Raw genomic sequence first — 72,089 nt, 5'->3', positions numbered from 1 at the left:
CTAGACCGTCTTTTATTGTTGCGAAAGTCTATCCCTTAATTATTCCTTCTTCACTCTCCTTTGTAATATTTTCCTTCCTACTTCAATTTTTCTCTCTGAATTTAAACATTCTATCTAAGTAATTTCTGTCCACTCTCGCTTTTTCCTTTTCTTTTGGTAGGATGAGCTATATTTGTTTCAACAGACGCTGAGCAGAACACAGGCGCGACCCTCCTAAGTATGTCTCAGGTCTTCTGTATCTGAATCAAAGGTGCTGTGTTCGCGCCGTTCTAAACCACAACTATGCTCACATTTCAAGGGTCCTCGACATTGCACACGTGCTGGGTATTCTTCATTGAAGGTGCAGCCACAATTTTATTTATATTTTACCATAACATATGCTTTACAAAGTCCCTCTTTTAGGGGTGGGCTCCCCCTTGTAACTATCTTCGGACCATAGGATGGCATTAGCATGATCTATCTACTTATGCAGCTATGATGATCTTGGTTTACAGGTTATTGGTTGCCACCCAGTACCTTGAATGCGTTATTCTGTACATCTTCATCATTGCAGTGCCAAAATCTGAATACATGTGTTAGGAAAGATTTTCTTTTTGCTGCTTTCCTCCCATAGACTTCTATGGAACACCTTTCTTTTTTCTTTGTTTCTGACCTTTGGTGGTAGGCCAATCCGTCTACTTTACCTCCCTTGACGTTTTGCTCATTCATATGGGAAAACTGATCAGTCCATAAGATTATCAGAAATTAGAGACTATGTCCTTCAGTATAAGTTTTGTGGGGTGCATTTAAAGGCCCCAAACAGAAGTCACGTTCACATGAATAGCAAGATGTTAAACACTGAAACAAGAACGCCCTGCCTTTTGTTTTTGTTTTTCAAGAAAAGTTAAAGAGCCATGTCGAAAAGGGGCCTACCTGTCATTATCAATGGACACACAGCATTTTAATTTACAAAAAAAGGAGGCATAAAAGTTCCCTGTCACATGAAAAACAGGATTTTTAAACATTGAAAACAAAAATGGCCTGCGCATGTGTGTGCAAATAAAAACTGCTTTTAAAAAGCAAAAGTCAAAAAAATATCACTGCCTACAGAAAATGTCAGGAAAACAAAACATGATGTGTAGGTTGACAAAAGCAATGTATATTATTTTTAACCTACAAAACTCCAGTAACATTTGAAGAACCACTTTGTCTTCATGGAAAATGTTAGCCCAAGGCAGACTGTGGTCAAAACTTCACAAAGGAAATCTCGCATTCCAGCCTGGATGTCACATCTCCCATTTAATGACCCCCGCAGTAAAAATGTGCTGCTAAAAGTGTCAAAATTCAGTGTTCCCCAGACCTGCCGGCTCTGAAAGCAGGGACTTCAAGGAAAGTCATTCTTGGGTGCATCATGACTAAAAGGTGTGAAAACTAGGGGCTGCAACTTCAAAGAGCAAGCTTCCAGCACAAAGGAGACTGATAAAAAAAACTCAGAGCACAGGCTGACCCAGTGAAAACAAATGACCTGAAAGCAGAAACTGCCATTTGTCCCACATAAACATTCACAATTAATTTAAAAGGACAATTATCATTTAGGCCTTTTTCTCAGCAAACCTAATGTGGATTGAATTCATTTTTATTCCATCATTTCCAGGCAATTTTGGGGATATAAAATGCAGCTAGCTGTGACTCTGGGAACTGTAATGGCCATTTAGACTAGGTTGCTGGCTGATCTGAACATGTTCCAAATGTGAGAGTTTGAGAGCGGGTGGAATATTAAAGGAAAATGAAATTAGGGATATGTTTAATAACTTACATATTCATAATTGTTGTACTTTTTATGTAAATGGCAGAAATCGGCCACATGGCCATGAAACATCGTATGGATTTGGTGGTCAGCTTATATAAGTCTCCATGATCAGCTAAAACAGATTGTGATACATAACTAGTTTTTGCCAAAAAGTTGAAAGGAGAAAGGAGAACAAAGGGGCGATAACAAATGGGAACAGACATATGTTGCTCCAAACCCCTAAACCAATCCTGACTTGGAGGCTGGGTACGGGCGGAGAGAGTAGGTAACTGTCCAATCCTAGTGGCAGGGATTATTGCAGGGTACTTCCCCAAGATTGTGAAAGTGATGATGTCATTTCTGCTATATAAGGGGGACTTTAGTAGGACAGAAGACACCCAAAAAGAAACGGGGAGACAGAAAAAGGGGAAAGACAGGAGGACAGAGAGAATAGACAGACCACCAGGAAGGCTGCTGAAACCTACCATCTGACAGCTGTAAGGAGACAACAGAGGAGATTGCTGGGAGTGCCTCTGGGTGGAGCTGTCTATTTCTAGGAAGGCCTCAAAGCTGACTGGGTCCTGTGGTGGAGAGCGGGAGGCCATCTTTGAGAGTGGAGTGACCAGACCCCTGACCTATATTTCCAGAGTGTCCTGAGATGCAGCAGGCTTTCCTGAACCTCAAACACAGGCTTGCTATGTAAGAAGACCTAAGCTCTGAAAAAACCAAAAGGTGGGGAAGTCTACTTACCTGGGATCCTTTCCCTTTATAGTGGGTGGGGAGGCAAAACTGTGTAGATCCTTACCCTATGTAACCAAACATATTAATTTAATGAATTCCCCATTTGGCAGAACACTATGGGGTGAATTTTGTTAAAATTCGAAATTAACAAAGCTCACTTCCCAGTGTGCGCTGAAAACTATAGCCTATAATTTAATTGGGTAATCCTTGTTGTGTAGCTGACCCCGACTTCTTAAGGAAGAGGCATTTCTTTGTTCTTAAATTAGTCCAACCTTTTTATAACAGCTTCCCCAACCCAGGCCTTTTAGTAAGGGGGTGTCTGAAATCTAAAATTCCCCAAAGCGTTCCAATTTTTCTGTCTGACTTCCCAACATAGACCGAAGCACGGGGGTGAACGGGGTCTGAAAAACAAAGCGATAAATCACCCTGTGTTTTTTTTTAAACCAAACGTTTGGACGGAATTATATTATTGATCAGTGTAATTATTTCGTGAAGTGAAATTTGTACAAAGTAAGAATTGTGTGTGTTCTGTTTAGCGCACGTTTGTGATTTATTTATGTTGAGAGAAGTTGATTGTGTTTCGCCACGGATAAAGTGGTGTTTAACATTTTTGTGCTCATTTTTGTTACTGTTAATTTAAATAAATACCAATATATTTCCCGTACACTGGCCTGGATCTTGGCTCATTGTTAGCTCAGGGGAGAGGGATCCAAGGGGCATGATATGTTTCCGAGATAGGGCTAAAAAGAAATTCTGTTAAACAGTTTGTTGAATAACCACTTGAGTGGGGAGGGAAGGACCTCCCCGAATTGAGGGTGGCTGTCACGGAGTTCCCCCCTTCTCACCTGAGACCAATCCTTGCTGGACTCCGTGGGCAGTGTCTTCTTGTGGACAGACCTGGACTTGAAATGGGCTGAGTGAGTCTCTTCCGACTCCAGCGTGCGTTCAAGATTCCGGGATGCAGCAATCCGGGGATCCGGGAAACGAAGAAGATGTGCTAATGGCGCAAAAGTCCAGGAAGCAAGAGGAAAAGGGAAAGAGGCAAGGAATGGAAGTAGAAAAGCTAGGAACCAGGAAAGCAATACTGTGAACTACGAAGCACACGTCTGATCGCTACTTGGCAATAGCATTGAGACGCGCAGAGCCTCAGGGGTGCGGTCTATTAGTAGAATATGTTACGTCCAACGTATAGACCGCGAAGGCGTGTCACGCTGGACGGTCATGTTGGGAGTGTCAGGGAATGCAAGGCCCGTTGCGATAAGGACCAGGAAGACCAAAAGGGGTGCGTCCTGTGGGTCATGACAGCATGCCTCCTCCGAAAACCTGTTCCTCCAGGTTTGCCTGGGTGTATGAGGTGGTATCTTCTGAGCAGTCGAGGGGTATTCAGATTAGAAAGTGGTTCCCAAGTTCTTTCACTGGGGGATATCCTTTCCATTCTACCAGATATTGAAGCTGACCCCATTTATACCTGGAGTCGCATATCCGGGACACTTCATATTCCAGTTGATTGTCCACCACCACAGGAGTGGGTCTGCAGTATTTCCGGGAGGATTGAATGTAAGGTTTTAATAAGGAGGTGTGAAAAACTGGGTGAATCTTTTTCCAGGATTCTGGTAACTTGAGCCGGTATGAGACTGGGTTTATAATTTCCTTGATGGAAAACAGACCATAATACCGGGGGCCCAATTTGTTTGGCCGTAGATGTTGGGGTAGTAATTTCGAGGACAACCAGACTTGATCTCCAACTGAATAAGAAGGCCAGGGTCTTCTTTTGGAATCCGCAAATCTCTTGGTCTGTGTTATGGCCTTCTCTAAGTGCTCTTTGGTCTCCTTATGTATGTTGATGAGTGTTTCAATCCAGGAGTCGACAGTAGGTACCGGTGTGGGTTGTGGAAGAACAGAGGGCAGAACTGATGGATGGAATCCTTGGCTGCAATAAAAGGGATTGGTCTTAACTGCTGAATGATCGGAATTGTTATAGGCGAATTCAGCCACGGGTATCAGGAGCGACCAGTCATCCTGAACCTTAGTAGCAAAACATCGAAGATATTGTTCCAGAGTCTGATTAGCACGTTCTGTGGTCCCGTTGGTTTGAGGGTGATAACCTGATGAAAGAGCGCGTTGGATTCCTAATATTTGACAGAGGTGTTTCCAGAATTGTGAGACGTATTGAGGTCCTCGATCGGAAATTATCTTGGAAGGAAGTCCATGAAGGCGGAATATGTGCTCCAGCAATATTCCAGCCAGTTCAGATGAGGATGGTAGCTTATTGAGGGGTGTGAAATGAGCCATATGAATGAACAAGTCAATGGTGACCATGATGGTGGTATACCCTCTGGAAGGCAGTAATTCCACAATGAAGTCTGTAGTGATAAATTCCCATGGCCTTGTTGGCAGTGCGGGTTGTAGCAGAAGACCCGCCAGCCTCTTGTTGTCATGTTTATTCTGACTGCAGATTGCACAGGCTCGGACGTATAGTTGTACGTCATTCTTCATTTTAGGCCACCAAAATTGTCTTTGTATGAGGTGGAGGGTGTTGGTGATGCCACGATGTCCGGAGTGAAGGGTATCATGACAGAGGTTTATTATTCTTTGTTGTAATTTTTGTGTAGCAATGAGCAGAGCGTTGTCCTTGAACAAATATCCTTCCTTGACTCTCAGGTTCCATTGATTCTTTCTTGAAATATTCTTCCAGAGTTCAGAGGATTGGGTTTGTACTCGGATTTCTTCCAGGAGGTTGACTGCTTGGGCTACAAAAATCATGTGGGGAAACATCTTAGGATAGGCCTTCTCTTCGGTAGTTTGGTAGTCAGGCTATAAGGCGTATAAGGAGATAAGGCGTCAGCAATCAAGTTTTGTGATCCAGGAACATGAGTGATGTGGAACTGGTACTGGGCAAAGAAGAAGGCCCAACGAGCCATCACGACTGTTCCGACACTCTAATGACTGTAGAATTTGAAGAATTTGAAGATTTCGGTGGTCCGTGCGGACCTGGACTGGATATCTTGCTCCCAGGAGTAGATGTTGCCACTCAGTGAAGGCTTGGCAGATGGCTAAAAGTTCTTTTTCCAGGACGGAGTAGTGTGTCTCACTGGGAGTCAGGGTTCGTAAAAGGTAAGCAATGGGGTGTTCTAGTTTATCCTCAAATTCTTGCTTCAACACCGCTCCAATGGCGTAGTTAGAGGCATCCGTTTCCACAAGGAATGGTCGATCAATGTCGGGATGGGCCAGAATGGGAGCTTGAGTAAATCTTGTCTTCAAGAGTTGGAATGCCTTATCTTGCGGAATAGACCAGACAAAGGGGGTGTCTTTCTTCAGGAGAGCAACAATCGGTTGAACAATCTCAGAGAAGGTGGGTATAAACTTCCGGTAGAAATTGGCAAGCCCCAGGAAGGATTCAACTTATTTCACGGACGTGGGAGCAGGCCAGGATTATATAGCCTTTACCTTTGAAGGGTCCATGCCAATTCCCTCTGGAGTAAGGATAAATCCTAGGTAATGAACAGAAGCAACGTGAAACAGACATTTCTCGGGTTTGGCCACGAGTTTATGTTCACGGAGTCGTCGTAGTACTGCCTTTACATGCTTTAGAAGGTCCTTGGAGTAGATCAAAATGTCGTCCAGGTAGACGATGACGAAGAGGAATAGCAATAGCATGTCTGAGAACACCCTGTCCATAAAGCGTTGAAAGACTGCTGGGGCATTAGCTAATCCAAAGGGCATGACCAGATATTCGAAGTGACCAAAGGGTGTTCTGAATGTTGTTTTCCATTCGTCTCCTTCCCGGAAACGAATCAAATGATAGGCACCCCGGAGGTCCAGTTTCATGAAAATCACAGCGCCTCTGACCGCTTCCAGGATATCCGAGATTAAAGGTAAAGGGTACCAGTCCTTGAGGGTGCATTGATTTAATCCACGATAATAGAGGCCGGGTCTGAGTTCCTTAGTGTCCTTCTTAGGAACAAAGAACAATGAAGCTCCGGCTGGAGATTTTGAAGGTCTTATGGTGCCATTCTCAAGGTTGGTATCCAAGTATTCTCGGAGGGCCTTTTTCTCAGGTTCGGAAAGGATGAACATCCTGCCAAAAGGAATCACTGCTGAGGGGTCCGTGTCTATGGTGCAGTCTTCAGGCCTATGAGGGGGTAAGGCCTGGACTATGGCAGTTGAGAACACATCAACAAATCCCTGATAGGCCTTAGGAACCTGCACGATATTGGAAACCATGAGAGGTGCTTGATGGTCTATTGGTGGTTCTTTGGAGGGGGTCAAGGAGGGATCCAGGATTAGACAGTGAGACATACAAAACTCTGAGCCAAGGAATAGTGATCCTGCTGTCCAATTGATATACGGATTGTGTTTCTGTAACCAGGGCATGCCCAGTACCATGGGGTAATGAGCTGACTTAATAATGTTGAATCGAATCCGCTCTTGGTGGTGGTTAATTGAAAGCTGGATCTCTTTGGTCTGCAGGCTTATGGGCCCCGAAGTAAGGGGTCTTCCATCGATCGCTTCCACCGGCTGCATGATGCTTTGTGTTTCGTATGGGATGTGGTAACGAAAAACCCAATCTTGATTAATGAATATTCCCATACCCCGCAGTCCACCAAGGCCAAAACAGGATAGGTCTTATTCCCGGAGGTTGATAGGAAGGCCTGTAGTATCACTAGATTGTTTTGTCCAGGAGAGTTCAAGGATGGAATTGATGTGGAGCAAACATCTCTCTCCCGAAGCCCTGCTCCATCTAGGATCGGGAGTTGGTGTTTCCCGAATGCCGAGGAGGGGCCAGAGGGCATTCTCTAACCAAGTGTTTGTCTGAGGCACAATACATGCACAACCCCGTATTAATCCTTCCCATCCTTTCTTGCGGGGATATGGGTCCACGGAAGGCTCCTATCTGCATGGGTTCCGGTTCGGTGACTGATCCAGGGTTTGTGTCAGATTTGGAGGTACTCTCAAAGGACACCTTCGGAGGGTTTCCCCTAGATTTTTTCTTCTCTGCCTTCCTTTCCTGGATGCGAAAGTCTATTTGCACGGCAAGGTCCATAAGAGCCTGGAATGAGTTCGGTCGGGCCACTCTGGCTAACTCATCTTTAATCTCCTCATTTATTCCTCTCCTGAAAAGGGTAAAACGTGCCTCCGGAGACCAATCAGCTTCCTTGACCAATTGCTTGAAGCGGTTACATACGTGAGCACATCCTGGGATCCCTGCTGAAAGTCTAAGAGGCGTTCCTGGGCACTAAAGACCTGCTTAGGGTGATCAAACATGGTCTTTAGGGCCCGTATGAAACCATCGTAGTCATCTAGGAGAGCGTCGCCGGAGTTAACTAGGGGTGTAGCCCAGGTTAAAGCATTTCCGGACAGGTGAGAGATTATGAACCCCACCTTAGCCCTGGAGTGGAAAAGTAATAGGGCTTAAATGTAAAGTCAACCAAACATGAATCCAGGAATTCACAAAGGGTTTTTGCCGACCCATCGTATTTGTCAACAATGCCGCCCACATTACGACCCTGGCGGAAAGCGACTGACCGGAGCGCCACAGCGTAAATAGCGTTTCCGCCATTGCACGAAGGAGCAAAGTGCGGCCCATTCCGACCCATCGGGCACGAGCACCACGCCACGGCGGAAGTGCAAAGTCCGCGATGGCGGAAATGACCCCAAAACGGCCCACACCGCCGCCGTACGGCGCCCTAGGTGCAATACCGCCACCCCTCTTAGCGGTCACCGCAGTGTGCGCCTACCGGAAAGTACGGTGACCGGAAATATACGGAAACGGAAGTTAAAACATGGGCCCGGAACGGGAAACATCCCGGCGTACACCTATAAAAACACTAAAACCACACAACCACTAAAATCACTACCCTGAAACACACCCCAACCCGTCAACCACCCTAGCGAAACCAAGAAAAATGGGAAAAGTAGCGAAGAAAGCGTGCGACCGCAAGCGGCAGGTCCACTTCTCCCGTGAGGAACTCACCGTGCTAACAGAGACCCTCCAGGAGAATGCTGCCGTCGTCTTCTGCACGCAAATGACCAGGACGGCACTTGCAAACAAGAAGGCCATATGGGCTCTGGTGGCACAGCGGGTAAGTGCGGTGGGGACCGCACCCCGCACCCCACAGCAATGCCGCAAGCGATGGGACGACCTGCGGATACGCGTCCGCAGCATACTCTCTGCCAACCGCAACATTGCCACAGCCACCGGGGGAGGTCCTGAATCACCCATCAAGTTGACCCCCTGGGAAGAAATCTGTGCCTCCACCATCGGAATGGAGAGCATAGAGGGAGTCGGAGGGATGGAGAAAGGAGTGCAGACATCCGAAGATTCAGGTAGGTGGGCCAGATAAAACAATGCCAAATCCACACAGTCCATCCATGTGAAGTACCATGCGTCCACATAGTGCAACAGAAACACATGTCCAGGAGAACGTCCACACACATCGGCCTGATAGCGCACGTTAAAACCCACAATAAATACATAAATAATTAAAAACCCCTAATACACGCACTACACGTGCAGCAGGCACACCCTAACTGCAGGCTGCCAAACAACTGCACCCTCACTCCACACACAAATCAAAGCACCTCCAAGGCCCCAACCCAAATCACCCTCAGGTACCACCCCAAAGCATGTGATACAATGCCATTCCAATTCCCACAGACCCATCAATAACCCTCGCCCTCCTTTACTCCACCACAGGGTCCGATCCAAACGACGATCTACAGGACACCCCTACCAGCACACCTGCAAAGAGGGCCAAGACCAACGGCCAGAGACCCTCCACCTCAGCTGCACGCATCAAGACACGGCAGCAGCACAAATCAGGTGGCAGCACAGAGGAGGGAACATCAACAGGCACCCCAGCAGCCAGCATGCCCACAACACCACCACCACAGGTCCCCCCAATGGATGCCACAGAAGGCACTGCCTCTGGTGGCAGCAGCACCATAGGTGACACCCCATTGATGGCAGCATGCTCCGACACAGAAAACGGGGATGCCGAAGTCAGATCCATCCATGACCTGTCCCAATCCCCCTGTCTGTCCCATCCCGTACAACATGAGGATACCACGCAGGGGCACCCACAAGACGACGACTGGCCATCCCCCACAAGCCCTGTGGCAAGGCAACATGAGGACAACAGCCCCTCTGTGACACCCCCGCAAATGACCATGGCCCAGCAGAGGCAACAGTCCCTCGACCAGTTGATCGAACAACAGCAGCAACTGGCCACACTCCTCAAGGACCATGCCGATGAATGTGGGGGCACTAAGGCAGACATAGAAACATCAACTGAGACACTTAGGGCAGAAATGGAGAGAGGTACAGAGACGCTAAGGGCACAAATTGAGAGAAGCACCGAGAGCCTGAGGGGGGAACTGCATGCGACGTCCAAAGACGTATGTGCCGAACTTGCCGCAGTGCGCCGTGTGCTCACTGAGCTCTCGCAAACCCTTAGGGACATGCATGGACGTGAGCAGGCAGACACATCATCCGTTGCAAGTTCCGTCCAGGGCAGCCCCCAACGTAGATCTGGAAGGAACCTGCGCTCCACAGGCAGGGGTGCCCCTGATACCCGCAGAGGGGGCTTGCAATAGCAACAGCCCACTGACAATGAGCATCTTTGGACACTGGTGTTCGGGGGGGAGGTAGGAGGGTGGAGGGGGTGTGTTGGGCTCACTTGGGTGGCGGGTCGATAGGGTGTTCAACATGACATCACATATGCCATAAAAAGTGCACGATAAACCAATGAGATGTGTGGACATTGATCTTTGTGTACTAGGCCATCATAGGCGTAGAGTCCATATTGTGCATGTCCCAGACACACGCAGTGCCACGAGTCCCGTGTCCATGTATCAGCCACCAGGCGTGAGTGCTAGAAGCATACATCAATGAGATGCTGACGAATGTCACGGGCCTCCGGTGCCTCGCAGACTCCATGAGGTGCTGCCACATCCCCACCCTCATCATGACCATCATCAGGTGCTTGCAGTTCTGCGTCAGGGGGCATGGGCACATTTCTACGTACGCACATGTTGTGGAGCATGACACATGCCATGACCATCTTTGCAACCTTCTCATGGCGGTACAGGAGTGCCCCGCCAGACCTGCTGAGGCAGCGGAAACGGCCCTTCAGTAGGCCGAATGCCTGTTCTATGACTACACGGGTACGTGAGTGGGCATGGTTGTAGTCCTCCTCATGCTGGTCCCGTGGGTTCCGGACTGGTGTGAGGAGCCATCTCTTCAGTGGATATCCAGCATCACCTGTATGTGGACGAGAAACGTATGATGTGGAATGCCATTGATACGTACGCACACCCCCCCCCCCTTCCTGCCAGGTCATTGCCAATTCACATACCCCACATCATCATGCATGTAATGAGACTCACCGAGTAGCCAGAATCTGTTCCCTGCGTGTCGCTCCATGTAGCGTGGTATTGTAGAGTTCCTCAAGACCATAGAATCATGGGTTGATCCAGGGAATCGGGCACAACAATGTGTAATGATCCTGTTGGAGTCACACACCATTTGTACATTCAGGGAATGAAATTGTTTTCGGTTGCGGTACTGGGCCTCCATGGCATGTGGGACGACCAATTCAACATGGGTGCAGTCGATGGCACCAATGCAACCCGGTATGCCGGCAAGTGCATGGAATCCCACTTTTGTGTTGGTAATTTCCTGCTCCGAGCGTGGTAGAGAGATGTAGTCGTCTGCGTGCTGCAGGAGGGCATCGAGCACTTGCAATAGTGTCCGTGAGAACAGTGGCTGAGAAATGCCATGCAACTGTCCGACTGTGTGCTGGTAGGTGCCTGTGGCCAGGAAGTGTAGTACAGACACCACCTTCAGTAGGGGTGGGATGGCGGTTGGGCTATCTATCATGCTGACAAGGTCAGCCTGTGTCATGTCCACAATGGCGGCTATGGTGTCCCGGTCCAGACGGTAGAGGGTGTGGATCTGCTCATCAGTGAGGTTGAACGGATGTGCTCGGAGGCGTGGTATTGCGGGCTGCCTGCGTGGTGGTAGTGGCTGTGCTGGTGGGCCTTGCTGGCCCTGCCTTGGCCTCCTCCTCCTCCTGCGTCTCCTCCGTGCGGCTGGTTGTAGTTGGTGTTCGTCTTCTTCTTGGAGTCGGAGCACTTGCAGTGCTATCAGGTCCCCCAGGGCCAACATCGCGAGTCCTGCCGGTAGCATTTCGGTGTGGTTGTGGGAGGAGACTGGCTGTGCAATTTATGTGTTTCCAGGCTGTATGGCCTCCACCTGTGGTGATTAATTCCACCTGTGCAAACTGCTCTCCCCTTTGGCCGAGCACGTCCCGCGCACAACGCTGCAATTCGGGGAATGGTATCTTGCTATTGCAATCATGTATTTGTACCCGATGGCCGTGTAAGATTGGTTGATATGTTCATTCTGCTGTGGTCCCATTGTTTCCCATACTATCTGTGCAGTCGCGAACAGACTTGTGAAGGGTCAGTGGAACGTAGTACTCGAGTAACGGTGGGCCCTCATGCATCACTGTACCGAGTTGCAACGACGGGCGGGGCGTCCCATTTGTGGGTGAAGGCAGTTGCCATTTTCACACACAGCCGCACTCGATGGAATAATTAGTGATTTCAAACGGCCACAGATGCCTTTTCGACGTGATGTTGCAAATGAGGAATTCGAAGGGCGGCGCTTTCGGTTTCCAGCTAGCGGCGAGGAGATGCCCACAGGTCTGACTGCAAATGTAACGTTCTATTGTTCAATGTCCTTGAGACAGGGCCCATGGCGAGGGAGCAATGATTGATATGAATAGTTTGGGATGCGCAATAGCTACGTGGGCGATGAGGCCGGCCGTTCCCAAATACATGTTACTTCACAACACTGGAATTACGGGCTGGGGCACTGTGGATTTAGCAGGCTGCATAACGCACAGACTCAATGGATGTTTCTAATGTTATGTGAGTAATTATTCAGGCGTTTTGATCCCGGGATGAGGGAATGATGAATGGATGCATGGGCAGGTGATTTGATACAGAGTTTGCCATGTACAGGGCTTCTTGGGATCTATCCGCCTCCCCTATGCTATGTGATGCAGGGCTGCCATAGTGGGACCATCGTCTATCTGGCCTTGTTGAGCCCTCCCTGTCTCGAGGCGCCCTCAGACACTTGTGTCCATGCACGTTAACATTCCCATCTGATGGATTCTGTTTTGACAGACGCATGCACAGGTACACTCGTTTGTGATGGTGTTTGCACCTCGATATAGATGGTTATGAGTCGCAAGTGGTTTTGGGGTGGTGATGATCCTTTTGAGTGGGCTAGCATGCATATGGCTGTGGATTTCGTGTGATCATTGAAGTGAGTTGTTCGAATGTAGTTCTGATGGCCATTCTGTTCTTGTTCTTTTCTTTTGGTTGACAGGTATCTCCTCCCCTTTTGCCACTGCCATCTGTATGCCACTCCTGCAGATGGATTTTACTCCCGACACCTGCTGCTTCATGTTAATCAGTGGAGCAGCATTACGATCTTATGGGACGATCGCCAATGGCCCACATGCCCTTACGCAGTACTGGTGGCTCGGAGCAACATTTCGGCCTTTCAGCTGGACTAGTGCCTCCCCATTGGGTCGGCCCTGCGGTTCTGTGCGCTTCCATGTTGCCTTTTCGTACGTGAATGTGGCTCTGTGTACCATGGGGGAACAGGGCGACACACAGGTAGTGGCTGGTCATTTCTTGCGGATGCAGCCCACAATGGTGATTAGTGTTTTGGAGTTCATGGCCTGATGGCTGTATGGGCTTGGTGACTTTGATGTGCATAAAATTTCTATTCTGATTTGGCCCGTGTAGCGTTTTTCTTTGCAAGTGATGTGGCATATGCCTATTTGGGGGGCGATGTATTGTGAGGAGATCTGCATTGGGTTCCAGCTTCGGGGTTTAGTTGCGTGGTACTGTGCTGGGCGCGTTTGCCTACGAAGCCCAGTGAGGTCAGGGATGGGGGCTGCCAATATGACTGTTTGAATGTTGTCATGCTCAGGGGCGGGGGATTGGGTTTTGTGTAACAGATGCCGGTCAGCCAGGTGGACTGGTGGAATGATGTGATTTTCGGAATATTGCTGGTCACAGGTGCCTGTGTTTGCGTGCGTTTCTTGGTGGGGGACTGTGGTCATGTCCATTGGGATGGCTTCTGTATTCGTGCCATCTGTGCCCTGCAGCTCCCATTGGCCCCTCTTGTGTTTCTTTTGTTCGTTGCCATGCATGGGTGACTTGTACATTTCAATGGTTGCATTGTGACTTCATTGCACCTACGGGGAGTTGTACTTTGTGGGCAGGGAGCGGTGAGGGCCGTTTACGGTTGATTCGCGATGCCGTACTTCTCGCCATGGCGGAATGGTACATTACGCCATGCCTGATGGCGTTAGGTACATGTCCGCTAGGGTCGGAATTGACGTACCCTTGCGCCATGGTGGTGTTTGCGGTTTGGCATGGCGCGCGCGCGCGTGCTTGGTGCAGTTAGCGTTGGCGTTCACTACGGTGTCGCTAATGGCTTCGTACTTTGCGGTGACGGGTCATAGTCGCACCGAGCGCTATTCGATGGCGGTATTGCATTTCCGCCATCGTTTTCCCCTTTCCGCCAGGGTCGTAATGAGGGCCAGTTTCTTTTGCGGCTGATTCACGGGATAGAACTAATTGCTTGAGAGCAGCGTTTTCCGCCTTTAAATTCTGCACCTCAGTGGTTAATTCTTGCATACCTCGCATCAGGTCCTGGACGGCTGCTTCCATGTCGACTTCGAGTGCGGTCGGTAGGCGTCTTAAACTGTCACGGAGTTCCCCCCTTCTCACCTGAGACCAATCCTTGCTGGACTCCGTGGGCGGTGTCTTCTTGCGGACAGACCTGGACTTGAAATGGGCTGAGTGAGTCTCTTCCGACTCCAGCGTGCGTTCAAGATTCCGGGATGCAGCAATCCGGGGATCCGGGAAACAAAGAAGATGTGCTAATGGCGCACGAGTCCAGGAAGCAAGAGGAAAAGGGAAAGGGGCAAGGAATGGAAGTAGAAAAGCTAGGAACCAGGAAAGCATTACTGCGAACTATGGAGCACACGTCTGATCGCTACTTGGCAATAGCATTGAGACGCGCTGAGCCGCGGGGGTGCGGTCTATTAGTAGAATACGTTACGTCCAACGTATAGACCGCGGAAGGCGTGTCACGCTGGACAGCCATGTTGGGAGTGTCAGGGAATGCAAGGCCTATTGCGATAAGGACCAGGAAGACCAAAAGGGGTGCGTCCTGTGGGTCATGACAGTGGCTTCTCAATAACCAGTCCCTGTCTGATATTGATGAGTATTCATCTCTACCACACAGAAGGGGAAGTGGCCGGGCGAGTGTGTCCTGGGAAGGAAGGAATAATACGATAAGTACTTCAGACCATGAAAACTCTTATGAGGAGAAAGTCAGTGAGTTAGATTGGCTGAAGATGCAACTACAAAGAGACCACCTTGCCAGCTTCGCAGAAGGAGAAAAGCGGAACCCTCAGCCTAGGAAGGGCATTCTAAAAACCTCTGTATATTCAGGGGAAGGGGGGAATTCCCTAGACTCCCAGGTAGTAGGGAGGAGGAAACTGGGTTCTATCCTGGGCCGGAAAGCAAATCCAGGCGAGATGAGTGCAGACCCTGTAGTTCCGGGAGATATTCCCAGTCTCATAGAGACAAGGAGCGCCTAGAAGACATGGAAGGGAGTACCACTAGCAGATCTGAGTCAGAATGTGAATGGACTCAGGTGCAGAGGAAGAAAAAGACAGCAAAGCAGAGCAAGGGTTTTGTGAAAGACCCAATAAGACAAATGAATGCCATAAAGAGCTTCCCGGCCCCATACCACAAGAATGGCAAGTACTCGTTATTTGGGAGCACCTGGAACTTTATGAGCAGGTTATGGCATCATTCCAGATCAGGAATGATGTGAATTGTATAGCATTTGCTAAATGTACGCACTCACCTGAGTACTCCAGTTTCTTTGCAGGACTGGAGGACCAGGATCATTATAAATGGTCCACTTATAAGGCAGCCATATTGAAAAAAAAAATTCCACCCATAGGAACCCACAAGAGGCCCGTAAGGCTGCATATAACTTGCAGTGTGGGGAAGATCAGGCGCCGAGGGAGTTTGTGCAGGAGCTAAAGCACGTATTTGCTCAGACTTCCCAGTGGGTGAACACCCACAGTAGGGAGTTCATAACTACATATTTCCATGCTCTACCCAAATACATAGTGACTCAGGTGGTGCGTGACTTTCACGAGCATTGGAGCCTGGATTGGGTGATTGAACAGGCCACCAGGATTTATGAGGTCCAAAAGCCTGCTGAGAGTAACAATACCACCAAAACCCCCAAACCATCTAACACCCCTGTGCTGCAAAACTGGCAGAGGTAAAAACTACCCCTCCATTGGATCTGGAGATGGGTGGGCCTAAAAGTAACCCTCCTGCCAAGAAGCAAAATGGAAAGCAGAAGGGACCCCCCAACCCGGCCCAATCGAATGGTAGTCAGGTGGGAGTCTAGAACAATGATCCCTCTGACTCTGCCACCTATATAAGTCCTAGCTACAAGGGTACTAAACCAATCCTGGGGTATGCATACACGCCCCCGGCCCAAGGCAGGGGGGGGTAACTAATCAGGTAAGTACTGCCCCAGGAAATGTCCCTCCAAACGTCCCTTAGGAGATAAGTATCACTCCACCTCCCAATCTGAACTTTTTTCCCAGATATATCCCAAATCAGAACTTCCAAAACAATCCTCCTCTCTCTCCCCGGTTCCAGGACAATAGATATCTGGACCCGGGAGAAGGGAGATTGGGGATGGAAAATTATGGGGGGAACTTTCAGTAAGCTACTGCAGGAGAAGGGACAGTTAACCCTTTGAGGAGCAGCAGAGGTATGACTTGAGACCTCCCTACCACCCAGACAAGGTCTCGCAACTGGAGCGACAGTTCCAGCCATTGACCAATGATCTGGGGCGCATGCTGAGGGCTCAGTCCAACTCTCAGCCTAACCCTGCTTCCCAGAATTCTGCAACACCCAGGTCTGATGCCCCAGGGGGGAAATGGTGGGAGCAAACCTACAACAAGCCACAGGTCCTGGAGGAGGTGGCCCGGGTGGAGGGGAGATGCCAAGCCCTTGATGAAGCTTCCTTTCTCACTCAAACAAAACCCCTAAAAACCTCAAAGCCTGAAAGAGTCTCTTCTACCCCCAAAATGTTAGAACCCAAAGAGCAACGGGTAAGTAGGAGAGGCCAAAGAAGAACCCACTTTGTGGAGGAACTCTGGATTATCCCCTTTGAAAGAGAAGAATCCCTGGAGGATTCAGGTAAGCAGACCTTCTCTTCCAAAAACGAGGGGATTGCTCCCAAAGAAAAATGGGTCCCAAAAGACCCTACGTGGAACAGGGTAAGTGTGGCGATCAACCCAGAACCAGAAACTATTCAACCCAAAAAATGTGAGCCAAACAGAAGTGAAATGGAGAGGCTGTCCTTTCTCCAAACAGGTCTGATAACTGTTGCCAGGTAACGGGGGACAGCCATGGAGCCATGGAAAAGGAGGATTCCACAACAACACCCATTGTGAGTTGCAAAGTGTTTTTTTTTTTTTACAGATTCCCGAACTCTGACACCGCAAACTGCCAGAGATCACACTGTGTCAGAGTTCAATATTAAGAAAATGACCACCGGGCTGCCAAATAACTCACACTTTCTTTGCACCATGGAGAAGAAAGAAGGCCGATTTTATGCACCGGTTAAGATGCAAGGGCAGTGTGAATTACCAGCTCTGGTGGATACTGGATCCCAAGCCACCTTCCTGTCAAAAAGGGCCTTTGAGCAACTAAACTCAGGACGGGGGAGGGCCACCAATTTCCACTTACACCACTTTCCAGACAACTCCAAAATTTAAACGGGAATGATATTTCCGTCGAATGGACTACAGATCTGGACATAAAAATTGGACGTCACCGGCTGAAACATCCGGTGGTCGTTGTGACTCCAAAGGGTACACCTTGTTTACTGGGGAACAATCTCCTGAGAAGGTTGTCACCTCTGATCGACTGTGTAAGCAAGGTCTTCTGCACTCAGACTAACCGCCCCATCAAATAAAAAATGAGTACCAATTATTTAAGCCTGAATGGTACCTGTCACGTAATTGATCAGTGCTCTGAGAATGTAGAGTTCCATTTTAAAAATAACCAAGTCCCAGAAATCACTGTCATCTCTGCAGGAAAACCAACTGGTGATGGGAACCCTTCTCCATTCTTGAAAATCAACCTTCCTCCCAGTTTTAAGTGTTAATCCACACTGGAAGGGAACACCATAACATTTTACACCAGTCCAAGATCAGAAGAAACCTTGAGTCCTGTGAAACCAGACAAGGAAGAACCCGCTCAAAGTCTGACAGACGTTCTGAAAAACTATTATCATTTAGGCCTTTTTTTCCCCAGCAACCCTTATGTGGATTGAATTCATTTTTGTACCATGTTTTATGTAATTTCCAGGTGATTTTGGGAATATAAAATACATAATTTAAGGCCTTGCAGGGTGAGAAAGGAAGGCCCTATGGGGGTCTTGTGACTACAATTAAACGGTCCCACAGTGTGTCCATCCATAGAATTGAACTGGATAGGAGCAATATGTTGGTGTCTATGATGGTATGGCAGCAGGTGGGGGGGTGCATAATACAATAAATACATTCCTTGGTGAATTACCCTAGGAAGGTGCTGCAGTGATTGTCGTAGGTAATTTCAAAGCGGAAAGCCTGGACGATCCCTGGTATTTGGTACCTAATAGAAGGGGTACCGCCAAGGAATCACAGACCAGGGGTAATAGAATCCGCCAAGAATGGAAGCATGGGGTCTCTCAAGTGTCCAGGGTGATATCCCTCCTAATTTCACATGTCAGAAGGTGCCATGGAAAACAACATTAGATTATGTTTTTGTCTCCTCAGATTTGTCACTGAAGGGGGGAAGACTGGCAGTTAAGACCCTGGACTTAAGTGATCATTCCTTAATGGTGTACAAAATGATGCTCTTGCTCTTGCAAAAGAAGCAGGAGAACAATAAGCACTTGGCACTATAAATAAATCCAAGAAATTGTGAGGTTAGATAGTCCCCAAAATTGGCAGGTGTTTTTGACGAGGAGATTGCCGGCTTGTGTGTGGAGAGGTTGGCTTTCTTATGTTCCCCTGAAGGATTCTCCTCTACCAAAGTGGATGTTTTTGGAAGTCTCACCACGGATAAAAAGTTGAAGACAGGGGCGCTTAAAGTGGGTGGCATTCATGGTTTTGATCTAGGGATCCAGGTTTGCAAAAAACAAATGTGTAGGGAGGTAAGGAGGTTAAAGAAGGAAGTCCCAATATGTTGTGAAAAAGAGACCTGGAGGGTAAACAGGAGTACAGAAATTGGATTAAGGCTAGGCAATTTGTGTTGTTGTACATCAATGATGCCAAATAAATGTTGGCTTGTATGACAGGGAATAACTCAGGCAGATTTTGGCAATGAATTAAGCCCGAAGGCAGATACCGATTTTTGCAAACCCAATCAATATTGGAGGAAGTATGGGTGGATCATTTTACTGACCTTTACATGAAATTGGGGTTTATGGGCCTCTACAGTAGTCACAGACCAATGCGGAAGGGGGCTATTTAGTGGGATTTGGAGGATATTGCTTTATTGATAAAAAAGGGGCAAGAAATCTAATTCTCTGGGCCCTGACGGCCTATCAAATTTGACATTCAAAGCAAATCCTCCTGTTTGGTCTATAATACTGTTTGATCTATTTGCAAGTATTCTAACCAATAAAGCGTTCCCCAAAACCGGACCTGCCACCACTATAATCGTTATTTTTAAGGTAGGTGATAGGACTTCCCCCCTGTTTTACAGACCTATATCATTGTTGGACGCCTCATATAAAATTTTCGTGAAAATGTTGCTGAAGGAACTTCAGAACTGGGCACGTGAGTCTAACTGCCTGGACCCCTTTCAGATCGGGTTCTGTAGAGAAGGAGCCAAGTACCCCCACTCAAACACTTCGCCCATATTTCTGGGGACCAGAGTGTGAGACATGTGCGGTACCAGTGAAAATACTGATACCAAGGAGAATCTTGGAAGCAAATTCTCATTGAGAAAACCATATCTGCATACGAGACAGTACGATCGCCATTTGAATGAAATCCCGGAAGAAAAAGGACAAATGAATGACGAAGAAGAATGGTGATGTCACACAGAGTCGAGCTAACGCACATAGAAGAGATGCAGAGACTAGAGAATGCAGATATTCTATAAGGCATCAAGAAAGTATCGAAGATAAGAAGCATCTTGGGATCAAGATGAAGGAACTTATGCTACAGAAAAGATGAAGATATCAAGCCATTTTACACATGTAAATATGCAAAGAAATGCAAGCATATGAAGTATTCTTGAATCTAGCTTTATAGTGAATAGATTGCGGAATGCGCCAACATGAACATATATATTGGAGTCAGTAAAGAAGGGAGGTTTCCACTACGAACTATAGCAGAGCTGGGTGTCAAGAATCACACAAGAGGGATAAGGGTACGACACCCTCCCCCGAACCACAGAAGCCAAATAGATCGACCCCTTCAACCGTGGTTGGCACGGGCTCCTGATACTAGAATCACAGGGTACCACGTGGCAGCCAATGTGGGAAGGAGGGATTAGGGAGAGGTTGTGGATAGGGAAGGGAAATTAGGGAAACCGGGACACGGGTAGGGGGATTGAAAGGGAAAAGTCAAAACACATAGATCTGCACTCTAACACTAGTCTGCGGCAACACTGTAACACCTAGGACTGGAGTAGGTTCCTGCATGCACCCTTCTTAATTCCTACGACCAGTTCCTGCCCTGTACCTCCTTACACAACCTGATGCTTTAGACAACTTAGACACATGAAGCATGTGTATATAACATGAAGTGTGTCAGTAGATTCACATAATAACACACAACATATTGCCACAGTGAAATAGTACAAATGACATGTAGCATATTAGGACATTGCCACACTTAGCCACTAAGCAAGCAGTAATGAAACATACACGGGAATGACTCCCTTCATGAATGAGACAAACACATGGCCTGGTGGGCGAGCATAAGCAAACATAAATCACAAATATGAAATAGAGCGTAATAATGCTGCCGGGTTTGACAGCATTTTTGTTTTTCGGGTCTTTCACCCAGGGTATCACCTCTAGGCATCTCTGAGGGGGTCAAGGCTGTGTTCGCAAAGACCCTAAGCATCTTTTTACGAAATTCGTCCCACTTAGCTGGAGACCTGTGTTTAGTGCGGCAGGTGACCCTTTCCAGGGAATTTGAGGAAGAGGAAGAAGGAGATCTATGATGCCTATTCTCAGAGTGTCTCGATCTCAAAGAGTGTTGGGAACCACTTCGAGATCTCGATCGGGAATGTTTCTTATGGTGGTGAGGAGACAAATGTCTTGACTCAGTCAAGGACAATTTTGAAGGGGTAGAAGATTTAACAGCCTTACCCCTTTCTAACTTCCCCTTACGCTCCTTCAAATCTTTCACCTTCATAGACATGCAGTCCTCACATTCCGAACACTGGTGCTCTGATCCCAGGCACCACAAACAGATCCTGTGAGGATCCGTTAGTGACATCTTCTTACAACAATCTCAAAATGTTTTGAAGCCGGACCGTGGCGTTGAAGCTTCGGACGAAGATGCCATCATAGTAAATTTAGATTTTCGAAGATTTCTAAGATTTTCGACGAGTAGAAGACCCGATCGTTGCATCTCCGAGGCTTACGAAGCGCGGAAAAACAGAGCTGAGCAACGGATGCTGCGCAAGAATATTTATACCTATGGTGACGGCAGCGCCGATACGGAGGCCTTCAAGGGACACCGATTCGAGGGACGTCGACGTTCAGCGCCCTGTACTGGAATTTATTTTCCGAGGCCAGCAAGCTGGAAGTGGATAAAATCAAAGATAAGGAATACGTGGGAGGACACAATCCATTCGAATATTGCTCTTACGCAATTCTTTCTCTGTAGCCGATAGTGGCCCTCTCTCAATCCCGATTTGCATAGACTCACCTTCCCCCATCCTACTCCCTGTACCCCTGTCCAACCTCACAAACGGGGCACTTTCTGGTCTTTTCTTGTCTCCTTTCCTTTCATTCATGTGATTGTCTAATCTTAAAGCCAAATCGATCAAACCATTCGGCCGAGGCTCCTCCTGAGCAATAGCATCTTTCAACTCTTCACTTAAGCCCTGATAGAACAACACAGTCCGTTTATTCTCTGGCCAATCTGTCTCAATCACTAACCTATTGAACTGCGTCACGTATGACACCAAGTCCTGTGCCCCTTGTCGTAAAAGCTAGTTATTCTTTATCCTGGGCCAAGGATACCTCTGTTTGATCAAATAACCTCCCAAATTCCCCCAAAAACCCATCCGAGTTGTACAATAGAGGGTCATCCTTTCGAACCAATGGCATTGCCCAAGCTACCGCATCTCCTGTTAGATAAGAAATCACAAACACTGTCCTGGCCTGTATAGTCTCAAGAGCAGCGGGTTTACATAAGAAATGTAATCTACATTGTGTCAGAAACATTATACATTTTCGTGGATCTCCTGAAAACCTCTCAGGTGCTGCCAGAGGCACACTACTAGGGGGTTGTACAATAACAGTGGAAGTCCTACCGTGTGTGGCCGTGCCAGAAGAACTGGCTGAAGCAGCCTCCAATGCTGTTCCTTGTGCCACCAACCCCTGCACATAAGCCTTAAAAGTACTAGCTTCCTGCCGTGCAAGCGCTAACTCCACCTGTAGGTCCTGCAAGGCCTATAGCACTTCCGCTGAAGGGGAGGACTCGACTCCATTCGGCCTGGGTGGTTCAATTACCCCGAAATCGGGGGTGGTTTATTTTGTAAAGAATCACACAAGAGGGATAAGGGTATGACACCCTCCCCTGAACCACTGAAGCCGAATAGATCGACCCCTCCACCTGTGGTTGGCACGGGCTCCTGATACTAGAATCACAGGGTACCACGTGGCAGCCAACGGGGGAAGGAGGGATTAGGGAGAGGTTGTGGATAGGGAAGGGAAATTAGGGAGACCGGGAAACAGGGTAAGGGGATTGAAAGGGAAAAGTCAAAACACATAGATCTGCACTCTAACACCAGTCTGTGGCAACACCTATACACTGTAATACCTACGACTGGAGTAGGTTCCTGCATGCACCCTTCTTAATTCCTATGGCCAATTCCTGCCCTGTACCACCTTACACAACCTGATGCTTTAGCCAATTTAGACACATGTAGCATATGCATATAACATGAAGTGTGTCAGTAGATTCACATAATAACACACAACATATTGCCACAATGAAATAGTACAAATGACATGTAGCATATTGGGACGTTGCCACACTTAGCCACTAAGCAATTGTTGAATCCTCTGGAGAACGATCACCGCTGCCGCCCGGAATGAATGTAGTGAAGCATCCTTCGGCGTGCCTCAGAACTTTAAAAGTCCTCTTACACGCTGCCGCGACCGCCCGTGCTGCATACTCTCAATAAGCCACACCTGCTCAGGGCGGCCGACGGTTGCAATAGGAACTGCAATCAGCCTTCGGCTGTTAATCCGCGCGAAGCATGGATGACTACAGTTTTTCCTCAAGCATGCTGGGAACTAAAATCTCTAGTGCCCCATATGCTTCCTGGCTGCTCTCAACCCCCAATTCCTGACACTTGGCTAAAGAAGGAAGACCTCTTTTCCAGTGTGTAGCAGTTAGAAAACAAGTGAATTACAGACCAATCTCAGAAAGGCGAGGCTGCATGAGCCAATAAATCAAGGCCATATCAGGCTGGGGTGAGCAGACATTGGATACCAATTGTTTGAAAGAACGAAGCTCCTGTTCACCAGGCATGGACAAAAAGAAGAAGACGTCAGAGGGCTATTAGAAAAATAGTACTTTAATGCACTAGAAACTCGATTTTGTGGTCTTCAGTCACGTGGTGGGATGACCCTGGACGTGCATGGTGGTCACACCTATGCATGAGGGCAGAGTGTGCCTTCACTCCCCTGAATTCCCCAGCACAAAAGAACACTCCCAAGGACAGGTTCAAAGCCCTAATTGACAGCAGACCACTGAGGTGATGATAGATGATTATGCTAATTGGTGGGAAGATATGGTTAAGACTAGCTCACCAGCACCTGGAAGTTCAGCCTGCATGCTGCTGGCGTAGGTGGAAAAGTACTGACGGAGGTTAGAAACCAACCAATGGTAGGGGACCGCCTGATTAATGGTCCTATAGTTTGCGTAGTCAATGGGACATCGTGTATTTAGTGACGTTCATTGTGACCTGTTTAAGGGGAGGGCTTAGTTGCCCCACCTGATGTTAAGAAACAAATCACTTTCTTTCACCCACTTAGACAAGTATGGATCATATACTTAGATGATCCTTTAGACTCTATCACTCTCTTCAATATGTTTTTGTAGTTTGCCACGTAGGATGACGTTAGTAATACATAGGTTGACGTCACTTATGACGATTTATTGCTATACAAGTACGCTTTCTTTTTAAATGCATGGAGAGAGAATTTAGGCTGAGACGTCTGTTGTACTCCCTGTTTTAGATAATTGATATTAAAACAGTTATCCTTTTGCCAACTACCTGAGTCATTTTGATTATTGGTGTTTGAAGAATTTCTGCATCCCATCCATCTCAAGGGTATTGCTACCTCATTTTAAAGGGCTGGAAGCTACAGTTCACGTGGTAGCTGAGAGGATGGTTCAAAATCCATCGAGATAAGTAAGCTTTGGGGTCCCGGAAATATCGCACAACCTCTGCCATTTGGCTGAAAGGACGTGAAACTCCCTGTAGATAGTGGATTAGAGTAAAGCAAGTCTTGTACAAGCCAAGTTAGACGGGACACTTGTTTTCAGGCAGAAACCCCTCTCGGCATCTGTAGGAAGCTGAACAAACAGAAAGTTGAAGAGGGTACTGAGGAGGCGTATGATCCCGAGAGTCGGAAGTCGAAATTACAAATGGTGAGTAAAAAGTGAGTGAGGTGGCAAAAGTGTGAATGGGCAGTGGGTGAAGAGAGTGACAAAGGTAAACTAAGTAACAGAGGGAGGTTGGGATAAATTGCGAAACAATGAGCGTTGAATATTGAGTAAATTGACTTGAGGAGAGGCCAAGCAATTAAGAGGTGTTATGAGGAGAGACCATGATAAAGAGTATGCCCTAGTTAACAGAACAGAAGGAATCGCAACTAGACACCTAGTTACGGGTGACATTAGGCCTCATTACGACCCAGGCAGAGGACCATGGTGCTAATAGCACCATGGTCCATGCCGGTGTCCGCCATGGCGGAATGGGGAATTACCACCCCATTCCGAGGTTGGCGGGGCGGTAATTCCCCATGCCGCCATGGCCCTTCCCCATTCCCATTTTTGCCCCATAGGGCTTAATGGGAATGGGGAAGGCGCTAAGCATGGTGCTGCAATTTGCGGCACCGTACTTAGCACCAAGGTCCCTTTGCGGGTCCCTACTTTAACGGCTGGTAAAACCTGCCGTTAAGGTCGGGTCCCGCAAAGGGACCTCGTAATTAGCCACTAATAGGTTAACGTCGCCGCAGCCTTTTACGGCGCCGTTAACCCATTAGCGTCTGGGTCGTAATGAGGCCCATAGACTACAAACTTGTTTAAAGACAGTTTAAGGAGGTCGATTCACATCCCAGATCGGGGTATTTTTAGAGGGTAGGACTGTCTTAAAGAGTAGACTGAGAGATATATATGGCTGGTCGAGTATGTCTGTTTGTTTTATGTGATTGTATTTGGTGAGAAAACAATAGAGGAATTGATAGATGTGAAAAATAGAACAGAAGAATTGTGAATTAATTATTGAATTGATAGTGTTTTAGTGAAAACATAAATTAAAGTTTGGAGACTGCAACAATTGATGCACGCTCATATTGTTTTGATTTTCTGACACGTACTTTTAAATTTGCAAAGTGTAAAGGTGAATATTGACAGTCAAAGAGTGATGTTTCAAAATTGAGGATATTACTCAGCTTATACATTTCTGTAAGCAGATACCCAAGCTTAGACAGTACATTGCAGAGTGGGTGAAGTTTACAGCAGACAAAACGATCATGGCATGGCCACAATGGGATCACTATCGAAGGCAGTTCTGCAGCATATGACTACATATTTGCATGCTGCATATACGGGAAAAAAAGTTAGACAAACAACTAGCGAGCTTGGAGCTCAGGAAGATGTATCAGGAGGAGAGAGAAGACCTTCCTCCTGTACATTGGACACTTAATGTATGCAAAGAGGGGGGTGAGGGGCCTTCTGCTCCACTCACCGCGCCTGAAGCAGACTGCAATAGTAAGAAAGTTGGCGGGCTGTACCCATTAAGGGAGCTTAAAGTAGCACAGGTTATAGTAACCCAGCATATAAGTTGTCTGCGCAAAGCAGCGACGAGGGCCCAGAGAAAGTTCCGGAGCAAGATGTAATCTCTAAGGTCCCGAGGGACAAAGAGCGAAGGGATAAAGAGAAAAGTGAATGACCATGTACCTCCTTAAATATAGGACGGGAAATAAAGTGATGCAAAGGAGAAAAAGATAAGACTGATGAGTTAGCGCTTATACAGAACGAAAAGATGGGTGGTCAGATTTTGCTCAAACTTGGTGTAAGAGCCTCGAGGGCGTGAGGCAAAGGGAAGATTGAGATGAACAAGACAAAAAAGATAAAGAAAGAGGGGAAAGATTGAAAGAGGATGGGACGAAAAGAAAAGATAGAGAAAGACGGGAACAATTGTATCAAGAGGAGCAACTGAGAAAGCAGGAAAGAGCAGAGAAGCAGAGAAAATATGCCAATAGACAGAGGGCAATCAAAGAGCAAGAAAGACTAGAAAGGGCAAGAGAGAAAACAAGAAAGTGAAGAGAATTTGATGATGAGATAAAATGAAAGAGAAGGCAGAGAGCCTGCGACATTGATAGTATGAAAAAGGAAGTAATGAATCCTAATCCAGTAGAAGCATGGGAGAATTTAGAGGAGTTCTTCCCAGCACATGAGCCAATGGCAGGTCCCTCCAGAGCAAATCTGGAGGATGAGTTTGATTCTAGAAGTATTGGGGACGCAATCGATAAAGTCTATCACGATATGAAGACTAAGAAAGTACTGCAGAGGAAGGGTAAAAATGATCGACTCGACAGTACGCAGCTATACGACAAAGAGGGAGCCTCATGTAGTTTTGAACCAAAGAAGCCGTTTTTAGATAGACTGACTCTAAATAGAGATAAAGAAGAGAGAAGACACATGAGCTGGGGACAGGATACGTCAGGCGAAGATAAGAGAAACCTTACGTGGGAAAATGGAGATGATGCATGTGGCCCTGAAGGGTGTTTTTCAATGGATAAGGAAGTAAAATGGTCGGATTTAGGCCTCCCTATATCTCGGGAGTCAGAATCATTGACACGGCTAAATCGACCTAGAGAGCGGTCCCTTGGTCAGAGGGGGTACTCACCACCATATGTGAGCAGGCTAAGGTCGCTGCCAGGTAGAAGGGCGAGCGGAACCATTGTCCCTGCTATGGACAGACAGATGATCGATGATGAATGTGAGTTTAGGATTTCACAGTTTCCTTTGTTAGAGGAGGAAGGGGCAATACTACAGTATATACCTTGGCCTTAGAGTGCTGTATCCGGACATTGTCAGATATGGGGGCTATAATGGCAAGAAAGATGCAGAAAGGGGCTAATCCTCTTGTTTGCATTTAGAATTTAGAGCTGTGAGCCTTGAAGACACGCGGATCTTGGAGTAAATCTATACTTGCGTTTTACCATATATTGTGTCAAGGGCTGCCAGACGTAGTGCAGAAGCAGCTCAAGAAATTGGTGGGCATGGAAGCGAAGCAGTGGTCAGAAATATAACTGACCATTGCGCATTATTGCAGGCTTTTACAAGAGAAGAATCTAAAGAAAGACAAAATTAGGAAAGGTGTAGAGGCAAAGTTAGTGCAGAAAAAGCTATCCAAGTATGCCATTTAAGGGGCGATGTTGATTAATGGATATGGGTCGGGTCCATAGCAAGCAGCAAACATGCCGCAAGTGAATAACCAAAGGCAGTTCGATCAAAATAATAGTGGATTCGCACCACGGGGATAGGGAGGCTTTCGAGGTAGAGACTTGCAGAATAATCAGGGAAACTTTCAAAATAATCAAAGTGGGTTTCAAAAATATGCAGAACGATAATCAAGGCCTGCAGGAGGGGCAAATTGGAAGACCGCCTCCTATATGATGGACAAATGGTATGACAGGGCACCTTTCTCGCACATGTAGAAGTCAAGGAGTTGTGCAGAATGGGCAATTCTCAAGAGGCGGGACTACAAAACCGCCTGCATATTCGCAGCAGAATGGAGAGGGGTTATGCTCAGAATCAAACAGTGCAGCAGACACAAGCACCGAGAGTGCAGCAAGATTTTCTGACGCAGCAGGCACCAATGAATTCGTCACTGGGGCAGTCACATCAGTCACCATGCAGATACAGCAAAGCACAAACACATGGCAATTAATGACGCCTAGAATAGGGGGTGTCACTGTTGATGGAGGGAATCCTTTCACAAGTACGGGGATGAGAATGTATCCACAATAGGACAGCTCACTGGGAGACTTGATGTGATCGATACTATCTATAACGCCAAAAATCCTCAAGAGGAACCGAGGGTTGACGTTAATGTGGGATGCAAATCTTTATGTTTTTTAGTAGACGCGGGTGCAACACGCTCATGCATACCAGAGGGGACATTTTCGGTGTCTGGAAATGCCATGAATACCTAAGGGTTCACAGAAGCTAAAAGTAAAGTTCCTTTTACTGACACACTGCCAGTCTCTATAGGAGTGTGTGACATGTCTGTGCCGTTGTTATATTCAAGGCAGACACCTGTCAATGTATTAGGTTGAGATTTTAATGACCAAATTTAACATGACGATTTCGTTCACTGATCAAGGCATAGAATGCTCAACACCAGGAATGCATTATTTAAACGTGAGTGAATTTATTATGGCATTTGCAGGACAGGTGGCCATACGAGAAGTGCCATTAGAACCAGAGCTTTTTCACCATGGGGTATAAGCCCTTTGCATATTACAGTGGGATTCTGGACCCAGTAATAAGGGAACACTTTCATTGCGAACAGTCTTTGGCAGCTGCTGCGTTTACCAGTAAGAAGGCTGCGAGCATAGTAATGGGGTGTTCCATCTCGTTATTTGTTGAGCATGCATTATTTGCTATTTTTGAGAAACCTAAAGGCACAATTGACATCTCAAAGGGCTTCTGCCTACGAGGTAGTCATATCGAATTCGGAGATTAAAATAGTCAGATGCAGAATAGTGAATCCTGTCATGTTTATAGTGGAACCACAGGCAAAAGGCGATCATGCACATCATTGTTCGAACTATGAGGAGTTCTATGATGAGCTCCCGATGGTGAAGGAAAATGCTTTGGCAGCTGGGGAAATTCTCTTTATTGACGGTTCTTCTAGAATCGATTAAAATAATAGACAAAGATATACAGGTGCCGCTGTGGTGAAGCACGCGGCCAATGGAGAGTTTTAAAGTAATGACGAGTGCACGACTACCGTCTCACTTTTCAGCACATGCTGCAGAATTAGTGGCACTGATTGTCACGCTCGAGAATCACGCATACCAGGAAGTAACCGTGTACAGTGACTCCGCCTATGTGATGTTGACAGTATACGCAGGGCTAGCACGTTGGAAAAGGAGGGGCTACCTCCGAGCGGATGGCATTCCAGTGCAACACGCAGCCATATTGGACAGACTCATTAGTGCACTACAACTCCCAGTAGCCCTCCCAGTCGTAAAGTGGGCAGCTCACACTAAAAGAGCAGATTTAATCCCACGTGGAAATCAAAAAACAGATGAGGAAGCAAAGCGAATTGCATGTTCAGAAGTTATCATGTCATTTGATACGCCTGATGTCAATGAAATCATGGTGGTGATGATGAGTGTGCCTAACTGTTATAATAATTTGTCTAGAACTCAGTTGGTAGAGATTCAAGGGGAAGTGCCTCAAGACAAAAGAGTAGTGGACACGGAGAGGGTGTTCTTTAAACCACTCTGAAGCATTGTGGCGACAAGACAGCACTGGTAAACCCGTGGCGGTTGAACAGCTACATTACCCTGCGCATGTTACTAGAGAGAGCCTCGCCACAACAGTTGTGGAGGATGGTTTGTTCCAAATATAGTAGAACATGTTGCATTTTATGTAGTAAATTGTATTATGTGTCAAAAGCTTATTGCTGGGCACACATTGCGCACAATTAGAGGAGTTATTCCAGGACCTAATGGTCCCTTTCAGCATTTACATATCGACTATGTCGACAGGTTCCAAGTATGTAATGGATATAGATATATGATCGTAGTGGTATGTCCTTTCTTGAGGTGGATTGAAGCTGGATAGTGTACCACCCACACGCCACTTGTGCACCCAAAATATTTGTACGCACACATTTTTCCTAGATGGGGAATATGTGAAGTATTGAGATGAGATAATGGCCCTCAGTTTTGTTAAATGAAGTCTGTGAATGCATGAGATTGTTGCTTAGTATAAAGCACAAGTTTTCATTGACGTATCACTAGCTGATGAACAGGATCTGTGAGAGACTCAACGGCTTGCTTAAAAAGAGAATAGTCTAATTGAAACTTACCCTGAAGAAAAGATGGTTGCATCGTCTATCACTGGCATTTTATGCGTTGAGAAATCAGCCAGGTTCAGACCACCATCTTACCCCCCATGAGATAATTACAGGGAGGTGAATGAGGACCCCTCTCATACCTCCATCTAGAACTGGAAGTGATGCCCAGCCGACAATAGAATTGTTAGGAAAGGAGCTACTTGATTACCTCACGTGTATGACTTCAAGTATCTCTGTCATTTCAGATCAGCTGAAGTGACAGGGGTGTGGGGCAGCGCAGAACACAGAAGGAGATGATACAACAACCAGAGCTGATACTTTTTGTCTTCCCAAAATTTTCCCTGGAGATGCAGTTCTAATCCACAACTTTATTAGAAGGTGGCACGAGTCGCACTTTAATGGCTCCTTCATAGTAGAGGACATTTTTTGTCTGCAGTCAAAGTGCAAGGCAGACACACTTAGATATTACTCGGAGACGTGAAGATCTATGCTGGAGAACCGCTGTCACCCTCACCCCCATTGGAAGCAAGCATCGGGGAAGAACCACAGCACGTGCAGTCTTGGTCTATGGCGAGGAAGAAAGATGCAGAAGCTGTCGAATAAAGAAAAAGAGTATATTGGACTGTGGCTTATTTCGGGACACTCTTTTCAGTCACTAAAAAGGAGTTAAGGGAAGCTATTTTGTTCTTGAGCCAGAAGCGTTTGTTGATACTGGACTGAGACATATTTAAGTCTTGATCATAAAGGAGAGCATTCCAGATTTGGAGTTCCTTTTCGACGATTGGAAGAAGGAACAGTTCCCCAATTCCTTTCTCACTGAATTTCTTTTCGGAGGTGCCTATGGTGGTGCCCAATGAAAATGTTTCACAGATCGTTCTTGCAGTTTTTCTGTTCATTTTGTGCACTTACCCTGTGCATGTGTGGAGAACTACTAGCGTTTATCTTTTCCTGCAAGATCCTAAGAATGGCCCAATTGTGACGAGATTGCTTGCAGCTATCATTGAACAAATCCTTCAGCTTCCTGAGTACAGTGGGGAAAACACAAATGCCCATGTGACCGGATAATGCGCATAGACCGGTCAGATTAGTATTTTAATATCTGATTGAGGCATGTCCACATCTTGTTGGGAGACAAACTGATGTCAGAACCTCCCTGAGAGATCCAAGAAACAATGCAGCGCTTAATGAAATATTGAGAGTTATCATAATCCAGGTGAATGGGTACTCTGAGAGAACGCTGAGAACTGAATAAGACTTTTTCGAGTGAGAAGATCCAAAAGACTACTGATTAAGGAACTATTGTTTCATGCTGAAAGAAAATCTTCATGTTGTCTGGTACTAGGCCAATTCATGGCATCCACTGGGAATTTGTGTTCATCATCGTATAGTCAGCCAGCTGAAGCTGATCGAGGAACTTTTGGAGCCGACTCAGCAGCTTCCAGAAGCAGTGCATGATGCTGCCCCATTAAAAATTGATTTTCCTTCCTTAAAAGTAAATTGGGCAGCATCAATAGCAACTTTGTTATGGCAGACCGTGAGAGACGTCCACGATGTGGTAAAAGCTATCGCTATAAATGGTCTTGTCTGTGTATAATTTACACTTGCATTTTGTTCATAGTGGTACTGCTTTCACTTCCAGTACACACTGCTTACTATGTGGACACAAATAAAGCAAAGATTCCTGTGTATCTCCCTATACGAGAGAAGGGTACCGATGTGGCAACTACTAGGCAGCCGAGACCTTATGTAATTGTTCCTACTCTAGAGATACACACAAGAGCACCTGGTCCTGTGATAGATGAACGTAGGTTACCTTTTGGCGGGAGGTCACGTATGGAGGTTATAGCAGCCTCTCTATGGCCATCATACGCTGCTTCTAAAAAATGGCATTGGGATAGGAAAAGGCTTCTGGAACTTTCTCCTACTCAGGTAGCACATGTATTTACACCCAGTCCACTGACGAATGTTTCCATGATAGGTCCAGTAAGAAGAAACTATGCTGACGTACTTCATGAGATGGTTAGAGAAGCTCATAAGAGAAGCTCATAAGAGAAGAACCAGACCTAAGGGAAGTGCTAGGGAAGATGATCATGAGCTAAATGATTACCTGGATAGGACTGTACATTTGGGGAATAACATATGGTATCACCATATGAAGGAAGTGGGAAGAAGGACCTCAAAGGAGGAATGCTTTGTATGTGCACTCCTGCCTTATAGTATGGGGAAGTCTGAAATCTTCATAGCTTTTGAAATAGACGTCCAGCCAGCACATTGTCCTTCATACACAGCACTCTGTCATACACAAGGCCAGTTCATGGGCTGAGATGCCTATCTCAAATGGGCAACTGAATGGACAGATCCACGTGATCAGATATGGAAAGCCTGGAGTGAAAGGAGTTGAAATCAGATGAGAAGTAAATAGGAAACTTGAAATCCCAAGACAATCTGCAGAAGAAATTTGTAGGTGGAACAACAGAGGTCAGATGCAGATTTGGGGATCAGTGTTATTACCAAATGGCTGGGAAGAAGGAGTAGTTATCTATAGAGCCTGGGTGATTATTGGTTGCTACAAGCCATTTATTGACATTGTGCAGAATGGATGCAAGCCATTATGGCCAAAACTTGCTAAACTACTCATCTGGGTTGAAGACAGAGGAGGACCCTTGCAGATAGTGCCTTTGGAGAGTGCAAAGCCGTGCTTCAGAAATAATGGCACAAGAAAAGTTGGAGAGAATCAGAACTATGGTTGAATCTTTGATGTACCGGGAATGAAACTTGTGACAGCAGTGATCATGGATCATTATTGGGCTTGTGGATCCCAAGCATATATGAAGTTACCCAAGGATTGGGGAGGACGATGCTCACTGGTGAATGTTCATGTTCCAGCGTTGGTGATTCCTAAAAGTGATTTGAATATTGACAGTTTCCCAAAAGCAGATGCTCATCTGAGGAAGAAGAGATCTGTGGAGCTGATAAATCTAATAAAGAGGGAGTACTATTTCTCTGCCAAATCAATAGAAGCTTTTCACTCCATCCTGTTTGAACACAGACTGTTCAGCCAAACTTTGTCAGTATTCACGTTGATCTTTATGCCAAGAATCCAGGTTGGAGCAAATACCAAATGGCTGCAGATTAGCACATGGGAATTGCTGCAGACAATAAACACAACCACAAAGGGATTCAGTGCTATCAGAGAAGAGATGAGAGCCATATGACTGATGACTCTTCAGAATAGACATGTCCTGGATATAATTACAGCTATGGATGGAGGTGTTTGTGCAAAAATCAGAGAATCATGTTGCACGTTCATACCTTCTCACGATGATGAGAATGGCACATTGACAGAGGCCATGGAGATGTTAACGAAGCTACATGTCCAGATGATAGACGAAGTAGGAGACATTGCTGATGACAGCTGGTTTGTTCACTCTTTTCTTGGGTTCCACAATGGATGGTAGACATGTTCAAGTTCCTTGGAACCCTGATCGTGTTGGTGTTGCTTGGATTCTGGGTGATCATGATAATAATCACACAATGCAGGAAGACAGCAAAGAAAGCCATAGGGATGAAAACATGATCGATGGAGAGTCAGGATGGAAGGACAGAGACTTGACAGATGAAGAAATCAGAGACTTTGTGAAGGCCAGTATCCATGCACCTGAGGGAACAACATTCCTGCATCCAAAGAACCATAAGAAGTATGTAGGAAGATGGATCTATTGCAGTCCAAGTGTACAGTGCATGCTCATGAATTGGAACAAGTATGAGCATGTGAAATCAGCTGGATGACTGAAGGGAGTCATAAAGATATGGATCCCAAAGAAGCATTTCTTCAGACAAGGATGTCTAGATTTGAAGGATGATGGGAGAGTGGTCGATGAATCGCCCAGAGTGGGGAGTGTAGAGAAGGAGACAAATACCCCCACCTCAACCACTTCTCCCATATTGCCTATAAGTTGGGAACCAGAGAGTGAGACATGTGAGGTACCAGTGAAAATACTGATACCAAGGAGAATCCTGGAAGCAAGGTTCCCATTGAAGAAACCATACCTGCATACGAGACAGTATGTTGGCCATTTCAATGAAATCCCGGAAGAAACAGGACAAATGAATGACGAAGAAGAATGGTAACATCACACAGAGTCGAGCTGATGTACATAGAAGAGATGCAGAGACTAGAGAATGCAGTTATTCTATAAGGTATCAAGAAAGTATCGAAGATAAGAAGCATCTTGGGATCAAGATGAAGAAACCAATGCTACTATAAAGATGAAGATATCAAGCCATTTTACACGTGTAAATATGCAAAGAAACGCAAGCAGATGAAGTGTTCTTGAGGCTAGCTTTATAGTGAATAGATTGCGGCATGCACCAACATGAGCATATATATTGAAGTCAGTAAAGAATATATGTTTCCACTACGAACTAAGAAGGAAGACCTCTTTTCCAATGTGTCGCAGTTAGAAAACAAGTGAATTACAGGCAAATCTCAGAAAGGCGAGGCTGGATAAGCCAAGAAGCCAAGGCCATATCAGGCTGGGGTGAGCAGACATTGGATACAAATCGTGTGAAATAACGAAGCTCCTGTTAAGGAGGCATGGACAAAAACAAGAAGACGTCAGAGATCTATTAGAAAAATAGTATTTTAATGCACTAGAAACTCGATTTTGTGGTCTTCAGTCACGTGGTGGGATGACCCTGGACGAGCATGGTGGTCACACCTACGCATGAGGGCAGAGTGTGCCTTCACTCCCCTGAATTCACCAGCACAAAATAACACTCCCAAGGACAAGTTCAAAGTCCTAATTGACAGCAGACCACTGAGGTGATGATAGATGATTATGCTAACTGGTGGGAAGCTATGGTTAAGACTAGCTCACCAGCACCTGGAAGTTCCGCCTGCGTGCTGCTGGCGTAGGTGGAAAAGTACTGATGGAGGTTAGAAGCGAACCAATGGTAGGAGACCACATGATTAATGGTCCTATAGTTTGTGTAGCCAATGGAAAGTCGTGTATTTAGTGACGTTCATTTGACCTGTTTAAGGGGAGGGCTTAGTTGCCCCACCTGATGTTAAGAAACAAATCACTTTCTTTCACCCACTTAGACAAGTATGAATCATATATTTAGATGATCCCTTACACCCTATCACTCTCTTCAATATGTTTATGTAGTTTACCATGTAGGATGAAGTTAGTAAGACGTCACCTATAACAATTTATTGCTATAAAAGTATGCGTTTTTAAAAATGCATTGAGAGAGAACCTATGCTGAGGCGTCCGTTGTACTCCCTGTTTCAGATAATTGATATTAAAACAGTTATCCTTTTGCCAACTAGCTGAGTCGTTTCAATTATTGATGTTTGAATAATTTCTGCATCCCCATCCATCTCAAGGGTATTGCTACTTCATCTTAAAGGGCTAGAAGCTAAAGTTCAGTTCCGTCAGGGCATGGGCACTTCTTTAAACAGTTTTGTCCTAGACCTGATTTCAGACCAAGCAAAAGCTCAAGGTAGACCTGTGTTTTTGGCGTTTTTGGATATATGCAAGGCCTTCGACCATGTAAATAGGGCCTTGCAATGGCAAAAACTGCAGGAAAGGGGCTGTCCACTTGCCTTGGTGGGGATTTTGGAGGCAATGCATGTGGGCAGAAGGATTAGAGTGAGACTTGATGCCCACGTAGCATACACACCATGGATTGAGACAAATAGAGGCCTACGGCAAGGGTGTGTGCTGGCGCCTTTCCTCTTTTGTTGTTACATTTTAGGAATATATAGTGTCACTTAAGTGCAGTAAGAACAAATCTTCTGAGGTTGGGAGAGTATAAAATTGAAAATGTATTGTATGCTGACGATTTTGTGATTTGCGATCTCACAGCTATTAGTCTCCAAAAAATTTTAAGTGCAGTGGAAGAATTTTTGGGCACCTTGGATTTTTCAATAAACACAATGAAATCCAAGGTACTGGTGCTAAAGGGAGGTAATAAAAAAGCCAAAGTTTTACCTTGGAAATTAAATAGCGGCAGCCTTGAGGTGGTGAATAAGTTTAGATATTTAGGGTCCCTCGTTTATAACAACTTGGGAAGCCCGATCTTCAGATTGACCTCAAGGCCCAGTTCCTGGGAGCATTAGTGAAGCTGCAGCACTTTGACTCTAAATTTGGTAGATTTTCTGCCCTTCCAGTGCTAAAATTGTACAAGCAACACATTTGTCCTGAAATTAATATATGGAGCTCAGACAAGGAATGTACAAATTGACTGGCCAAAACTTGAGGGACTCATTTGGTGAGGGCTTTGCCGTTTACCCCCAGTCAGTCCCATTAGTCGGGATACTTTATGAATTGGGACAGCTTCCCATCCAGACTATGATTGATTGGGTGAAGCTGCATATTTTTGCTAGCATATTGGCCCCGCCGGTTGCCTCTATGTACAAGAGTCTAAATGTATTATGGAAAAAAAGCTCACGTAAGGTCTTGGTAGACTGGGGTTCTGAGCGTCTACAGACTTTACAAACAATTGAAGAATTGGGACTAACATCTTATTTGGTAAAGAAAAAAATATCCAGATATGTGTGGGTTAGCCTCAGAGAACATTTTATGCAACATCAATGTTTTGGAGACCACATTGATTGGGTAATTAAGAATTAAAATACTCTGTCCCCCTATCTGAGAAAGCACCTGTCAAGGCACCTTAGGTCCCAAACTCTAAGATTTAGATTAAATTTAGTCCTAACTCAAGAGGTTATAGGCAGACGAAAGAAAGTTCTGAGGGACCAGAGACCGTGCCAACATCGTCACAAGGAAACAGAGACATTAAAACATTTGTGTGTGCATTGTTCTAATCTGTGGACATTGAGGGTTCAAATTTTATCCTTGAATTTCATGCCGACAGAACAGGATCCGTGGAGGAGGATTTTAAATTCGAATGAACTGTTCTTATCTATTTGTATTTTAAAGTTTTTTAAAGGCATGTGCAGTGGACTTTTAAACAAGAGGAGTATGAAATTATGAGATTAGTTTTAAGTAATAATGAATGTAGTTAATTTGGAATTGTTAAATGCCTTTTAATTGATGAGAATGGATTGTTATGTGTGTTTCTTTTGTTAAAAGTACAGATTTGTACAGTAATACAAAATAAATAAATAAATAAATAAGTATTACCGTGATATTACTGGCAGCGGAGTGCCAGTAAGTTTCCATTCCCATGGAGTCCCATGGGATGGGATTTCCTGAATCACCGGCACCATTAGTAACGGTGCTGGTGATTCAGGCATTTATTTGCTGGTAGGGGCCTGAACTCCCAACATGTCAGGCCTGCCGGGAGACCCGTGGCACCCACCGACAAACTTGAAGTGTGTCGGTCTGGAAAAAAGGCCAGAGGTGGAAATACCGGCATTTTTTCCAGACTGGCACACTCATAATGAGGCCCTATGTCTTCTTCTGTTTCTGACCTTGCTGGAGCGAGGACCCCTGCCTCAGGTGAGTCAAGGCTTTAAACCTTTAGACCCCCCTTAGGTCCCCTCCCACTCCTTGACCTCCAGGGATTGATATCCCTTCCGTGTTCCCCCTTCTTCCCACCCACCTCCTTGACCCCCACCCGCCCACCACAGGCCCTCATTGGTGCTGCTGGGGGTCAAGAGATCCAGACCAACAGTACCAAACGAAGGCCAAACCAAAGCGAGAGGAAGCTTTTCTTCTTCCGACCTAACTGGAGTGAAGACCCCTGCCTCAGGTGAGTCAAGGCCTTAAGCATTTATACTTACCTGTCCCCCTACAACCCTCTGACCTCCAGGGATCGATATCCCTTCTTTTCTTTCTTCTTACCACCCACCTCCTTGGCCCTCCCCCTGCCCGCCTGCCACAGGCCCTGATTGGTGCTGCTTGAGATCACAAAACCCGGAACAACACTCTCCTTTGTCCCTCCCAGGGTAGCCTTGCCCAGGCAGCAGGTGAAGGGCACAGCCTAAGGGCGCCTTCCCTCCATTTTTGCCTGTTAGCCTGGTGCCCTAGCCCGGCGCAGCCGGCCACTTGCAATGGCCTATTGCTAAGGCCATCTCCTGATATCTCTGTCGGTCCCATTTACCATCCAGAGACCGGCACACAAGGGCCTGCACAATGCGATCCTGCCAGCTTCTACAATCTTCTTCAATTGCCCGTGGATCCTCTTAAGATGGCCGCCGCCACTTCACAATGACCAGCAAGCTTCCAGACTGCACTGAACACTGTGTGCCCTGATTGGCTGCCCCTGCCCTCATCTCCGGCTGTATCATCAAGTTGGGGGGCGAAGCCGGCCATTACAAAGGCATATTGTTAAAACCATTGCCTGATGTCTCTGCCGGTCCCATTTACCATCAAGGGACCAGCACACAAGGGCCTGCAAGATGCGATCCTGGCTGCATCCACAATCTACTTCGATTGCCCCTGGATCCTTTTAAGATGGCCGCGGCTGCTTCACAATGACCAGCAAGCACCCTGCCTGCCCTGAACACTGTGTGCCCTGATTTGCTGCCCCTGCCCTCATCAAGCCGGGAGGCGCTGCCTGCCACTTGCAAAGGCCTATTGCAAAGGCCATCTCCTGATGGCTCTGCCGGTCTCAGCCGGCGATGCAACTACTCTATGGATCATCCCTCCTATATGCGTTCTCTGCTTTGCCTCCCAGCTCCAGCTGCTACAGCAGGTAAGCCTACTGCGCCCCCTCTCATTAGCCCACAGGTCCGTAATGCTATGTACGCCACCGCCCGGAAACGAAAAATAACCGCTCATCAGGTCCCTGATGCCTTCCTCGCTGTCTCTGCTGCAACAGATGAGACTGCCATATGCCATATCCCCTCCCTTGCATCCCTTTCCTCCCCGCATTCCAGCCACCCTATGCCCACCTGTCTGCTCTACTTGAGAATTCATCACTGGCCCTTACTCAATGCTGCTGCTATGCACATTGGCCTGGACACACTCTCACCGCCTTCTTTTTCACAGTCTAAGCAACACATAAAGAAACGCGTATAAGTGATGTAGCCCCCATTTACCTTGGGTGCGGCTTTCCCTGTATTCACACTCACGGCTTGTCCTACCAGACGTTTCCCTTCATTTAGACCTGAGGTACTCCAATGTTCATCTTAACCTGGCTACTCCTCTGCTACCCGATCGCACCGATTTTGACTTTTCCCAACCTTTGACAGTTTCGTTGTCTCAAAAAAGCCATTGTAGGTGTCCTTAAATTCGTGGACACATTTTCGTTTTTTGCGCTTACAGTGCCTTGTCTAAAAATCGAATTTAGGTGTCCTTAGATTTCGACAATCAGTTTTGTTTTTTGTGCTCACAAAGCATCTTGAGGGCCATTCATGTGGGTGATACCTTCCCCCTATGCTCACTGTTTATTTTTCACTTACCTATGGAGGCCTTACTGTGTGGCAGATTCTTTGATGTTGCGACCCATTCCATGAGATGTGCCTTTGCTAATCTCTGTAATCAAACCTATTTGACTCATATGCTGCCTGATGTAGCCCCCTGAAACATGAGGTGAGGATTTGCCAGTCTGTGCAGCCATACCTATTTTACTTTTATGCTGCCTGATGTAGTCCCTGTAACACGAGGTGAGGCTTTTCCGGGCTGTGTATGCACACCATTTATGTCTGTAACCATTCGATTATTCCTGCACCTCAGCAATGTTTCATGCACTTTCTGTAACTCGCGCCTAGATTTTTATGCCTGAGGGTTTTGTGCGCTGAAATAAATGCAAAAAAAAAATAAATAAATACATAAATATGCCACGCTCTCCATCTACAGCTACTGTAGCTACGCCTATTTTGTATCTCCCCATGGTTATGCATTGCCACGCTTGCATTTTGCTTTCCAGAGGGTTCCAAGGGCGGTTACTCACATTGGGCCTCATTACGACCCTGGCGCTAAGGGGTTAACGGCGCTGTAAAAGGCTGCGCCGCCGTTAACCCCTTAGCGCCTAATTACGAGGTCCCTTTGCGGCTCCCGACCTTAACAGCTGGTCTGGACCAGCCGTTAAAGTCAGGACCCGCAAAGGGACCTTGAAGGTAATTACGGTACTGCAATTTGCGGTACCGTAATTACCGCCTTCCACATTCCCATTGAGCCCTATGGGGCAAAAATGGGAATGGGGAAGGGCCAATGGTGCATGGGGAATTACCGCCACGCCAACCTTGGAATGGGGTGGTAATTCCCCATTGCAACATGGCGGACTCGTTACAATACCGGCAGCAACCATGGTGCTAATAGCGCCATTGGTTACCGCTGGTGTTGTAATGAGGGCCATTGAGTCTCACCACTGTTTGTGTCTTGCCACACTTGTATTTTGCTTCTCAGTGTGTTCCAAGTGTGTGATTGCCGCTTTGAGACTTGCCACTGTTGTATCTGCCACACCTGCATTTTGTGGGTGTATTTTGCCGCACTTGCATTTTGCTTCCTGCAGTGTCCCAAATGTGGATTTTCTGCTTTGAATCCCACCGCTGGTGTGTTTGGCCACACTTACGTTTTGCTTCACAGAGTGTCCATGTGCAGGTTCACCACTGCAAAGCTCGCCACTGTTCTATTTTGCCAAACTTTTTGCAGTTGTATTTTGCCACACTTGCCTTTTGCTTCCCAGAGTGTTCCAGATGTGGCTTTCCTGGCACTGTTCTGTTTTGCCTCACCTGTTTTTGCCTCCATAGTGTTCATAGCTTGGGTTCGCTCCATGGAGTATTGCCAATGCAAAGCTCTGCCACACTTACATTTTGCCTGAAATATTGCTGCAAACTCATTTTACCCACAGAATACAGCTGAGCCCAACGAAAAATCGGGGCCAGCTGTTCACATTGACTCACACCTTTGAGATGTATGCTATTTGACTACTACTTTATCCTAAACATACATTGCTAGGACCCATAGAATACAGCTGGATCCCATGCGAAATTTGGGCCAGCTATTCACATAGCTTGACACTTTGACACAGCACCTGTTCCATGAGCCTTTGCAAAATAGGCTTCTGTTAGATACCTAGCCATTCTCTACCTAACCTCGATTTGGCAATAAATGCATACAAACATTTTATCACTCCTTTCAATACTTTTCAACACACACTATGGTCTTCTAAAGGGCGTTTATCTTCACAGCGCTTCAAGGCCATACCAACACCAGCAGGCACTATAGAAATACCACATAACATAGCATAACATATCTTTCCCTGGAAACTGGCCCCTATTCCAATAACTTTTCTCTGATATGTCCTGTGACGAAATGCCATCTGCGAGGGTGACATTGCCTGAGCTTTTTGATTTTTATTTATAAAATGAAACAAGTAACTATTTATGAAAGTGAGATCTGCAAACAAGCCCCCACTTTGATAATGCGCCATGAAAAAAAGCACAATGCAACAATGTACCTTGCTGTGACTGTCTACTAACATTCACAGGTGCAGCCCTGCACTGGGAACGGGGTAGGCTCAAAGGTCACATGTGGATACCTGAACACTGCTGCTGAAAGCCAAAGTTCCAATAGAGAGATGTGGCTGTCTAACTGTGTATGTCTCTGGTTCAAAATATCAGAATTGTGTATGCCAGCAATCTGGTGGTGGTTGTTAAAAGCTAAATATAAACCATGTGTGGTTGTGCTAACGTAGCTACCGAGATTACTCAATTATACAACCACACGCATTTTGATGTCATTTTATGGTATACCGTCCTATCACCGACAGTCATTTTTACGACTTCCTTTTTTACGAGCATAGAATTACGAAAAAGCTAATCGAAAGGGAAGATACAGGGTTGAGAGGGTCGGTCATAGATAAAAATAGCTGGGGGAGGGGAGGCTGGGGGGAACCCCCCAAAAAAAATCATAATTTCGATGACCTTTTTTGGAATTGTGTACTCGTTAGATAGGCAGTCGTAAAAATGACAGTCAATGAAAGAACATAGAACCAATGTTATTGTCAGCTTGGTGGACAGTGACTCATTCAGGACAAGGTTTGGTGTATATTGAGCCATCTGAGTTTGGTGTACACACAACCATCTTAAGACCAGACTTGGAATCCCTCTCTTTGATCGCCCTGAGAAGGGTTGTCACCTTAATCCCGAAACAGGAGCAATACCTGTGAGGTCTCCTGTGAACCAACAACAACAACATTCCTGTCATTACAATGTCCACCTCTCACTGGGGTACTGATTACTGGTGTCCATTTGATGTAAGCAGACAAAGAAAGGGGTGGAGCTAGATAGAGCATTATAGGAGAGAACTGCACTCCACAGGGGGAGTCTCATCATCTTTGATTTTGCTAGGGCTCCCAAACTTCCTGTCCGCCGCCCATTTCCCCCCACCCCCACTTCCTGAAGACCAGACACTCTCTCAATGACATCCGAAGGCAAAGTAGATTTTTGTTACAGCAGCCTGGATTGGACTCTTAAACATGATTGATCTGGACCAATCTGCTGTGGCATTTTTCCTCCCCTTAGTTGATTCGTCTTTGGACACTACTTAAAGAAGGATTAACTGAAACCTGATGAGTAATACAGTCTACTCCAAAGTCCTCAGCCAGAGAGGTGATGATCAGGAGCCCCAAAGGATTGAAAAACTCTTTATCGTAACCATCCCAAAGGCCTATTTGGGATGACCAGCTGGCTGGACAAGACATACTGCAACTAAGACACTGTTACCCAGGACCTGACCACTGGAGGTGACACAATCCTGCAAGCGTTCTCTACAGACCATCCTGTTTGGGAGTGGAAAAGAAAGGGTGCACCATGCACCGGAGGCCTAGGACTGGGTCTCTGAACAGCCACAGGACTTTGGAAGTGACACCTGGCTCTCTCTGTATCTACAAACTGCCTTGACATAGATTTGGCATCTTTGATGCCATACATGCTGCTGCAAGGAAGCTGCCACAGTCATTTTTGATTTCAATACAAGACTGCCTCATGCATCTCTGAAGTTTCGATCCACATTGCGGCTGAAGCTCTGCTGTCTGGACACCCAAGACCTGCCCATTCTTTTAGCATCCCAAACGTGCCTGCGTGGCACCAAAAGCACACAGAGAACTAGTTCAATACCAAAAACCATGGCTTAACGCCAGGGCTGCTTGTCCATATTTGGCAAAGGAGCACCAACCCATCTATACCCTCACACATTATGGAGGAGCCATGGTTGAAACTGTCAAAGGAAAACTTACTTTCCTCTTGACAGTTTATGTTCCCCAGCGTGCCTGTCCAATGGACAATGCAAGGCTGGGGAATTTTCTTCCGCAGCCTTGCATGGCCATTTGGGGATGCATGATAGGGAACTGCATATCCGAATGTGCGTGGGGGCTCTCCTGTGCCTCCCTGCACATTCAGACTCAACAGGGCACTAGAAAATGGTGCTCTGGCTCCTGTGTGCATGTCTACGAACCGGGAAGAGCTTTGGGGTGTTTTCTGGTTCCAGTTCTTGTGCGTGGGAGCCAGAGGGCCCTTATCACCAGAGGCATCATCAGGGAGAAGCAGTATCTGGTATAGCAGGCATGTGTAAAATGTATTTAATGTAATGTTATATGTGTATGTTATTATGTATGCGTATATGTGTATGTCTGTATATAAGCAAGTATATAATGCATGGGTGGTTGGGTGCGGCCACATTTGTATTTGTATTTTATTTATTTATATAGTGCAGCCAGGCCCAAGGGCAACCGGGCGCATATCTTGACACAGGTGTATAATACAGTACAGGTTACATTTCAAGATGGCAGGTTAGCAAAGTGTATATAGTAGGTTATGCATCGTAAACAATGTAAGGTGCAATAATATCTACAGTCAAAGAATAAATGTAACATTTTACAAAGTGCAAAGCACAATAATTACAAGTAGCAAGAGGAGCATACAGGCGGAGGTAATTGCTGAGCCAGGGGAGGTCCTGAGATACGTTTGGTCATTTAGACAACATTGGTAGCTAACCATAATTTGGTGCTTTGTTTGAAAATGGTAGGAGAGTGTTCAGATCTAATAGGTAAAGGAATTGAATTCCAAAGTTTGGATGCCAGGACAGGGAAGCTGGTTCCCCCGGCTTTCTGCAGTTTGTATCTGGGGATGGTCAGACAGTGTGCTTGAGCCGATCTGAGTAGACGGGTAGGTGTGTAGTGTGAAAAGCGAGAGGAGAGATAGGTGGGGGCCTGGTTGTTCAGACATTTGTGTGTAAGCGTAAGAGATTTCAGCGCAATTCTTTGTGTCACTGAAAGCCAGTGTAAGCTTCTCCTGGTCTTGGAGATGTGAGAGGATCTGGAGATGTTGAGGGCAGCTCTAATTGCATTATTTTGCGTAACCTTTAGCTTGTTCAGGTTATGTTGGCTAGTCCCAAGATATAGGGCATTACAATAGTCTGGTTTGGACATGACCAATGTCCTGGCTAGGATAGTACAGGTCTGTGTGGTGAGGAAGGGGCGACATGCTGTAATAAGCTTACATGTATAGGCGGATACCGAGACAACTGAATTGGTTTGTCTATTGAGTGATAGGGTGGAGTCGAGGTAAATGCCTAATGTATTGGTGTTGGATGAGACTTTAATAGTGTTACCATCGGTGATGAAAGTCTTGAAGGCAGGGTCAAGTCTGTTCAGTTGTTGCTGGGATCCTAGGATGAGAAGCTCTGTCTTATCATCATTAAGACAGAGCTTGTGCTGGCCCATCCACGCTTGGATAACATGACAGATGTCATTCAAGGCTTTTGTATCCACTAGGTAGTCTCCTGTGATTGGGATGAGTATCTGGGTGTCGTCAGCGTAATTGGTGTAGGTGACACCCAGATAATCAAGAATGTCAAACAGTGGTTTAGTGAAGACATTATATAACGTTGGTGAGGTACATGATCCCTGAGGTACTCCGCATGGCACCAGGATGGGTTCTTCAGCAGCGGTGGGTGAGAATACCCTCACCTGCCTGTTGTCCAGGAAGGAGCTGATCCATTTGGTAACTTTAGCGGAGAAGTGGACAGCAGATTTCAAGTGGCGACAGAGGATTTCATGGTTGACAAGATCAAATGCTGCCGATAGGTCTAAGAGTAATAGTAAGGCTAATTTGCTGTTATCCTTTAGGTCCTCAATTTGGGTTTTCAAATCTAGTAGTGCTGCTTCTGTCCCATGTTTGGGGCGGAAACCAGATTGTTTTGAGCCAAGCAAGTTGTTGTTGTCAAGGTATTTTTGAATCTGTAAATACGCTGCCCTGTCCAAAACTTTCAATAAGAAGGGGACCGTGGTGATCGGCCTGTAATTGGTGGGGATACTAGGGTCCAATGTTGTTTTCTTTTAGCAGTGGGATGACCCAGGCGTCCTTCAGCTTGTCGGGAACAATGCCCGAAAGGAATGAGGAGTTGATCAATTCAGTGATGAAGGGAGCCAGTTCATGAGCAGATTCCTTGATGATAGGAGCAGGACAGGAGTCACCTTGACAATTAGAAGGTTTCAATTTCCTAATGATACTTTCCACCTCATTAATGGTCAGGGGGGTAAAATTGAACGGAGTGTGCGTGAATGGAGGGTTTCTGGGTTTAGTGGTCAGCGGATTGCTATGGGAAGGTGTTTGTAGGCAGTTTTGTTTGATATTAACTTTAGCCTGTAATGTGGCAGTTTTATCAAGGAGAGCTTTTTGAATGTTTTCACACCAAGTGCTGTCCTTAATGCAGTTATCTGGGGTGGAGGATGGGTTTTCTAATTCTTTAAGAATTTTGAATAATTCCTTCGTGTTAGATTCAGCCTGTGAAATATGTTGGGTGTAAGTCTCTTTTTGGGTTGTAGGATTGCTTCCTTGTAATTAAGGGTTGCTAGAATGAGGTTGTCTTTGTTAGTCTCGCAGGGTAGACTTTTCCAAAGTGCTTCGGCACTCCGTTTTACTTTGCAAAGTGTTCTGAGGTAAGGCGTGAACCAAGAGTTAAGATGTGCACGCTGTTTGGGTTTCCTACTTTTGAGGGGTGATATGGTGTTAATAGCTTTGAGCAAGGTTTGATTGAAGCTGTCCACCATGACCGTAGGGTCGTCGGGTGAGAGAGCAGGATTATTGAGAATGGGCAAGATCAAGGGGAGTAGTTTGGCCTTGGTGATATCTTTTTTGTTTCTTGTAAGGATGGATGGCGCAATGGTAGGTTTGATATGGGAATCTGAGGCTGGTATATCAAAAATGATTATGTGATGGTCTGACCAAGCACAGGGGTCGTTAGAGATGATATGCGTATTACAGTTTAAATCGGCAATCCAATCGAGTGTCAACCCTTTGGAATGGGTAGGTTCGAGTATGCCATGAGAGAATCCTAGATTTGAGATATTACTGGCGATCTCGCTAGCATGTGAATCATTAGGATCTAATAATCTGAGATTAAGGTCACCCAGGAGTAGAACTTGGGAGTTGGGTTTGGTATTGTCTGCCAATGTGGTAGAGATGTCATTGGCGAAGGTAGCAAGTGGACCCGGTGGTCTATATATGAGGTGTAATGTAGCTGTGCTGTTGTGGGAGAGAGAGAGCGTGACTGAAATGGACTCAGCAGAACTGAGTTGTATGTTGGGGATCTGTCTTATGTTGATGTCATCTTTGTGGATGAATGCGACTCCGCCTCCTCTGGAGAGGTTGGAGTTACGGTCATTTCTGATAATGGAATAACCATTGGGAATGGCAAGTGCCAGTAAAGGGCCTGAGGCTGCATGAAGCCATGTTTCCGTGATGGCAATAAAGTCGAGGTTTTGTGTGGTAATGAGATCAGCGATATCAAGGGCATGGGCGGTGAGGGATCTAGCATTGATAAGAGCACCCCTCACCTCATTTTTGGGCGATGTCTTAAGGCAGTCAGGTGGTATCTGGGCAGGATGGCTTTGGCTGGTGTTAGAGTGGTTAGTGTGGTTGATGGGTTGACGTTTGGGTACGTGCAGGAATCTGGATCTTAATCTAATATTTCTCAGGTGTAGCGGGCATGGTTGATTAGGTGTAGGTTTAGGTCAAAGTGTTGAAGCCATAAGGCAGGAGAGTTGAGGTAGGGATTAGAGTCATGCAGTGGGTTGGACTTTTGGGTAGAACAGAGTCTCGGTTTAAAAGGTGCAGTAGGTGCGGTGGAGTGATAGACTAAGTGCGCAGTGGCAAAGGTCAAATTTAGCGGCATGGTAGGGGTATGATCCCCGTTAGACTTGTGTGTTGTGTAAGGCAGAGATGAGACACTTAGCACTGGTGCAGTCAGGAGGGTAGCTGTGGCCCAGAATGCAGTGAAGTAGCAAATAGTATATAGGTGCAGCAACATAACGAATCAGGGTAAGGTGATAGTGGCAGAGTGATGTATGTAAGATAAAGCAATGTAGCAGCATATGTCTATGTGCTGAGCAAGGTAGGTCACTAAGGGATGTGGCAGTAATTATTGGGCTCAGTGTAGGTACAGTAAATCACCCTAAGGCCATCTATGGTTATGTATATCGGAACACAGGTAAATCAGCAATTGGGAGGTTAGCGTGGGCTAAATTCAATAGTCTAGCAAGGGCTCACCTAGGGCTAGGAGCAACAAGCATGGATACTTCAGCAGCAATCAGGGAGTTAGCATAGGCTAAGTGCAATAGACTAGCGGGGGCTCAACTAGGGCTATGTGCAACAAGCATAGATACATCAGCAACAATTAGTAAGTTGGCGTAGGCTAAATGCAATAATCTAGCGGGGGCTGACCTAGGGCTAGGTGCAATAAAACACAGTTACATCCGCAAAAGGGGATTAGTTAGATTAGTTAGAGTGTAGGTAAGATTTGATAGTCCGGGATGGTGCCATATAGGCCTAGGGATACATCATAGTAGCAGCAAAGCAGCATATCAGCATCAGTACAAACATAACATATTTGTAGATACCATATATATGGTGTCAGTGCGCAACCATGCAGGCTGGGCTCAGAGATTGTAGACCGGTGGGGGGTGATCAGTAGGCTGGTGTTAATAGACTGCTGCCTAGCGAGGCACTATTATTCAGCATGAGTCATCACAGTAGGGAGTTAGGTGGGCTTTCTTAACAAAGTATTTGTGGCTGTAGTATCAGGTATTCTGTCCGGCTCTTTCTGGCTAAGGCAGGCTAAGGCAGAGGATGGCCTTATGTGGGCGGCCTTAGTTGGGAAAGGCTGGCTATCGCCTTCCGGTTTCGCGTTGCAGGAGAAGATGGAGGCTCAGCCAATCAGGGCTGACTTCGTTACCAGGCAACCTGTAAACAACGTTGCGGCCACCATTTTAAAGGCTCTCCTCATGGAGCGGGCAATTTTTGAGCAATGCAGAGGGGGATGCAATGCGAAATAGGGCTAAGTAAAGGCACCCCAATAGTGCTGGGGGTCCTTATGTGCTGCTTCTTACCCCGATGGGCGGCGATGATGCGGGGGTGATGCGGGTGCCGTCGTGCATGTCGATTGGATGTTGGCCGTTACTCCAAGCCGCGATACGCCTGTGAGGGCTCCTGCCCTACCAGCGAGGCTGCTGCCGGATAAGTGGAGATGTGGGCAGGCTAAGGCAGAGGATGGCCTTATGTGGGCGGCCTTAGTTGGGAAAGGCCGGCTATCGCCTTACGGTTTCGTGTTGCAGGAGGAGATGGAGGCTCAGCCAATCAGGGCTGACTTCGTTACCAGGCAACGTGTAAACAACGTTGCAGCCACCATTTTAAAGGCTCTCCTCGTGGAGCGGGCGAAATTTGAGCAATGCAGAGGGGGATGCAATGCGAAATAGGGCTAAGTAAAGGCACCCCAATAGTGCTGGGGGTCCTTATGTGCTGCTTCTTATCCCGATGGGCGGCGATGGTGCGGGGGTGATGCGGGTGCCGTCGTGCATGTAGAGTGGATGTTGGCCGTTACTCCAAGCCGCGACATGGCAGTGAGGGCTCCTGCCCTACCAGCGAGGCTGCTGCCGGATAAGTGGAGATGTGGGCAGGCTAAGGCAGAGGATGGCCTTTGAATGAGCAAGTGAATACTGTGTGAAAGAGTGGGTGTATGCTGCATGAATGTGTGCTTGAATGAGCGCGTGAATGCTGTTTGAAATAAATGCTGTGTGAATGAGCAAGGGAATCCTGCGTGAATGTTTGTTTGAATAAGCTAGTGAATGCTGTGCGAATGTGTGTTTGAATGAGCGAGTGAATGTTTTTTTAAATGAACGCTGCCTGTGTGAATGCTATGTGTATGTGTGTTTGAATGAGTGAGTAAATGTGCGTGTGCTTGTGTGGAGTTGGTGCCAGCCCTGTGAGGCTGATTTGGGTGGTGGTAAATTTTTTTAATGGAAATATATGATACTCTATCATAGATGCCCAGTAAAAATGTCTTGCAACAATAAGAAATGGTGACATTGGCTACATCAACATTCAAGTCTAGCCACGTAATATCACTTACCGTGCTTGCACCAATTATGATAAGTGCTGTACCATTGATACCGCAAGCACGGTAAGTTTTATTAAGTGGCTAGATGCAAATTTTTATGTAGCCATTCTTGCCATTTCCTACAGTGGCATGGCATTATTTCACTGGTCAGCTAGAATAAAGCAAGCATGAGAAGTGTTCTTATATGGCTAGACTGTTTATTTGGGTGCCGACAGCCTAGCTATTTCTTACTGTGACATGACATTGGGGCTCATTAGGAGTTTGCCGTTATCACGCCGGTAATTCCGGCAGGGTACTGGCAAATTGACCTACTGTTTCCAGCGCCTGATATTTCCGTGATATTACAGGTGCTGGCAACGGTAGACAAATCCCCATTCCATGGAGTCTGCAGGACTCCATGGTGTATTGCCGGTATTACTGGCACAGGCAATACTGGATTTTCTTTACCAGTGGGTGCCTGATTTACCTCAAGCTCTTGGATGGAGGTAAATCTGTCAACCCGCGCCAGCAAACCTGTAGTTTGACGGTACAGGAAAAGTGGAGGTAACGGAATTACTGCCACTTTTTTTCCCTCACGGCCAAACTTACAATGAGCCAAATTGCTATTTACTGGGCATCTATTTACGATGAAGCAAGAATGATAAGTGTTATTGCATGGCTACACTGACATTTTGGTTCAGCCAGTATAGCTGTTTCCTACTGTTGAATGACATTTTTTACTTGGTGTCTATGATAAAGGAAGCATGATAAGCATTATTACATGGCTAAACTGGCATTTTAGTGCTATAATATCTTACTGTAGCATTGTATTTTCCACTGGGCATCTATGAGGAAGAACACATGATAAGTGTTATTACATTTCTGGGCTGGCTTGAACAGGAGCAGCCAGTTTGACCCTGTTTTCTTATTGTGTCATGGCATTTTTAAAGGAAAATCCAACAGGAGTATTTTTTTAATTGCCCAAAGCAATCATGAGAATGTTCTTATATGGGAATAGTGGGGTGTGGGTCACGCATAAGTAATGGAATGGCAGCCTTATCATTCCTATTTTAAAAAAAGGTTCTATTGGTGACCCTCATTGCTACCGTGCGATCTCCCTCCTGGATACGGCAAGCAAGAGTTTTAATAAATGTCTAATGTATACACCTGAGCATTGGGCCCTCTCCAATAATATTTTGAACACATACCAAGCAGGGTTCCGATATGGCTTCTCCACACTAAACCACTGTTTCGTTCTGACACCAAAATTGGAAAATATTGCCTGGTTAGAGGAGGTAAGGTCCATAATGTAGCCTTTTTGGATCTGAAGAAGGTGTTTTACTTAATTGATAGGAATTCACTCTGGGAGAAATTGACAGCATTGAATTTCCCTTATAGCCTTTTAAATCTCATTCTAGTCTGCTATGCGAATATGTATGAAGCGGTGTGGTGATCATCATTGTGTAACTTCTCACTGGACTTTGAGACAAACAAAGAGATAAAACAAGGATGTTAACCCCACTTTTATTAATTTTATTTCTGGCAGATTTTAACCATTTATCTAGTGCCCGAAAAGTGTTCCCATCAGCTTTGAAAAAGACTACATATGGTTCACTTTTAGACTCTGATGATACAGCGCTGTTAGATCTGACTCCACAGGTCTAGAGTATGCAGACCAATATTTTCGAAACAATGGCATAACATTAAATATGAATAAAATAGTGCTATTAAATTTGAACTGGGGTTTTGTAATGTTGCAGCCCTGGCATGTTTGCAAGACAGTGTTTTTTTTCTGAAGACACATATAGCTGGTCTGGAGAATCCGAACATATATAATTCCTTAGGAGAAATGGCAAACTCTGAAGCCAAAAAGATCTATAAATGGTACAATGAAGGGTGTAAACTTTTAATAAAATCGGACCTGCATCAAGTTAATGAATTACAGCTATGTGACTACAATAAATGAAGAAATGACTGAACGGAAAAAGCACTTGTGCAAGATTGGGAGGTGAATAGGAGAAAGGCAGCTAATTTACCCTCACTTGTTATATAAAATACAATGCGGTGACTATGAGGGCAAAAGACAAAGGGCTTCATTACAAGTCCAGCGGTAACGGTGACAGTAACACCGGGGCATTACAACCCCGGCGGTCCGGGAAGTCAGGCGCTAGTAAAATGTTAATAACGGTGCTGGTGCTTCCGTGAAAGTCTGCCTACCATGACCGATGTGCCCGGCAGGGTCAGACCTGCCAGGTACAGCAACTCCGGAGTGTGCCGGTCCGGTAACAACAGTGACAGTAGGCTTACCGGCACCATTGTTACCGGACCAGCAAACTTGTAATGAGGCCCAAAGTCCGTGATATAAACTGCCATGAATACAGGAGACTATTCTTGATAACTAGACTCAACATGCTCCCTCTAAAGGCCTGCAGAAGATGGGCAGGAAGAGGCACGTCTCCAAGGTGCTATTGCAAAAGGTGTGTGTGTGAAGATTTGAGTTCCTTCCTATTAATTTGTAAAAGATACATTGATTTAAGAAAGAAGTGGTTAAAGTTCTTTTCTATGAAATTTAAGATTAGATCTTATATGGAAACTCAGTTTTTAAGAATGACCCGTAACAATACAAATGTTATCTTTCGTTTGTTTTTCATACGAAAGAGAAGCCCTGTTTTGTTGGTCTACAATAATTTGAATTATCTCCTTTTATAGGGTTGTAAAGAAGCGACAGGTGCACTCTCAGCAACTACCCCGGTTACCAGCAAGAGGGTACTTGGGCCCCAACTAAATTCCTGCTGCAAGAACGGAAGACTCAACCATAGGGCAAAGTTTACTGTCTTTGTATCAAACAAAATGACAGGGATCACACTAGAACAGCATAGCAGTCCACAGATTCTCGTTCTCCAAACGTGTCTCATACTGTTTTAACCATAAGTGATGCCACAAAAACAGGGTGCATCCACCAAAACCTATCAGGGATGGGGATTGGTCAGCTTAGGAAAATGATATATGTAATACATAGGGGTTAGTTTGGTTATTGGATCACTATATCTGGTGGCTCCTCCTAGGACCACCTCTAAATGTAACAAATGCAAAGTTTCAGGTTAACAGGGAAACTATTGGTCACTGCAACATAGTGTGCCTTAACATGAAAGGTAGCGAAGGGTTGGACAGAACTTGTCTTCACAGCCCTGGGACCTTAGACAGTGACCAGGCTGTGTGGAATTAGTGAAGGCAATGGGAACGATCACGAAGGTGCTGTATGTTCCCATCATGTTGCCATCTCTGATTGCCTGAGCCCTGAGAGCATATATCCAGCTTTGAACCTGTGTAACCTCTGGTTCGGTGAGAACAGCTTTCCTCTATCTGCCTCAAATGAATAGGCACTGTCCTAGTCTTCCAGGTCACGTGTGTGTGGACCCCAAAATGGAGTGCTCCTGCTTGTAATTATGAGGAGTTAAAGCAATATTCCTTGCAGGTGTCTCATCGCCTCGGAAAACTGGAAACCTTCTGTTTCTGCTCGTCCTTGGCTAGGATGTGCACTGTGTCTATGCTGGAAGCTCTGTCTGTCTGCCTTCTGCGGAACCAGGCTGTCAGCTCTCCCATTCACTTCAGTGCACCTATGGCTTCCATCTTTGTCCTTATGGCTGTCCATGTTAGTCGCAGTTAAGCATGTGCAAGCTGATTGTACATATTCTTGGCGTTTTTGCTGTTTCCGTGTAGCTTAAGATTTACTGGTGTGAGTGTATCAGTCCTCTAACTACCATGAGTCATAAGCATTTGTTTTGTGTCTATCTGCAATAAACTAAAAGTGTTCATGTAGCTTCATACATGGATGCCTATATGCCTCATATCTAAATGCATCTATGTCGTGATGTCAACAGTGACGTCATCAGCTTCCAAAGTTCTAGACAGTCGACTTGTTTGATCAATGACAACTCTATCTCCTCCATATTGTCAGTCGGGTACGGTTTGAATGGCTGTCTGAGCGAGCAACGTTTCTCACATCTGCGATACATCGGCAATGGTGATGAAGGGCCCAGGGGTGATGTACATCTCTCATTTCTTTGCCTTCGGCCTGCAAGTCGAGTGGGGGTATTGAGAGCCACACTTGAACCTCCATCTTCAAGGTAATATAAATGGTCAACATTTTAAGTTGAAATCCATGATGTTGTTTTAAGGATTATTTGTTGGCGTCATTTCTTTATGAAGGTTTTTATTGGTGTTATCTGTATATTAATATATTTGTATTCCGTGTTAATGGAGAAATCAGATTTAAAAAGATTGCTACTACTACTTTGTGGAAATACTGGCTTATATAGATGCAGCCAGCACGGAAATGTATGGACACAGCCAGAGTGAATTATATTTTATACTAGCATATATTTTGGGGAAAGGCATCATAAAAATGCATTGAAAAATGCTCCTGTGCACCTTTGATGACATGAATCTATTGCATTTTTTCAGGTGTTATCCTACAAAACCGATTCTAAATCAACTATCTTTTTTCACAGAAAGTGTGCTGTACAATGCACCATGTTAACCCATTATTCACCCATTATTCTCACTACGCTTGGTCGCTCTCACATTTGTGGCAAATATTTATGCCCCTCCAATTAAAAATGTCACCAGCCACCACTGCTCAACACGTTTGAACCCTGAAAGACAAGAATTAAAGGTATTTGAGATTGACTTGTCCCGGTCTGCTTTAAAGGATCCTATTCATTTTTAAGCCCCATTTACTACCTTTTTGAAAATCATATTCAGCTGGACATTTTGCTGCTGAAACCTTTGTCTAAGCACCCCTGTTTACAAAAATGCAGTGTGCCCCTTTAATGTAATGTCTACTTTTGTTGTTTTCTGTACATGGGTTGGACTGTAGAGTTCTGCTTAGTTTTATTAATCTATTTTAGTTTAGACCCTATTTTGACAGAACCTTTGTTCGACATTCTTTTATTTTGCTACTACAGTACTATTCTTGTTTGAATTGCTTCTTTACCAGCTCACACCCCATCTGAAAAATATTGTTTGCCCTCGGGCTGCACTGCCACACACAGCAATGTATTGGGATTTGGGGTCAGTGCTGGGTTAGTAGTAGTGTTAGGCTGGATGGCATGTTAAGCGCGTCTCATCCCTGTACTCCTGCAGAGCAGTCGTCATTTTTCGTCACATGTCCTTTCACCTACCTTATGTTAAGTTATTTAATATTGTTTCCCTTCAGAGGGTCAGGGAGCCCACACAAACCCACACAAACCCCGTGGTGCACTGATGTTTGCTGTTTCATTACGGTTGTCTTAAACCTGCTATCCTTTGGGACTGCAGCATTAGATAGAGTCTAAAAGTATAATAGTGGCAAGAGGTTTGGCACTGTCCCATTAAAAGTATACTAGCTAGAATTCCAAATACACAGAGGTGTTCACTGTGCAAGACCATACTTTAATCCCCATAGATTTCTGGGAATAGTCTGTGAAAACACAATCTACGCCACAGGGAAATAAAGTGGTTCTCTGGCCAGGGCAGGAAATAATAAGAGTGCAAGCTGTGCATGATGTTGCTTTTGAAGCCCCCATCATCAGGGACACTGTCTCACCAAAATGCCAGCGGTAGCAGAAGTGACATCATATGGACCCGGACCGCTAATGACATCGCAGGAAGTGATGTCATTTGACCACAACCCAAGTGACATCACTGGAAGTGATGGCACATGACCTTTTACCCTTGACAAAATAGGAAGTGGCATCACATAGCATTGTTCCAGGACACTAAGAAATATATGGTTACAATATCACTGTAACATGATATACATTTCATACATGAATGCATCACTATATGTAGCATTAATATCAGTGTGTATAGCACCAACAACCATAAGGCAAACAAGCACTGTCAACCGGCCGGTGAGAAACTTGCTGCTGGAACATAAAACAGTGTATGAACAACCAATATGGTGAGAAACACTGAGATCATTATATACCCAGTACAAAAACGTTTTTTTAAAAGTTTTATACAGCTTGTAAACTCAGCTTCTGCCCAAAGAGAAAGGGAGGCTGCCATTAACCTGCTACTATAGGTGGTGACTATTGGGGACAGCCAACGAGTGAATATTTTCCATTTATCGAATCGGCAGTCAACAGCTGCGTTATCCTGCGAAAAATAGGGTTTCTTGGTGCTGCTTTTTCCCTCCAAGGACTGCTCATTACACTTGCTTTGTGGGCTGAAATCGTGGCTTTTCAATGGCAATTACACCTTTTTAGTACACGCCTGCCCCCAATGGACAGGTTATTTTTCCACAGATAATGCCTGCTTTTTGTCTCTATAAAAGCTCATTAAGCCTCAGCCCAATGCATTGAATATTAGCACTTGGTTTTATTGTGACCATTGGTCATAGTGTGAGTGTGTCTTTTTTGTGTGCACTTTGGTTAGGTTATTTTCAGCGGTTTGCAGAGATGATATGTACAAAGCATCACAAGGCTGGACTTTCAAGAAGCTCATTCTTGAACTATGATGTACAATAACAGCAAATGCAATGCTGCCAATTCGTGATAGGATCTCTGAGGCCCCAATCTTTGTTTGTAAAACTGAGCAAAGAGTTCGAAATATTACTGACTGTACAATGATTTCCCACACAACCCAAAAGGTTTCTTGGGCTAATTCAGATGTCTGTGGAAGTCTGTTGCTGTTCTCCAAGGTGCATATGGTGATTGGCCACAATATTAAGATATCCACGGAATTGGTCCAATTGTAAAGAAGAAAACGGTCACAATACAGGCAGCAGTGTTTCATTTGCATGGAAAACCTAAAGCACCAAACTGTTTAAACATAGAACAGAGTCCAACAAACTAACCTTCTATTGCTGTCTTTGTACACATTGTGCTTGTTTTTTCTTGGAAGCAAATGTATACCTCCATTAGCATCTGTGGCTTGCACATACACACTGAGCACACATGGCAGATGTTTGTGATCTGGTGTTTAGTCCATGCTCCTACATTTTTATTGGTTTCAGTTATTATGTATATGTTTCTAGAGCAGGATGTTCAAGGCCACCCGATCCTCCATTTGTTTTGATTGCTGGAGAGTCTACACTTATTTCAGGTGATCTATATTTGTATGGATAGATAGATAGAGATAGATAGATAGATAGATAGATAGATAGATAGATAGATAGATAGATAGATAGATAGATAGATAGATAGATAGATAGATAGATAGATAGATAGATAGATAGATAGATAGGATGGGCTATATAGCAGTCTGATGCCTAGCTCTGTAGGAACACTTGAGACATGGTCTTCCGTTGGAGAGATGGTTTGTGGTGCATGGTCATTCGGTCCTCCAAGCTCGTCAACAGGAGATCTTCATTTAGCGCTGCAGAGAATCATACATATCCACCTGTTTGGCCCAAAGCAAGTTTTGCTCCCAGCCACCCGTTTATCTTCCAAGCTATAGTTTTGGTTTAAAATGGATTGCACATCAGTCGGAATGCGTTTGTGTCTGAAATTCTTTTGGCTTTTCTATAAAGTCTAATTTTAAAGGATAAACCACCCAAGAGCATGGATGGAGGTTCCTAGCCGGTAGCATGTTCTGCATTTCTGGAGGACTTTAAAAACCTTAAATGGATTAGCTCAGGGGCAGTCATTTGTCTTGTTAGTGAGAAAACGCAGAGCAACACCGGTTCGAATCCCAGTCCTGCGCTTATTTACTTATTTATTCATTTTTTCATTTGTAAAGCGCCCAAACCCTGAGGCACCAGGGCGCTGTTGCGAAACCAGTTACATGATACATAAACCTATAGTGGCAGCGTGTAACGTGGCATGGACATACCAATAAAAAATATCAGTTCAGGTTAACAACACAGTTGGCAAGTTTTTATGACATGTGCAGTAGGAGGTCTGTTATGCAAAGAGCCTGGTTTTCAAGGCCTTGCGAATGGACCAGTAGGAGTTCCCTGCTCTTAGTTCTGGGGGGTAGGAGGGGGAGTACCAATGGGTAACAGCTACAGAAGAGAAACTCAACCACCTCCTTTGGCTCTTTTCACTTTTTGTAGGGTCAGTCGATGCGCATAGAGAGACTTAACCGGTCTGTTGGATTCCGCTCTCTCAATTTTCTGGGAGAGGTATTGCGTGTGGTGTTGCTCAGGCATTTGTGTGTGACGGACAGAGTTTTGAAAATAATCCTTTCGTGTATAGGGAGCTAGTGCGCCTTTCTCCTGGCAGCTGAAATGTGGTCTCTTCAGGGGATGTTTAGCATAGCTTGGAGGGCGTTAGTACGGATTGTCTGTAGTTTATTAATGTTCTGTTTGGATGTCCCGGCAAAGAGGAAATTACAGTAATCCAGTTTCGTGCCAATGGTAGCTCTAGCAATGGTCAGGCAGTTCTCTGGCATCAAAACATGTCTCGCTGCATTGATGAGTTTGGCTGTGTAAGCTGCAGATGAGGCAACTGCAATTACTTGTTTGGTGAGGCAGAGGGCAGCATCCAGGTGAATGCCCAGAGTATTTACCACGGCTGATGCAGGGATCTGGAACCCATCTATCATGAAGGCGGTGTATTGGGGCTAAGTTTCTGCAGCCTGGCAGGTGAGCCTGCCAGAAGGATCTCCATCTTGTCATCGTTCTGACACAGGTAGTTGTTAGCCATCCACATTTGTATTGTAGAGTAAATATTGTTGAGCGTAGAGGCATCTTCATCGTAGGAGCCTGAGAGGGGTAGGAGGATTTGGGTGTCATCGGCATAGTTAGTGTACGATATGCCGATGTCATCCAAGAGGTCGTATAGGGGTTTGGTGAATATGTTGTAGACAGAGGGGGAGACACAGGAGCCTTGGGGGACGCTGTGCGGGATGGGGAAGGGGAGCACTAGCAGTGTCTGAAAAGACTCTCATGGTTCTCCCTTCTAGGAAGGAGGCTATCCAAGAAGTGGCTTTGGGGGAGAAGTTGGCTGATGTGGTTAGATGGTGACATAAAGTCTTGTGGTCTACTAAATCGAAGGCGGCCGATTGATCTAGTAACAGTAGGATGGCTGGTTGGATTTTTAAATCCAGTAGCGCAGATTCAGTGCCGTGGCTTGGTCGGAAGCCTGACTGGTGCATCCCTAGGATATGGTTAGATTCAAAGTAAGGTTGGATCTGGTTTTATGCGGCTCTACACAGGATCTTTAGCAGGCAGGCTACAGCTGTGATGGGGTGGTAGTCGTTTGGTGCTGAGGGGTCCAGTGAGGGTTTTTTCAGTTGGGGCGAACCCATGATTCCTTAAGGCTAGCTGGGACTATGTTTGAGGAGAAGGAGGTGTTGATTCATTTTATTTTGTGATGAAGGGGACCAGGGCTTCAGAGCAATCTTTAATAATGGAAGCTGCGCAGAAGTCTCCCTTGCAATTTGATGGTTTGAGGTTTTTGAGGATGTTGGCTGTTTCTTGTTCTGAAATTTTCCTAAAATGGAAAGCAGGTGTGGCGAGACCTTTCACAAGGAGTGGTGGATTAGTGTGGGTGGTTTTGAGTTGTTTCAACACTATTCTTTTCTGTAGTGTACAGATTTTGTCTCACATGTCATTCTGGATATTTGTGTGCCATGTTTCGTCTTTGTTAATCGAATTCCGGTCTGTGTCTGGCATCTCAAGCTCTCTGAGGATTGTGAACAATTCCTGGGAATTGGAGTTGGCTTTTTCAATTCTATAGTTGCAGGTTTGCACTTTGGCCATCGTAATGGCTTGTTTATAATCTTTTGCCATCTTGTTAAACGCTGTTTTGATGCGATCCGTGGGGTCTTTGTTCCAAAAGGCGTCTTCTTAGAGCGTAAGGCTTGGAAGTCTGTGGTGAACCATGTATTGAGGTGGCATGTTGGTTTGGATTTACTGGGGAGGAGAGGGGCGACCATGTTAACAGCTTTGGTTAGAGTGCTGGCATATAAGTCTGCAAGGACTTAGGGGTCAGTTAAATCTAGGGATTCTGTGCTGAGGAGCGTGGGGGTGGGGGAGTGGATTCTTTAGTAATTTTCCTGGTGCTCTGGGCTAAGGTAGGTGGTAGGGTGGGTGAGGAGAATGAACATCCAATGATGTGGTTGTCTGACCAAGGACAGGGGTGTTGGAGGTGATGGTAACCTGGCTGTCGAGAATAGCTATCCAGTCAAGGCGTCTGCCCTTGTTGTGGGTGGGAGATGAGACACAGTGTTTGAATCCAAAGTGAACCGTTAAGGCCCTTTTATGTGAAGTAGTGCTTTATTAGACATATGGGGATGCAGAATTTACTCTTACACCAAATAATAAGACTGACTCAGGAAGTTAGCAACACAAAGCTGTTTTAATCTCAATTATCTAAAACAGGGAGTACAACGAACATCAACGGACGTCGCACAGCATAATCTCAATGCATCACATGAAAAAACACATTCTTATAGTGAAAACTTGTCATCATTGACGTCATACTTTGGGACTGTGGTTGGCTTAAGGGGAACATCTAGGTATACTTTCTATGTGGGATAGGATTGTGATTGGGTCTCTACAGTCAGGTGGACATCTATGCCCACCCCTAGTGCAAGTCATCTTCATTGTCATCAAATACACAATGTTTCATTGGCTCTCAAACTATAGGGCTCTTTGCTACGTGGCCCTCTATAATTGGTAAGCACACTTGTACCCTTCTGGAATATTCCACTCGTTAGCAGCACATAAGCTGGGACCCCAGGTGTCAGTGGGTGGACTTGACCATGTCTCCCCACCCAACTAGCCTCACATCCATCATCACTCATGCCTTCTGCCAGATTAATTTTCTTTGAACCCAGCCTTGCAAAGTATCACTGCTCCTGTGAATAGAAGGGAGTGTGAGCACGTTCTTATCTTCAAGTCTCAGCGTAGCTTGCCCATTTTCTATTTTCACCCAGACCATGTGACAGGAGACCGTGTTTGAGCTCCTTTCTCTCATATTTAATGGTATTTAATCAATACAAATTGGCAATCATGGCATCTTTCCTTCGCACCTTAACAGGGGCTTGTCTCGCTTCTCACGTCCTTTGTATCTCTTGAAGATACATACCAGTTCTTGGCTACCCTTAGCCCTTGACACTGGGACACGCATACTTCTCGATTCTTCCTCGACCATCAGATGTTTTTCTCTGCTGTGCCACACTTTCAGCCCTTCAATTCATTGTGTCCTGGCTTGCTAAATCACGACATGGAACATCCATATTCTATATAATGGCATCTATATTATGGCGGCACTGCCTGCAGTCTATTCACAACGTATAGCCAGCCTTCATGATTACTTAGTCTACTTGCGTTACAGCATCTGTACAGTTTATAAACGGTTTGCATTTTCTTCAATGCTCTTCACACGTGCAATCTTCATTTTCTTCGTCATCAGATTCCATATGGCCTACCCATCTTCTCTCTCTGCATCTTTTCTTGGCACGTCGTTCTTGCTTCATATGATGTCACCAATCTTCTCTTTCATTCATCTTTACACATCTTCAGGGATCTCCCCTAAGAGACCGTCAGCTCTCAGAAGATACATAAAAAAAGGCTTTCTCAATGGATACCTTGTCTAAAAGGCTTTTCTTGTTATCATTACTGGTGTTTTACTTGTCACAATTTCTGGTTCCCAACATATAGGCAAGATGGGGGTGGAACTTCCGGTAGAGGCATGTGGCTCCTCCTCTACACTCTCCCCTCTGGTTGATTCATCAATCACTCCTCCATCAGTCTTCACATCTAGACATCCTCTTCGGAAAGGAGTGTTTCTTTGGTGTCCATATCTTCATTACTCCTTTCAGGGATCCTGCTGATTTTACATGGTCATCAACACTCCAGGTCATATGGCTGCATTGTCCATTTGAGTACAGTAAACCCATCTTCCCACATACTTCTTGCGGTTCCTCGGATACACGAACGTTGCGTGAATGCTGGCTTGTATGTATTTTTTGATTTCTTCAGCTGTCAATTCCTTGGGTCCGAATCCTGATTCAACATAGATCATAATCTTCATCCATTCTGCCTTCTTCACTGTCTTCTTACACTGTGTGATTATTATCCTAATCATACAGAATTCAAACATGATCATCACCAATAGTGCATCAAAAAACTTGAAGATATTCGCCATCCATTGTGGAACCCAGGAGAAGATAGATGCAAACTAGCTGTCATCTGCAATATCTTCTACTTCATCTTCCATTTTGTTCTGCAAGTTCGTCAGCAACGTTATGGCCGCTGTCAAGGTCCCATTCTTGTCATCATGAGAAAGTGTGAATGTGCAACATGATGGGCTGATTTTGGCACAAACTCCTCCTTCCATTGCTGTAATCATGTCCAGGATATACCTATTCTGGAGAGTCATCAACTTTATTGCGCTCAACTCTTCCCTGATAGCATTGAATCCTTTTTTCGTGGTATTAATGTTCTGCATGAGCTCCCATCTGGTTATTTGTAACCATTTAGTATTCACCATCCCCTGGATCCCTGGCATGAAGATAATCGTGAATATTGAGGCAGTCTTAATGAACACCCTGTGTTCATACGGAATAGCATCAGAGGCTTCTATAAATTTAGCTGAAAAGTAATTCTCCCTTTTTGTTCGATTGAGAAGTTCGACTGACCTTCTTCTCCTTAAGTGAGCATCTGCTTTCGGAAACTCCTCAATGTTCAGGTCACTCTTCGGAATCACTAATGCTGGAACATGAATGATCACTAGGGAGCATATCCCCTCCCCAATCCTTGGGTAACTTCATATAGGCTCTGGATCCACAGGCCCAGTATCAATCCATCAGACCGGCTGTTCCTGCTCCCATCTTGGAGACATCATAGTTCCCACACAAATTCTTCATTCTCTTCGGAAGCACAATGTCACATTTGTTAATGGGATCACCATTATTGGACCTGATTCATCTTCTACCCATGTCAGTAGTTTAGCATGTTTGGCCCATGACTTCAAGCACTCATTGTTCACTTTTTGCACTTCTCGCACATATTCTCACTTCAGTAAGTGAGATGCACAGGACATCAGCCCTTCTTCCCATCCTTTCTTGATTTTCACTTGTCCATATACTAACGTCTGAGACTATTTCCTTTATGACCACTTCATCCTGTCCTGCCGTCGGAAACGTCAGCATCTTGCTCTTCCATGCAGGTTCCCTTTCCATTTGCGTAGTCTTGATATAATCATCCTGAAATGGGAACAATCCTTTTTATCTCCATCGCAAGGTGGCCCAACATCCTTGGAATTGGCCTCTTGTCTTGCATGCTACAAGGTGAACAAGACATCTGGCATCATGCTCTGGAATTTCTCTAGTAATAAAAGGTCAGGCAGCATTCATAGCATAAGGTATGAAAGCACAAACATAGCAAATCTCCTTGGATGTTCTCTCTCCCACCTTTTTCATGTGCTGGTACCACATGTTATGACCGAATTGTGCTGTACTGTATAATTAGGTATTTATCCCATTATTGTCTTCCTCCTGTACTTCTTCTGTATCTCCCTCCCAGTTTCTCAGCAACCCATGGAAATAACTAACGCAACTCTGCTGTGGGGGGATAAAACAAAAAGTCTTGGCGTCTCAGTGACAGGCAACTCTACACGAGTTACTGGAGTGGGGAGAATCAAAGGGACTTCTGCTCTGCTTAGACCAATAAAGTAAAGAGTGTGAATCAGAAGAACCATAAGAACAAAGATAAATGCCGAGCATGCATATATTACACACCAGTACATTAACCCACACCATTTATGACTTTCTGGACGTCGTTGAACTTGTTCTTTTTCCAGAACTGTACCACTTACAACATGCCTCATTTTGCCTGTATTCTGCTTTAAGGAAGGAAAAAACCTTTTTAATCAGGCAACTCTGTTAAATGATAAGGTAACTGCTGGATCCGTTCGATTATGGCCACAAGTAACCTTCTTACTGCAGGACCATTTTTAGGATCATGCACAAACATGCGTATATTAACACTATACCCAACAAGAGCAGTATAAGCCTGAAAGAATAAAAACAAAAACAGCCAGCAAGAGCCTATGGATGTCGATATCAGACAGGACCATTGATTCAAGCAAACAGGAACTCAGTGAGAAAGAAGTCTGGAAACTGTTTGCGCTTCCAGTTGTCAAATTCAAACTCTAGGTTTGGAATATTCATAGCACGTCAACACTTTCTAAAGTCCAATTAAAAAGATTCCTGTGACTCAAGAACTGAATTTGCACTCCTGCTACAATATCTATAAAGAGTGTCTGGGGTGAGCCACAGTCCAAATTTACATTTGCATTTATTTAATCAGCAACCTTAGTGTCCTTCTTCCTCGTCATCAAACGGGTCTGCACGTGCTGAACTTCTTCATCTTGTCCTGCTTCTGAATCGATAGTCAGGGGTGCTGCAGCCTCGCCAGTATAGACTTTTACGTCGTTAAGACATACCCAAGCTCTTATTCCATGGACTTTTACTGCCAATGGAGTAACATTCTCCACAAGGTAAGGTCCAGAAAAATCACAGCTCATGCCACTTTCTCGTAAAGTTCTGTTTTAATGTACTTGATGCATATCTGTGCGCTGTAATGGAACACTATGCCAGCATGTGGAATGTTTGGATATGTGTCCAGCTCCAGAGTTGCATCACAGTCAGTTGAGTCTGGCTGATGGGACCCAGTGGTCTTTCTCATAGCTATCATAGCATAACATTGACGATGAGGATTTTCAAGAACCCACGCAGAGAGGAAGAAAGCTGTGGTGTGGAGCAGCAGAAGAAGGAGAGAGACCACTGCCCCCAGTCATCCATAAGTAAGTCCCATCACCCAGGGGTGCTGCGCACAGGGGGTCAGGAAGAGAAGATAAATGGGAGATAATGAAGTAAAGAAGTTAAGCCCCAAGATAAAGAAACCCCAAAAGTAAAACGCAGGATTCACAAGCATGCAGTGGGTCTGAAGCTGTGAAGCCCCAGCATGGAAGCCTAAACCCTGACTTGAAGTGTGAAGTGGGATTGAAGGGGTGTAAAGAATTGGGGAAAGCAGTGAAGCCCCAGGATGGGACCGACGCCCCTTAGAGGAAGTAAGCTCCAATAGTCTTCTGAAGGGATGCTAAGGTTCCCAGTGAAGTGCCCGCACATATGGAAGAAATGAACTTTCCCGGTTGGAGGCTAAGTGAAGTTTGCATGTTTAAGGTGGAAGCATACTTTAGAAGAGTATCTTTATTGTTCAGGTAAAGATTGGATGCCTGCCTTGTGCGGTGGGGCACAGTCAGACACTATGGACCCAGATTTGTCCGTTGTTGTATGGGAGCTCTGTGCCTGCCCAGGTCCATTTTGAAAGTGATGACGTCACAATATTGCCAAAGGAGTCACTGAGCAAAGAAGGCTGTAGAGTCATGGAGTGTTCAGTTTGGTTAAGGAATTCAAAGGACGCAACTTTGTTCTGAGTGGATTGTTGTCTTCGTATCTGCGGGGATACGACGCTCACAGCGCTGTTGTTTAGCATTGAGATGAGGGACAGAGTAATATAAAAAGGACCTGTCAAAGCATCGTAGATAACACAATGACGTTTGCAGCAGCATAGAAGGAGGCCAGTCAGCCTTAAGCGAACCCTGCCTTGTGGTCATCAGCAAATATTGATGATTGAGGTGAAGCGGTCCCGCAAGGTGATGTCGAGTCGTGCCTGCGACCAGTAGGTGAAGATATGCAGCGCTGCTACAGGGAGAAGCAGAACCAAGCATAAGCACTGGTGGCCCCAAGGAGGAGCAGAGAATTTTTACCGGATGTCGAATGGAGTGGAAGTTGAGGATTGGTACAAGGTCTTCCATGGAAGGAAGTTTCCGTACTGAAGGAAGGTTTTGTGTTGTACGGAAGTTAAATGCAGCTTTATAATGCACCCTTTTATACGGGAATCTGCATTATTTGAAGTTGAAAGTTGGATGACTCTAACGTTGGACGTTCAGGAGCAGCCCCGTGTATCCTTTCACTGTTTCATCATAATGTTTCAAATGTCAAGCGAGGAAAGTAACAGATTAAGGATTAGTATGCATGAGTGGTGCACGTGAAGTTTGTATGCGGCTAGAAGTGTGCAGGAAGTGAGGTTAAAGTGTTAAATTGTATTAGATTTATCGCTTTTGAGGGTTTTTAGGTCAAAAGGACTCATATGGACTTCCTAAGTATTGACAGTATGTGTGTGTATGTTAATGAGTAGCAAAGTGTGAAAGTAGTTAGAATAACACTTTGAGGAATTTCAGGATAGGTTGCAGCGCAACATGGACTTATAGGAATTAATGTGCATGTTTTCTGTTTACTACAGAATGAATGTACATGCAAGGATCACTGTGAGGTTGTGACGTCAGACAGTGTGGACACAAGGTTGGCGAGTTAGGTAGGGAGGAAGAGTCTCTGAGTGTTTGTGGGTGAGTGCCACAAAGGTGTAGGGAGGTATTGCCTCTGAGTGCTTGTGGGTGAGTGCCACAACAGTGTTAGGGAGGTAATGTCTCTGAGTGCTTGTGGGTGAGTGCCACAACTGTTTTAGGGAGGTAACGCCTCTGAGTGATTGTGGGTGAGTGCCACAACAGTGTTAGGGAGGTAACGCCTCTGAATACTTGTGGGTGAGTGCCATAACAGTGCTAGGGAGGTAACGCCTCAGAGTGTGTGTGGGTGAGTTCTACAATGGTGTAGGGAGGTAGTGACTCCGAGTGATTGTGGGTGAGTCCCACAACGGTGTAGGGAGTTAACATCTCTGAGTGATTGTGGGTGAGTGCCACAACAGTGTCTGGGTGGTAGTGCCTCTGAGTGATTGTGGGTGAGTGTCACAACGTTGTTTGGGATGTAGTGCCTCCGAGTATGTGTGGGTGAGTGCCACACAGGTGTTAGGGAGGTAGTGCCTCTGAGTGATTGTGGGTGAGTGCCACAACATTGTTTGGGAAGTAGTGCCTCCGAGTGTTTGTGGGTGAGTGCCACAACGTTGTTTGGGAGGTAGTGCCTCCAAGTGTTTGTGAGTGAGTGCCACAAAGGGATTGTGGGTGATTGCCAAAAAAGGATTCTCCCAGATGTTTTAATGAGTTGCATCATCTCTAAAAGATGCATTGTGTATTTCTCGTGAGTGAGTTTCTCCTTGTATGGTTGTTTCATATCTCTATGGTGCCATGCAAGGAGGGCTGTGTGTTGTGTGTAGGAGATGGGTGGAGTGTGTTGGACATCGCATGTTTGGTTGGTCATTGAAAAGGGAGGAGATGTGTTGTAATGTACTTGATGCATATCTGTGAGCTGGCATGGAACACTATGACAGCTTGCGGAATGTTTGGATATGTGTCCAGCGCCAAAGTTCCATCACAGTCAGTTGAGCCTGGTTGATGGGACCCAGTGGTCTTCCTCATAGCTATCATCTTATGTATCTTATAATAAAGACTAACTAAGAAACCTAAGAAGTCTACAGAAGCTACTTCGTAACAAGTTTTGAATTCAAATTGCATCACCAGAATAAACTCTAGTTACAGGTAGTAGTTCCGTAGCTCCGGTTGCTGAATGGTCTTCATCTGTGTTCTGAGACTGACCCCTGTGACGCTTGAGTTGATCTGAAATGAAAGAGATACTAGTGATCATACATGTCAAATAAGCACGTAACTCATTTCCTAACATTTCTGCAGTCTTCTGGGCATCACTTCTGCTCCTCGATGGAGGAGACTTGGGCATTCTTATTCACCTTCCTGTCATTAACTCGTGGTGCGTGAGGTGGTGGTCTGACCAGGGCTGATTCCTTAATGCATATAAGGCTAGAGGCAGGCAATATAGACATCCCTTCTTTAGTGTTAATTTGAATTTTTTAATCCTCTCTTTAAGGAGACCATTGAGTCTCTCACATTTGCCGTTCACTTGCGGGTGATAAGCAGAAGAAAACTTGTGCTTAATGTTCAATAATAGACTAATCTGTTAAAATGCTTCATTAACAAAATGGGGCCCATTGTCGGATCTCAGCACCTCACATACTCCCCATCTTGGAAAGATTTCACGTACTAAATACTGTGCTGTGCAAGTGGCATCAGGGTGTGTACATTGACCTGCTTCGATCCACCTTGAAAAGGGACACACCACCACTGTCATATACCTGTATCCACTACATATTTGCAGCATGTCAACATAATAGATATGTAAATGCTGAAAAGGACCATTTGGTCGAGGAATCACTCCTCTGATTGTTCGCAGTGTATGCCCAGCGGTAACATTTGACATATGGCAGCTGTTCAAGCGTTACCTTAAACAATGCTACTGGCATCACCAGCTTTCCGGTGCTATCCTGGCACCATAATGCTTCTGTGGGGGATAAGGAGCACCCCCTTCGTTTCCACAGTTCCTGCTCTTCCTGTGGTGCACTGCCTTGAATTTCCATCAACTGTGTTTTTGGTAAATGATTGAACCCTTCTCGCATTACCATAGTTATAGTCACCCCCTTTCTTATACTAGGAGTATCAACACTCGAGATATCTGAAGAATTTTCAACCCTTTTGGCCTCTTCGTCTGCGGCTTTGTTTCCGTGTGAAATTAAGTCAAGTCTATTAGTATGTGTTGTGCATTTAACTATTGCAATGGCTGCTGGGGGCTGTAGTACCTTAATAAGTCTGTCCAATAATGTTGTGTGTTGCACTGCAGTCTGCTTGGAGGTAGCCCCTTCTTTTCCAACATGCTAGCCCTGTGTGCATGGTTGACGCCACATAGGCGGAGTCACTGTATAGAGTCACTTCCTGTCCTTCGTATTTCTCAAGCACAACAATAAGTGCAACTAATTCTGCTGCTTGTGCCGAAAAAGTAGATGACAGCCTTATGCTTGCCACAACTTCAAATCTGCCATTTTGTCTATGTCTCACTACAGCTGAGCCAGAATGCCTTTCCCCATCTGTTTGATCAATTTCTGAAGACCCATCAATAAAGAGAATCTCCCCCCCAGGCAACGCACGGTATGTCCTCATAGAATTCCTCGTAGCTTGCGCAATCAATCACATTCTCACCCTCTACCACGGGCTCAGCTCCAAACGTGGCAGGGTTCACTATTTTACTCCTGACTATTTTAATCGCTGGATTTGATATAACAACCTAATGTGCAGAAGCTCTCTGAGATGTCAATGTACCATTAGGTTTTTCCAAAATGGCAAACAAAGCATGCTCAACAAACAGCTTCATAGAACACCCCATCATAATACTGGCTGATTTCTCAATTGCGAATGCGGCTGCAGCTAGCGACTGTTCACAAGGAAAGTATCCTCTCATAACTGGATCTAGAATCCCACTGTAATATGCCAGAGGTGTGTATCCTAGTGTAATCATCTGTGTAAGCACTGCTGTCATGACTGTCACATTTGTGTGTGAAAACAAAAAGAACTCCTCAGCGTAATTGGGAATCCCTAAAACTGGAGCTGTACAAATGGCTCTTTTCTACTCTTCAAACCCTCCCTCCATTTCCTCAGACCATTCTAGTTTTTCCCTATTCACTTGTGCTTTCTTTAGAGCCTGCAAAAGGGGTCTTGTTTACGAACTATAATGAAACACCCACGCTCTAACATAGTTGCATAATCCCAAAAACTGTTGCATCTGTTTTACTGTGTGAGGTTTTGCTGTTTTCAAAATTGCCTCAGCCCTTTCAGGTATAACCCTCTTGCCCTCCTGTGAGATAAACTGACCTATGTAAAATACCTCTTCTTGACAATATTGCAACTTCTCCTTGTCTACTTTATATCCCTTTTCTACTAGGATAGTCATTAACTGAATTGAGCCTTGTCTGCACTCATCTTCTGTCGTGCTACAAATCAAAATATCATCTACGTATTGTATCACAATGCTTTTCAAATCAATATTGCCTAGATGCATCTGGAGGACCCTATTAATGATCGACAGAGACAAACAATACCCTTGGAGCAAACAAGTGCTCTTCAATCTAGTTTGGTGAAACAAAAATTATATCAAGTCTTGGGAGTTCTTATGCAATGGGATTAAGAAAACCCGTGAAATATCGTGCCTCTGCCGGGACGCTACATAGTATTGTCGCTGGATTAGGAACTAAAGGACACTCTGCCTCTACAATCTGGTTAACTGGTCTCATATCTTGAATAAATCTCCACAACCCGCCCCCTTCGATTTTATTCACAGGGTACACTGCAGTATTGCACGGTGACTCTGACGTCACCAAGATACCTTGCCCCATCAGAGCTGAAATAGTCTTAAAAATACCCTCATCTGCCTCTCGAGACATGGGGTACTGTCTTGCTCGAGGTAAAATTGCTCCTGGCTTCAGCTTTATCTTAACCTCCCCTACCCACTTCAATAGGCCTATGTCATTAGTGGCCTGTGGTCCATAAAACACTTGCCACTTTTTCTAGACCTTCGTCAAAAAATGCTGGACCCTGCCACATTATTATCATTCGCTGTGGGATCTCTCTTTTCTCTATTCTGATACAATATGTAATACCTATCTCAAAGATCACTTCATCATCTGCTAGGTCATCTTTACACCTGTCTTCGTCGGTGACGTCAGTCAGTCTACACTCTTCCCCAATGGCAATCAATGTTATCCATGTTCTGCCTTCGTCATCTGTTCCTCCGAGCATGGCCATTACCCCTCGTACTATGGCTGTATCTAACTCTAAGGGAATAGTCTGTCCCCCCTCTTTGCCCATAGGTATCTGTGGCCTGAATAAAAACTCATCAGGTATTCTCATAATCTTTCCCACTAAGCTCGGTAGCCATGTTAACAGAATGTGTATCCCATAAAGAAAAACTTCTGGCTCCAGTGGCGCTCCTCGCAAAGTCATGTGCCCTGTAAATGCCAATATAAATTCGCTCACGTTCATATAATGAATCCCTGGAATAGAACACACTATGCCTTCATCAGTAAAAGAAATTGTCATGTTAAGTTTCGTCATTAAATCCCGTCCCAGTATGTTAACAGGTTGTTGTTGTGAATACAATAATGGAACAGACAAATCACACTCTCCTATAGAGCCTGGCAATTCATCAGTGAAAGGAACTCGACTCATAGCTCCAGAGAATCCCTGCACATTCATGGCATTTCCCGACATTGGGTATTTTCCCTCTTGTATACATGAGCGAGTAGCCCCAGTGTCTACTAAAAAAGAAAAAGATTTGCCTCCTATCGTCACATCAACCCTTGGTTCCTCTTGAGGGTCTGGTGTCACTGCTAGTACTGAACACATCAAGTCACCCTGTGAGATGTCCTATTGTGGATACATACACATCCCCATACCTGTGAAAGGACGTCCTGCCACCACAGTGACACCCCCTATTCTAGGTGTCAATAACTGCCCCATGTTTGCATTCTGCTGTATCTGCATGAGTGCGTGCTGAGACTGTCCTTGCAGTGGATTCAATGGTGCTTGCTGTGATTGTTGTGCCTGTTGAATTTGCGGTGCTTGTGCTTAATACACTGTCTGATCTTGGGTGAACCCATCCCTAGCCTGTGAGCTATATGCTTGAGGATAAGCTGTCCCCCCTCTTGAGAATTGCCCATTCTGTACATACCCTTGGCTTCCACACATTCGCGCAATGTGCCCTGTCCTCCCACATGGCCAACATATAGGAGGAGCCCTTCTGACCAGCCCCCCCTTGTTTAAATCCTCAATTACTTGGGATTGTGGTTGGCTTAATGGGGAAAATCTGGGTATACTTTCTATGGGGGATAGGATTGTGATTGGGTCTCTACAGTCAGGTGGACAACTATGCCCACCCTAGTGCAAGTCATCTATATTGTCATCAAATACATGCTTCATTTGCTCTCAAACTATAGGGCTCTTTGCTACATGGCCCTCTATAATTAGTTGGCATGCTTGTACCCTTTTGGAATATTCCACTCGCTATCAGTACGCAAGCTGGGAACCCAGTTATCAGTGGATGGACTTGACCATGCCTACACACTCAATTAGCCTCACAACCATCATCACTCATGCCTTCTGCCAGATGAATTGTCTTTGAACTCGGCCTTGCAAAGTATCAATGCTCCTGTAAATAGAAGGGAGGGTGAGCACGTTGTTATCTTCAAGTCTCGGCATAGCTTGCCCATTTTCTATTTTCATCCAGACTATGTGACAGGAGACAGTGTTTGAGCTCCATTATCTAATATTTATTGGTATTAAATGAATAAAACTTGGCACTCATGGCATCTTCCCTTCGCACCTTAACAGGGGCTCGTCTCACTTTTCACGTCCTTTACATCTCGTGAAGATAGATAACCAGTTCTTGGCTGCCCTTAGCCCTTGACACTGGGCCAGGCATCCATCTCGATTCTTCCTCGAGCATCAGCTGTTTTCTCTGTTGCGCCACACTTTCAGCCCTTCTGTTCATGGGGTCCTGGTTTGCTAAAACATGACGTGGAACATCCAGATTCTATATAATGGCATCTATATTATGTTGGCACCGCCTGCAGGCTATTCACTACATATAGCAAGCCTTCATGATTACTTAGTCTACTTGTGACATCTATACAGTTTATAAATGGTTTGCATTTTCTTCAATGCTCTTCACACATGCAATCTTCGTTTTGCACATGAAAGGTTACTCGATTCTTTACTTCATTATCAGATTCTATATGGCCTATCCATCTTCTCTCTCTGCATCTCTTCTTGGTACGTCATCCT

Source organism: Ambystoma mexicanum, chromosome 1p (genome assembly GCF_040938575.1).
Source record: "Ambystoma mexicanum isolate Mex_15411 chromosome 1p, UKY_AmexF1_1, whole genome shotgun sequence".
NCBI classification, from domain to species: domain Eukaryota; kingdom Metazoa; phylum Chordata; class Amphibia; order Caudata; family Ambystomatidae; genus Ambystoma; species Ambystoma mexicanum.
This window is presented reverse-complemented; position numbering follows the sequence as displayed.